This window comes from Coregonus lavaretus (assembly GCF_964263955.1).
Source record: "Coregonus lavaretus genome assembly, chromosome: 9".
NCBI classification, from domain to species: Eukaryota; Metazoa; Chordata; class Actinopteri; order Salmoniformes; family Salmonidae; genus Coregonus; species Coregonus lavaretus.
In genome coordinates this window covers 10425112-10497200 of record NC_139996.1, presented here as the reverse complement: position 1 = coordinate 10497200, position 72089 = coordinate 10425112, and the positions used below count along the sequence as shown (strand labels likewise).

General features: G+C 44.1%; 1 protein-coding gene across 1 annotated transcript; it reads left to right on the top strand.

Moving 5' to 3' along the window:
* Positions 1 to 13429: 13429 nt before the first annotated feature.
* LOC311134862 (uncharacterized protein) lies at positions 13430 to 43807 on the top strand (the record flags this gene model as incomplete). Its single annotated transcript, XM_084168637.1, has 9 exons — positions 13430 to 13474; positions 35302 to 35409; positions 35867 to 35923; positions 36133 to 36285; positions 37152 to 37341; positions 38035 to 38091; positions 42767 to 42867; positions 43442 to 43554; positions 43757 to 43807. 9 exons carry the CDS (start codon positions 13430 to 13432, stop codon positions 43782 to 43784), a joined length of 852 nt encoding a protein of 283 aa, XP_084024763.1. The 3' UTR covers positions 43785 to 43807.
* Between the last annotated feature and the right edge of the window lie 28282 nt (positions 43808 to 72089).

Here is a 72089-nt window from a genome sequence, read left to right as displayed (position 1 = left end):
GCAAAGTTTGAAGCTTACCGGAAGGGAGATGACGAGGGCTTTTGATTTGGGCGCAGACTGGACAGGAGAGTACGTCATCCCTGACGTTGGATGCCAGTGAGGACCATCAGAACTTACGGGCTAGAAGTTAGGTGGTTCGTGTAATGCCCGGATGTCTTAACCCCAAGGACGTGGGACACCATTGCATCAGTTGGGGTCTAACAGCTGCTGGTACGTAACTCTTCCCAGCTGGTGTCTCAGGAGGAGCCGGGTCTGAGGTTAGGGCTTCTTATATGGCAGAGTGAACCTCCCACTGTACCGGTCCCATAATGCAAGAGGAAGGAAGAATGGGTGTAGGATCTGAGTTACTGGTCGGAAGGTGAAACTGGCGGGAGAGAGCATCAGCTTTTACAGTTCTCTTTCCAGGGATGTAAGTAACATGAAAATAGAAGCATGTGAAGAACAGAGCCCAGTGGACTTGTCTGGAGTTTAACCTCTTGGCCCCTCTGATATATTTCAGATTACGATGATCTGTTAGGACGAGTAAGGGATGTTGTGCGCCCTCCAACCAGTGGCGCCACTCCTCGAGGGCCAGCTTGATCGTGAGGAGTTCTCTGTTCCCGACATCGTAATTCCTCTCAGCGGGGGATAATTTCCTGTAGAAGAAGGCACAAGGATGTGATTTTGGAGGTGTTCCCACCCGCTGAGAGACTATGGCTCCTACTCCTACTTCGGAGGCATCCACCTCCAGGGTGAAAGGAAGAGTCGGATCAGGTTGGCGAAGGACAGGAGCTGAGGTGAAGAGGCGTTTCAAGGTGTTGAAAGCAGTCAGTGCGGTATCAGTCCATTGAAGGGTCTGGGTCTTTTGGCTGGTAAGGGCAGTGAGGGGAGAGGCAGTAGAACTGAAGTTCTGAATGAACCGGCGATAGAAGTTGGAGAACCCAATGAAACGTTGGAGTTACTTAACGGTGGTGGGTTTGGGCCAGTTACTGACGGCGGGGACTTTGTTCTCATCCATGCTGACCCCTCCAGGTGTCAGTACGAAACTGAGGAAGTTTACTGAGGTTACATGGAAGGTGCTCTTTTCAGTCTTCACATAAAGGTTATGGTCAAGGAGCCGTTGAAGAACCCTTTGTACATGCTGTATGTGTTCCTTCAGGGAGTGGGAGTAAATCAGGATGTCATCAATAGTTTGTAGTGCCCTCGCGCTGTGATAAAGGCCGTCTTCCATTCATCGCCTTCACGTATACGAACAAGGTTATAAGCACTCCACAGGTCGAGTTTTGTATAGGTGTTGGCGTGGCCCACTTGTTCAAGGGTCGCTGGGATCAGAGGAAGAGGGAAACGGTTCTTGACCATAACGTCATTCAGGGAACGGTAATCAATACATGGATGAAGACCACCGTCCTTTTTTCCAACGAAGAAGAAGCTGGACGCAGCCGGGGAAGATGAAGGACGAATGAAACCGTTTTCCAGTGCTTCATCAATGTAGTTCTCCATTGCCTCATTTTCCGGTATAGATAGGGGGTAAACACGGCCCTTCGGTGGGGACACTCCAGGGAGTAAGTCAATAGCACAGACCCCTGGGCGATGTGGTGGCAGAGTGGAGGCCTTGATTTAGCTGAAGACATTGCTGCACTGGGCGTATTCAGATGGTATGGTGGGTGGCACTGCAGAGGCAGAGTCCTCAATGGTAATGGCTCTGCAGGGTAGGCTGAGACAACTGGTGAAGTAGGTAGAAGACCAGGACAGTAGTTCACTTTGTCGCCACGAGATGGCAGGGTCATAACGACAAAGCCAGGGGTGTCCGAGGATGAGTGGCTGTTTGGTGGATGAGAGTTCCATGAGTTGAATGGTTTCGGTGTGGAAGACTCCAATCTGGAGGATAACGCTCTGTGTCAGGTGCGTAATGAAGCCCGTGCCCAATGGCTGCCTGTCCAGGGTGTTAATCCTTAAGGGAGGGGTGACAGGTGTAAGATCAATGTCAAGCCCTTGCACTAGCTGGTGATCGATAAAACTACCTGCTGCTCCCGAATCTATCAAGCCCTCTATGTACTTCATAACCCCCTTCACGGTTATCAATACTGGAATGTAGAATTGCTTCTGGGAGATATTTAGTAATACGGACCCGCCTACCTGCATGGCAGCGGCGGGACCCTTCTCTCTCTGTGGGGGGCGAACAGGGCAATGGCTGAGTAGATGATCTTTCCCACCACAGTATAGGCAGAGCCCTTCTTGGATCCGCCTTTGACGTTCGATACATGGGAGAGGAGCATGACCCAACTGTATGGGCTCTGGAAGACTTGGACGGGATGACGGAATCATGGAAAGAGAAGGTTTCGGGTTCCTGGGTGGCAGAGTTTTTTGGCGGTCAGCGATGAGGTGGTCGATGGACAGACGAATGTATTGATTTAAATCCTGAAGGTCACCTCTACAGGCCAGCTTTGCCTGAAGTTCCCTGTTGAGCCCTCTTCGGTAGACGGTAAGTAAAGCAGCCTCACTCCCTCCACTCCCTGCAGCCATGGTGCGGAACTCGAGGGCATACTCGGCAGCTGAATTGCGTCCTTGTTGAAGGTCTATGAGGAGTTTCCCTATAGGACGACCAGAAGGAGAGTAATCGAATACCTCTTTGAAGAGGGTGTGGAAATGGGTCTCGGATCCGAGTTCTGTGCTGTTGGCAGTCCATATGGCGGTGGCCCAATCCAGGGCTTTGCCTGTGAGTAGAGGCACAACAAAATCCACCCTGCTCTTGTCGGTGGCGAAGTTACTGGGGTTGTGCTCAATGTATTTGCTGCATTGCATCAGAAATCCCTGACATTTCCCAGGTGAAACGTCATATTTTCCAGGCATGGATATGAATGAAGAACGGCTATGGGTTACGATACCTGGCATCGGAGGAGTAGGGATAGGCTGGCGGAGAAGATGGCCGATTACCTCCATACGCTCCTCTTACCGGGTTAGGCGCCACTGTAGCTCCGCTGAATCCATTCCGTTTTTGGTGAGGTATTCTGTAATGAATACTCAGGGAGAAAAAGGTGTAGATTCACGCGCAGAGTGCGGCAGGTGTTTATTACACTTTCGCAGAAGGCAGGAATCGTGGTCACAGGCAATGGTCATACACAGGTAGGCAAACAGGCAGGTGAAACAAAAACTAGGACTGAAGTCTATAACTGGTTCTCACAAACGAGCTAGGAAAAGGCTTAGTAGAGTCAAAACGAACAATACCTCAGAAGGCACAAACAGAAAGAACTGAACTAAATAAGGAGCTGATGAGACCAGGTGAGTAACTAACACAGGTGAAATCAATGAACAAAAATGAAAGACAGGGCTACGTTCAAGAACACAAAGAAACAGGGCTACGTTCAAGAACACAAAGAAACAGGGCTACGTTCAAGAACACAAGGCGAACTAAGAAAATAAAAACAGATCCTTACACCAAGCATAAATTGCTGTTCATTTCCAACTTTTCACTCCACTCTTCTTCACCATCGTCCACTCATTCTCACCATCACAGAATACTTCCGCTTCCGCCATTGCTCCTCCAGTCATCCCCCGAACTCCCTCGCTCTTTGCTGTGAAAGATGCGAGAGTTTGTGTTCTTGAAGTAGCACCCATATTGTTCGCATTCCAGCACAGCTGTTGCTTCACCAACTTTTTCTCAATTTCCTCAATTTCGTCCGCACTATTCGCCGCCAACTCTTCCCCTACTTTACTCTCCAAGTACCTAGTCAAGTGGTGTGTGTGTGTGTGTCGGCCATCTTAATATGGTCAGCTGGTGACCACCTGACCTGTCAGGTGACCCGACAAGTAACTTGGTGGCCACCTTAGGTAGGTACTTTGTCACTTTGATAGAGCCGAGCTCTCAGGGTAGGTCATGATAATGTACCACGGGTTAAGTGGGTGGGTCACATTTAGTTTATGGACTTTAACAAGCTCTCCCCTGTACCATCGCTTACATCCATGAATGTCAGAGAGGAGTGTTTTACCTGCCATGAGGCAAGTTACGTATTATTATTATATATAAATAATATGAAACCTGATGTCGGGCCATCAGATTTAATAATCAATAGTTCCTCCATTGAACTGTCTGCTAACTTTCCCTTATTAAAGGGGATCAACAGTCAAAAGTAGAACATTCAAAACATCTTTGCTCTTATTTTAAGATATATGATCTGTTATCTCAACCGTGTTTTGAACCCAGATCCTTTAGTCATTATCTGTAGCAGATCACTTAAGATGACAATGTCACAGGTGTATGAAACACTCCCCTCTACATTTCATGGGAATTCCACCCCAGAACCCGGCTGTGCATTCATTCACTCACTCACGTTTTGATCACCTAACTGGGTTGAATATCATCTCTACATAGTCCATACATTCATGATCCCTGGCATACCAATGCAAGTTTCAAGTTTTATTAGTCGTATGTACAGGATACGCATTGTATACATTGTCCAACGAAATGCTTACTTGCAGGTTCCTTCTCAACAATGCAACAACAATAAGAAATAATACAAGATAAGAATATGAACATAAAGTAAATGACTCAGTAGAAACATGTGACGTATGCATATGAAGCACAGTATGTGTGAGAAATACCCTCTGAAACAAGTGTCAAAGGAAGAGTTCCTCCTCACTGTCATTGGGATGACATGTGCTTCAAGCTTTTGTTGGCAAACAGACCATAATGTTAACCCTAACCCAGCCTCCTGGGATGGGCAACACAAAAACTCTCTGTCATGTGTCTTTGAGGAGTGTTCAGTGTTTACTCTTAGCATCCAGGTGCCTATCATCACTCATACTTTTTATCATGCCAGCTACACTGTGGGCTTTCTGTGTGCTGGGTTTGGTCTTAGGTTGCTTAGATTAATCCAGGTGCTATTTAAGAGAAAGGTCGGGACCTTCAATGTAAATACTCTCTAAAGAACCACTTCAATGTATACATATAGGGCCTAGGCAACCCTACTGTGTGTGTGTAGTCTCTTGACAACCCCTCTCCCTCTGAGCTTTCACTTGTACTGTATGTTTTTCTGTCACTTTTCATATGAATTTCCTTTGAGAGCAGTGGTGTAAAGTACTTAAGTAAAAGCACTTTAAAGTACTACTTAAATAGTTTTTGTATCTTTACTTTACTATTTATATTTACTCCACTACATTCCTAAATAAAATATTTACTTTTTACTGCATACATTTTCCCTGACACCAAAAGGTACTCTTTACAGGATAGAATTATGGTCCAATTGCCGCACCTATCAATATAACGCGATGTCTGGCGGAGTCACTAAACACAAAAACTGTGTTTGTAAATTATGTCTGAGGAAACAAGGAAATTGCGCATTCTGGAATTTGAGGTATAGCATTTACTTTTACTTAAGCATGACAATTGTGCACTGTACTTAAGTACATTTAAAACCAGATACTTTTAGACTTTTACTCAAGTAGTATTTTACTGGGTGACTTTTACTTTTACTTGAGTCATATTCTATTAAGGTATCTTTACTTTTACTCAAGTGTGTCAATTGAGTACTTTTTCCACCACTGTTTGAGAGAGCTGGTGTAGCTCTAGCACATATTGGCAATCCTACTGTGGAGTCACTTGACAAGGCTGCCAGTTATAACTCTAGGCTTTCCCTTGTGTGTCTTTCCCATCACTTTTCATACCGGTATTTAGACTTTCTTTGTTTGAGAGACATGGTGTAGCATGCCATGTACCATCCCTATCTGGATTCCATACCAAGATCCCTCCAGCACTCCACAGTTATTATGTAACATAGAAGAATGTATTTGACATTTTATGATCAAAACAGTTGCCCTAATTTAACCTGTTACTTCTCCCCTGTGGAGAAATCAGATTATTGGTAAGCGGTTAAGCAGTCGGCCCGCTGCCATCATCATTAACAGGGAGGGCATGAAGTCTGGTTATACAAGTTCCCTTTAGCATAGCCAAATGTGCACATCTCTATGCAGTGGTGTCAGTTGTTATGTTTATTTCTGTAATCTAACTTTATTGTTATATTTCTCTCTGATATAGATTTGTACTACTAAGCCGTATTTTGAAACGTGAGCAAGCTGTTTGCAGAATTTATCAAAGGAGTTTGCAGTACTTATTTACTCCGGGCTGTCGCAGCTTCCAGGGTCAATAAACTTTCACAGTATCTGAGCCTTTATTAATTATATTATCATTTGTACCAATAAAAAACACACTACCCTCCCCTGTGCCCAATAAAAACCACACAACCCTCCCCTGTGCCCAATAAAAACCCACACAAGCTGTCACGCTCTGGCTCCGGGACTCTGGCACCAAGTCTACGGTGTGCGTCGTCAGCCCTGTCCGGCCCAGTCCTGCTCCCCGCACCAAGTCTGTGGTGCGTTTCGTCAGCCCTGTCCGGCCCGTTCCTGCTCTCCGCACCAAGTCTGTGGTGCGCGTCGCCAGCCCAGTCCGGCCCATCCAAGCTTCCCGCACCAAGCCAGTGGTGTGCGTCGTCAGCCCTGTCCGGCCCGTTCCTGCTCTCCGCACCAAGTCAGGGGTGCGCTTCGTCAGCCCGGTCCGGCCTGTCCCTGCTCCACGCGCCAGGCCTACGGTGTGCGTCGTCAGCCTGGTAAGGCCTGTTCGTCCTCCACGCACCAAGCCAGGGGCGCGTGTCGTCAGTCCGGCTCCGGCCAACGGGGCTAGACAGGACCAGGGGTACTTTGGGGGGTTGGAAAGGAGGTGGGGATCAAGGCCGGAGCCAGAGCCACCGCCGAGGAGGTATGCCCACCCAGCCCTCCCTTGTTTGGCCCTTATTGAGGCGCGGTCGCAGTCCGCGCCTTTAGGGGGGGGTACTGTCACGCTCTGGCTCCGGGACTCTGTATATTGAGCCAGGGTGTGTTCTTTCATTGGGTGTATTTCTATGTTGGTATTTCTGTTGGGTTCATTTCTATGTTTGAGATAATGACTCCCAATCAGGGGCAACGAGTGTCAGCTGTGGGCTGGTTGTCTCTGATTGGGAGCCATATTTAATCTGTATGTTTTCCTTTGGGGGTTGTGGGTTTTTGTTCCGTATTCAGTCTTTGTCACTGTGGACTTTACGAATCGTCTATTGTTTTGGTTTTGGCACTTTAATTAATAAAGTCTATCATGTTCGCTCAACACGCTGCGTATTGGTCTGCTCCTTTGGAAGACGATCGTGACACAAGCATCCCCTGTACCCAATAAAAAACACACAAGCCTCCCCTGTGCCCAATAAAAACCCACACAAGCATCCCCTGTACCCAATAAAAAACACACTACCCTCCCCTGTGCCCAATAAAAACCACACAACCCTCCCCTGTGCCCAATAAAAACCCACACAAGCATCCCCTGTACCCAATAAAAAACACACAAGCCTCCCCTGTGCCCAATAAAAACCCACAGAAGCATCCCCTGTACCCAATAAAAAACACACAAGCCTCCCCTGTGCCCAATAAAAACTCACACAACCCTCCCCTGTGCCCATTAAACACCCACACTACCCTAAACTGTGCCCAATAAAAACCCACACAAGCATCCCCTGTACCCAATAAAAAACACACAAGCCTCCCCTGTGCCCAATAAAAACCCACACAAGCATCCCCTGTACCCAATAAAAAACACACTACCCTCCCCTGTGCCCAATAAAAACCACACAACCCTCCCCTGTGCCCAATAAAAACCCACACAAGCATCCCCTGTACCCAATAAAAAACACACAAGCCTCCCCTGTGTCCAATAAAAACCCACACAAGCATCCCCTGTACCCAATAAAAAACACACAAGCCTCCCCTGTGCCCAATAAAAACTCACACAACCCTCCCCTGTGCCCATTAAAAACCCACACTACCCTAAACTGTGCCCAATAAAAACCCACACAAGCCTCCCCTGTGCCCAATAAAAACCACACAACCCTCCCCTGTACCCAATAAAAAACACACTACCCTAAACTGTGACCAATAAAAACCACACAACCCTCCCCTGTACCCAATAAAAACAACACAACCCTCCCCTGTACCCAATAAAAACCCACACAACCCTCCCCTGTACCCAATAAAAACCCACACAACCCTCCCCTGTGCCCAATAAAAACCACACTACCCTCCCCTGTGCCCAATAAAACCCACACAACCCTCCCCTGTGCCCAATAAAAACTCACACAACCCTCCCCTGTACCCAATAAAAACCACACTACCCTCCCCTGTGCCCAATAAAAACTCACACAACCCTCTCCAGAGCAATAAATTAAGTTTGGCAACCCTCTCCTATTTTGGACCACGCCTCCCCCAGTAAATTTCTATCTGTCCGTTCATTAAATGGTTACCAGGACTATCTGTATTGACCCTATCTTGCACTGACTCTATGCACACTCACAATACTATGTATACACACTATATACACACACACACTCAGTCACACACACTTCACTGACAATTTCACACAAAACCCACATACATTCACATACACTACATATGCACACTGACACATACCACCCACACGCATACCGACATAACATACACGCACACACACATACACACACTTTCACAGTCATCATATGCTGCTGCTACTCTGTTCTTTATTCTTACTCTTAATATTATATATCCTGATGCCTAGTCACTTTACCCTGCCTTTATGTACATACAGTATCTACCTCAAATACCTCATACCTCTGCACATTGATCTGGTACTGGTACTCCCTGTATATAGCTTCATTCTTGTGTATTTTAAGTACACAGAACTGCTAAGCTGCGTGTCCTATTCCCATTTTAGATTTTGACAACAAACGGCTCCATTCACTCTCACTCTACTTATTCACCTCTTTTCACGTTGATCTGGAACAATTGTTACTAATAATTGGTGTAAATCCACCACCCAGCTGGCCAAAGTTCATTGAACTGAGCCTCAGAGAGACAGCCAGTCAGGTTTCCATTTCAGTCCGGGGCTTTGATTAACCCACTTATGAGCAAATCCGTTGTGCCAATTATCGGCTGCGGTCGGTTTGCTAGCTAGGCTAATGCTTACTGGAAATGGTAAGGCTGACGCTGCCTAATGCTATTGTTATATTAAAATCGACCCAAATCAAGGCAGTGAGTTTAGTTCCTATATTCCTATATGTCTGATCCCCTGGGTCTCCTCTGTTAAGCTGCCTGCAACCAGACGAGATTGCTTCCTGTTGGCACCAACTAAGGTGGGTTAGAATCTAAGCAGTTTCGAAGAATTGTCCTGTGGTAACACCTTTGGTTATATAATGTTATGTAATGGGGATTATAGGCCCAGTACAGCTGGGGCTACTAAAGCCAACGTAAATTGTCTTAGCCACCCCCTAAAAAACAGACCAGACTGCTACAGGTTATCCTCTTATAAGAGTCGGTTGTCTTAAGTCTGCCCGTGCAGAGTTTTATAACTATGTTTGTCTTGTTTTGACTGTTTGTGATTGTGAGAGAGTTCACAAGACTGACTATGGGTGCATTCACACTGGGTTGGCATGGTTTCATTTTGTTTAATCAGGTATAATGCATAATTATGTTGTTATAATGCATAAGACGTCATAAGCATGTGCCCTTTTTCTAATGCCCTACTAAGTATCAATACCCTCATCATAATACATTATAAGCACATTTATAATGCCTTGAGCTATACATAATGCATTATAACTAATATGGAAAGAAATTGGTAGGCATGTTATGTCATCTGTAAACAATTTATCAATCAATCAATCAAATGTATTTATAAAGCCCTTTTTACATCAGCAGAGGTCACAAAGTGCTATACAGAAATCCAGCCTAAAACCCCAATCAGCAAGCAATGCTGATGTAGAAGCATGGTGGCTAGGAAAAACTAGAAAGGAAGAAACCTACAGTAGGAAGAAACCTAGAGAGGAACCAGTCTCTGAGGGGTGGCCAGTCCTCTTCTGGCTGTGCCGGGTGGAGATTATAAGAGTACATGGCCATTAAGGCCAGATTGTTCTTCAAGATGTTCAAATGTTCATAGATGACCAGCAGGGTCAAATAATAATCACAGTGGTTGTAGAGGGTGCAACAGGTCAGTACCTCAGGAGTAAATGTCAGTTGGCTTTTCATAGCCAAGCATTCAGAGGTTGAGACAGCAGGTGCGGTAGAGAGAGAAACAGCAGGTCTGGGACAAAGAAGCACGTCCAGTTTACAGGTCAGGGTTCCATAGCCGCAGGCAGAACAGTTGAAACTGGAGTAGCAGCACGACCAGGTGGAGTGATCAGGCCAGGTAGTCCTGATGCATGGTCCTAGGGCTCAGGTCCTCCGGGGGGAGAGAGAGAGAGAATTAGAGGGAGCATACTTAAATTCACACAGGACAATTTACACCAGATATAACAGACTGACCCTAGCCCCCCGGCACATAGACTATTGCAGCATAAATACTGGAGGTTGAGATGGAGGGGGGGGGGGGGGTGATACCCCCGGACAGGCCCAACCAGGCAGGATATACCCCCACCCACTTTGCCAAACCACAGCCCCCACACCACTAGAGGGATATCAACAGACCACCAACTTACTACCCTGAGACAAGGCTGAGTATAAACGAAGATCTCCTCCACCGCACAAGCCTGAGGGGGCGCAAAACTGGGCAGGAAGATCACGTCAGTGACTCAACCCACTCAAGTGACGCACCCCTCCTAGGGATGCCATGGAAGAGCACTAGTAAGCCAGTGATTCAGCCCCCGTAATAGGGTCAGAGGCAGAGAATCCCAGTGGAGAGAGGAGGGCCGGCCAGGCAGAGACAGTAGCCAATGTACTGTATTACTGAATGTTAGCAAAGTACTACTATTGTTTCCATGTTAATACACAGTGTCAAATTGTTTAATTTCCCCCGTTGGCCTTGAGCGTGAGAAATCCTGTCTAATGTCTTTGATGTGTTTCAAACCTCCATGAAACTATTATGCTTCAGTGATTTCCCAACCATTATTATTGTATCAATCAAAACAAGCTCCAACCCTGATGACGGGTAGACCAAGTATGTGTTTCTGTCTATTACAATGCCAAGGAAAGGGATTCATGCATTGCAGACAGTTTTCATTTAAAAACTGCAGACGGAAAAGGCTTGCGCTAAAACCAATGTGGTTTATATTAGGCTTTGTAGCCTACTTTCACTTCATGATAAGCAACAGTTGTTCTCTATGCAATCAGGTTTCTTAGAGCTCCTTGCAAACATAGGCTACACACCAATGTCAACACTGTCACCACACCAGTGCAATGTCAAACCCTTGGCATCAGCTTTTACTGATAGATTAAAATCAATATGCTGTGCGGTAACACATTGTGCAATGCGCAAGGCCAACAAGCATGACACATGCATACCATGCATGTCTTAACCTGGGGTTTTAATGATAAGTTGGCAAAGGCATCTTACTATAGTAGTGTGACTTGATTACTTTTGCCATAAGCATCAGAAGTTGAGGCGTGACTAGTAAGCCAGTGACACTCTCTTCACTATAAACAATATATTAATTATTGTAAATCCAAAGATAAAAACATTGTGTGACATTAAGCAGACAACAACAATTATACTTTATTTGATGATAAATGTTGTAGTAAATGTATTTTTAATGCTCTCCATCAATCAATGCAATATATAAAGTTACATGTCCCTCAGTACCCGAGGCTCACTACTTTGCCATCATGGTGAATGACAATCTACCAACGATAATGTCAAATGGGTGGTTTGGTGAATCACACTTGTGTGATGAGTAACAGCGCATGAGACCTGAAGACTTGCGGTAGTTCCCATAGCTAATGCCAAGGCTAATGCCTTAGTGCCTCAGCTGCAAGACTGCAACATAATGTTTTCCAGAACCTGCACCATAATGTTTTCCAGAACCTGCACCATAATGTTTTCCAGAACCTGCACCATAATGTTTTCCAGAACCTGCACCATAATGTTTTCCAGAACCTGCACCATAATGTTTTCCAGAACCTGCACCATAATGTTTTCCAGAACCTGCACCATAATGTTTTCCAGAACCTGCACCATAATGTTTTCCAGAACCTGCAACATGTTTTCCAGAACTGTCCCTCTATGAGGAAGAGAGTCAATACAGCCCTCAGATGTATCCATTTATGTTCTGTGTCTCCTATATAACTGAATCATACAGTCTGCAACACTCAATCTCCTCCACTTGATGGGGTGGATTTCATTAGAAAAGAGGCAATCTGCAGTTGCTACAATCATTGTTTTACTTGATATATACTCATTGATTCTTAAAGAATATAACTTGTCTCATGAGCTCAGTTCAACTTTCGAACCCCATCAAAACCCAAAATATGAGCTTGTTTTACTCCAGTGTTTGTAAATATTGTAAATGTAAACAAACACTTTAGAGCCTCAAAACATGCTTAAAATTATAATTGTTATATATTGGATGGTCAGTCCTTGCATCCATAGCTGTCTCTACATTTGAGAGTAGTTACATTTCTCCAGGCCCATCTCACAGCGTTTTACCAAAACATTTACATTTTAGTCATTTATCCAGAGCGACTTACAGTTATGTTTTAAGATAGCTAGGTGGGACAGTCACATACCTAAGTCATAGTAAGTACAGCAAAGTCAGTGCCAGTAGTGGGGGGAAAGTCAAGTGTGAGTTTATCTGGATAGTTCATCTTTGGTGCTCTACAGACTGTGGGATTATTTAACATACTCTTTCAAGAGGTAGGGTTTCAGATGTTTTCGGAACATGGGCAGGGAATCTGCTGTCCTAGCTTCAGGGGGAAGCTAGTTCCACTATTGGGGTGCCAGGACAGAGAAGACCTTTGACTGGGCTGAGCAGGAGCTGCCCTCCCGTAGCGGTGGGAAGGCCAAGAGACCAGAGGTGGCAGAACGGAGTACTTGGGTTTGGTTGTAGAGTTTGAGCATAGCCTGAAGGTAGGGATGGGCAGTTCCTCTTGCTGCTCCGTAGGCAAATACCATGGTCTTGTAGTGGATGTGAGCTTCGACTGGAAGCCAGTGGAGTGTACAGAGGAGCGGGGTGACATGGGAGAACTTGGGAAGGTTGAACACCAGGCGGACAGCAGGGGTTTGATGGTACAAACAGCGAGTTGCAATAGTTCAGACGGGAGAGGACAAGTGCCTGGATTAGGAGCTGTGCCATTTGCTGTGTGATGTAGGGTCGTACTCTATGGATGTTGTAGAGCATGAACCTGCAGGGGCAAGTCATTGCTTTGATGTTTGCAGAGAACGACAGGGTGTTGTCCAGGGTCACGCCAAGGTTCTTTGCACTCTGGGAGGGGAACACCATGGAGTTGTCAATCGTGATGGAGAGGTCTTGGAGCGGGCAGGCCTTCCCCGGTAGGAAGAGCAGCTCCGTCTTGTCGAGGTTGAGCTTGTAGTGGTGGCCAACATCCAAGCTGAGATATCTGCCAGGCACGCAGAGATGCGTGTCGCCACCTGGGTGTCAGAAGAGGAGAAAAGTAGTTGAGTTTAATCCACATAGCAATGATAGGAGAGACCATATCCTGTCACAGCGGTTCCTCGCGGACGGTAAGACTCACCCCTGCGCGTTTTTCTCCCGTTGACTGTCCCCGGCGGAGCAGAATTACGACGTGGGGAACCGTGAGCTGCTATCGGTCAAGCTCGCCCTGGGGGAGTGGAGGCATTGGCTAGAGGGGGCCGCCCATCCATTCGTCGTATGGACTGACCATAAGAACTTAGCCTACGTTCAGGGGGCCAAGAGGCTCAACTCGCGCCAGGACAGGTGGGAGTTGTTCTTCACCAGGTTCACAATCTCATACCGTCCGGAGTCGAAGAACACCAAGCCTGACGCGCTCTCCCGGCAGTTCGACATTGTGGACATGGTGGAGAGGGACGACCCCATTGTCCCCAATGCCCTGATTGCTAACCCAGTTTCGTGGGGAATCGATAGGCTGGTCAGAGCAGCGCTACGGCGGGAGCCCGATCCGGGTGGAGTTCCATCGGGGAGGATGTACGTACCCAAGGCTGTGCGCTCGCGACTGCTTCAGTGGGTGCACGCGTCCGACCTCACCGGCCATCCGGGGGCGCCAGGACATTGGAGTTCCTGCGTAGGAGGTTCTGGTGGCCATCTGCTGAGGGGGATATGCGCGCCTTCGTGGCTGCTTGCCCGGTGTGCGCGTGCACAAAGAGCTCACGTCAGCCCACGGCAGGGCTGCTCCGACCCCTGCCTATCCCCAAGCGCCCCTGGTCCCACATCTCGCTGGATTTCATTTCCGCCCTACCCCCCTCTGATGGATACACAGTCATCCTGGTCGTTGTGGACTGGTTCTCGAAGGCTGCCCACTTCATTCCCCTTCCCAAACTCCCGTCGGCCTGGGAGACGGCTAAGTTGGTGGTGCAGCACGTTTTCCGGGTCCATGGCCTTCCCCAAGATGTGGTGTCGGATCGGGCCCTCAGTTCACCTCCAGGTTCTGGAAGGCATTCGCCACTTGCCTCGGCGCCTCCGTCAGCTTGTCTTCCAGCTTCCATCCCCAGTCGAACTGGCAGACGGAGCGCGTCAACTAGGATTTGGAGGGGGTGCTGAGGTGCTACACCTCCAGCAACCCAGCTACGTTGAGTCAGCAACTGGCATGGGCGGAGTACGCCCACAACACCCTTCTCTGCTCGTCCCCGGTCCTGGGTGCCCAGGAGGGACATTCTGGACCCAGGGATGATAACAACATTAAAGAGGGAGGGGCAGAAGGGTTAGAGGCAGAAGCTTGAAATTTAAAGTCATAGAAAGTGGCTTTAGCAGCGCGTACAGAGGCAGAGAAGGTAGAGAGGAGGGAGCGAAAGAATGATAGGTCCTCCGGAGGTTTAGTTTTCCTCCATTTTGCAGAAGGGAGAGATGATAGGAGAGAGTAGTGGGAGAGAGAGAGTGAAGATTGCAACGGCACATGACCATCTGGGTAGGGCTGAGTGGCTAGGGTTGGAGGAGCGGGAGACAGAAAAGGAAACAAAGTAGTGATCAGAGACCTGGAGGGGGGTTGTAGTGAGATTAGTAGGCGAACAGCCTCTAGTGAAGAGGAGGTCAAGCGTATTGCCTGCCTTGTGAGTAGGAGAGAACTGGGGTGAGGTCAAAAGAGGAAAGGAGTGGAAAGAAAGAGGTGGATGACAACAATGTTAAGCTTGAGTGGACAAGTGACAGTGACAGCATGGAATTCAAATGAGGAGATGGACAGGTGAGAAAAGAGAAAATCTCAATTTCTGGAGAAATGAGTAGCCCTGTTCCACCAACGCAACGACCAGATGCTCTCGGACTATGAGAGAACACGTAGTCAGATGAAGAGAGAGCAGCTGGAGTATCAGTGTTCTCTGGGGTTATCCATGTCTCCGCCAGCACCAAAACAGAGGTGGGGTGCCGTTTTGATGTTGTTTCAACTAAGGATTACTGCTTTAACTCATCATTAAACTTGATGATATGAATCAGGTGTGTAGTGCTAAGGCAAAAACAAACTTGACACCCCTTTGATTCTTAATTCTAATTCAGGATTATCAAATACTGCTCCATGCAATTACCTTACATTCTGCAGTTCTTTGGCACCTCTATAAACTCCCACTTCTTTAAAAAAGAAATTCTACCCAATTTCGTGATATCCAATTGTGATCCAATTAAAATCTTGTCTCATCGCTCAACTCCCCCAACGGGCTCGGGAGAGGCGAAGGTCGAGTCATGCGTCTTCAGAAACATGACCCACCAAACCACACTCCTTAACACCCGTCCACTTAACCCGGAAGCCAGCCACACCAATGTGTCAGAGGAAACACGTTCAACTGATGAACAAAGTCAGCCTGTAGGCGCCCAGCCCGCCACAAGGAGCCGCTAGTGCGCGATGAGCCAAGTAAAGCCCCCCCGGCCAAACCCTCCCCTAACCCGGACGACACTGGGCCAATTGTGTGCCGCCCTATGGGACTCCCGGTCACAGCCGGTTGTGACACAGCCTGGGATCGAACCTGTAGTGACGCCTCAAGCACTGCGATGCAGTGCCTTAGACCCCTGCGCCACACGGTAGGCCCAGCATCCCACTTCTGACACCAGTGCAGCAAATTTGGGTGGTATAGCCCGACAAGGACTAAGACCTAGGTTGCTGTGACTACCAGTCCAACACCTTAGCCATTGCTCCAAGAGATCTGAACCTGTTAACGAGGTCACACGGTGTAGTAAGGTCACTACAATATTGACAAAGCTTTCGAAAGGATATTGTTGCAATAAAAAAAGTATGATTCTATGATTCTTATAGTGCTAATAAATTTAGTGTGCTAGGGTCCACATATAACCTACTAAAGTTTTATAAGAAAAGTGTATTGTTTTTCAAATGAACATTTTCTAAACTGAATGATTTTTCAAACGAGGCTCATGTGAGCCATAAGATTTTTAAAATTAGGCTCATGTGAGCTATATGATTACTTTGTCAAGGTAGGTAATATGAGAAAAATGGTAATATCTATAAATTGTGATGTGTCAGAACTCCCTTCTCACCTATACATAGGCTATATGACCATGACTTGTTCAACCACTGCATTTCCTATGGACTTTGATTATACATTTGGACTGTTTGACTTTACCACTTTAACTCTACAATAAATCGATCTGCTTCCATGCCTGACGTTCAAAGTCAAACCCCTTATGTGCAAGCATCTCGAATGTCGATCTGCCAAGTTCCAAAGAAAAATGACATAGCTATGTACCAATGGGGCAGTGTAACATGAGGCGTGGACAGGTATTTCCGGACAAATGGAAGTTATCATAATAAGGTTACTGTCGGCCTATCTGGATTTATAGGTTACATATAGTAATATTGGTTCCGTTCACAACGTAAAGCGGAGTTTACCACAATATTTCCATCGCAGCTGGCGAGGGGGACTGTATGATGGACGTTGGAGCTCAGCAGACTGACGGGAACGGTTATTGTGGGCGGTACTTGAAGAAACCATAAAAAGGGGTTGCCCTGTAAAACAAATCCACCAACTCACTATTATCTCGCAGTACCCGTTAATGCGCTCCCTATGATGTGTATATTTGGATACCATACCTTTCATCAACAGAGTTTATTGCAGCAGTTTTATAAGGTTTAAGATTTTTCTTTCCCTGCTTGGATACTAGGCTACTGACTAGGGCATTGGATATGTGCACACGGGATGATGAAAACCCCTTTCCTCCCCGCAGAAGTAAGATAAAATAGGGTTTCGCTTACATTGGATTTACTCCTCTCATTCCATATGAAGAAGCCAAAAGTAAGTTATCATCGGAATTGCATATTTTCTTACTCACTTTCTTGTTATAGGCTGTCTTTTATTTGCATGTCTTTATTGGATAAACGCTTAGGCTGTTTGTCCTTTTACGTCTGGCGCGGTGCGCGTATTCCAGTGGCAAGTGAGAAGAAAACAAATGGTGTGAATTTGCCTATTTCTACATGAGGAAAGTCATTCACTGCTTATAGTCCCCCTCTTTTAATGCCAAACACCTTGATTAATGCCTGACCGTAGGCTACATTACATTCAATATAACTGACATGATGCCGAAGCCCTATCCTTTACTACCAGCTTCTTTGGAAACGCTTGTCAAGTTACGCACCTTCCTCACCATTTTTCCAATACGGCCAAACAGAATATGCCAACCAACGGGAATTGTGTGTGGGTGTCATCCTATATTTTCTGAAATACTATATCACAATTATTAAGACACGATGGACATTTTGTGGCAGTTGTATTTGCCTGCACATAGCCCATGTTGACTTTAATGACAGTGCGTCCCAATTGTGTCCAATAACGTAAAATATTTTAGCGGGTAATCGTTTTCTTTTCGTCATGGAAAGTGCTTTGACATGGTTGTTTCTTAAATCATAAACAGTGATAAACATAGGTTGATGTCAGTACATGTATTTTGATGTGTATGCCTATTGGTATAAACATTGGATACTGAAAAATGAAAGGGAAATAGGTTTTGGCAGCAAATGATGGGGAAAATCTTTAAATCTTACGTGTATTTGCTTCAGTAGTACATATCGTTTTGAATAGCATATTCAGTTCGTTTATTTGTGTATGTAGGCTAGGCCTTAGTATGACATGTGTAATGTGCAATTCATGTATTATACTGAGTGTGCAATGGACATGTGTCTATTTTGTATACAGCAGTACTGTGTGTCTAAGACACTTTCCCCTTGGGGACATTAAAGTTGATCCTATCTTATCATATCCAATCCAATCCTATCCTATTTTTCCTTTTATTCAGACTTTGGAAATAAGCATAACTGAAATCAGGTTTCCCACTTTAACCATAGCCTACAGCAGTGGATGCTCCTCAGAGGAGGAAGGGGAGGATCATCCTCCTCAGTGATTATTATTATTTTTTTTTTTAAATAGTGAAACATTAAAAAAGTTATCCTTTTTAGATAAAACTATACTAAAGACAATAGTTGAACAGTTTTGTACAAATTAATTTATTCAAAAATTAAGAACCAAGAGAGAGAGAGCGCTAGCTATATTTCATTGTATTTTTTTTCTTCAAGTTCACTTTCACTTACTTAGCTAGTGAATGCAGCTAGCTAGTTTAGCCTACTCAAATGCCTTGCTCAAACAGAGAGGAATGCTATGGTTAGCTAGTTGGCTATGGCTATCCAACACTGGAATTCTTCCATGTCAAGGTAAGCTTTTGGTTTTATAAATGTATTGCCACCAGGGCCCACCGGTGTAACTGCTAAACTGCTTGCTGCTAACTGTAAACATACTGTACTGCATGATTGTAGTGGGTTTACTAACGTGTTAGTTCTAGTAGCTATGTTGACTATGACGTTAATATGGTGACAACGATGTAGGTTGTGTGTAGCGGTTAACGGTTATGATATGAAGGTTTTGCTTCGAAAGTTTTTTTCCGCCTGGTCACAGACAGCTGATGTGTTGTGCACTGAAGTCCACAAGCGAAAGGAAAAGATGAGAGGAGGAGAGCGCTTAGATGCGAGAAGGAATTATACAACGATCATGCTGTTTGTACGTGGCTGCTATGAAAGTGTGTTTGTGTGTGATCAGGGGTGTATTAATTCCTCCGATTCTGTTGAACAACTTTTCTTAAACGGAAGCAAACGGAACGAAACGAGGATAAACATACCTCATTTGGAACTGTTGGACTAATGATTACACCCTAGATCAGCTAGATGCAGGCAAGAGTCTGCAAGGCGATATTGAATATGTCAATGTCTGTCACCTTGATTACTCAAATTTCTCTCAACCTGTGCACCTACGTTGTAAACTTTAATTCATAGGCTAGGTTGTAGCAACCTCATGATGGGCATAGGGAAAATTAGAGTATCATGTAGTAGCCTAAACCTATGGATGTTACATTGAGCTGGGTGAATTTAATATGAATGACAGTCATCCAATATGCTGTAAAATAAGGCCATGCTCATAAAATAAATAATTGTCCTCCCTCATCTTAAACGGCACAGACTGCCACTGGCCTACAGTGTGGACTTTACTGTAGTCTAATCTTTCTTTGAGCCAGTACAACATTTCCCTAATCCAGTTAGTATAATTGAACTTCTCACATCTAGACTAGCCTACCTCTTTCTTATGCACACAGAAACTTCTGCACAGCAACTGACAAATACATTTTGCATACTATCTTTGTGTGAAAATGTGCACCCTTTGGTAGGCCTGTGATTTACAGCCTACAGTATCCAGTGTTTCTCTATAACTTGCCTGGTTAAATTAAATCGTTAAATAAATCCTGAGAATATATTTTCTCCCTTTCCCTGGTATCCTTGTTCTTGAGAAATACAAATATAATTACATTTCCCCCCCATTTTGAGGAATTAGTTATGTTTGGAACAAAGCGTTATTGACTCCAATGAGCCACTCATAGTTTTGGCAGATGTATGGTACCGCACAGAAAACAGGAACCATTCCCCTCTTTCATTTCCTTCTTCCTTGTTTTTTATCAAGTCAACTAATAATCACTTGTTAAAACGTGTTTCCCATTGTGCAATAGTCTACAGCTGCTGCAATAGAAACATTGACCATAGCTATGAAAGGATAATAAGATACAGGATGTGTGCAATGTGCATATTATTCTGTTTGGCTGTCAAGAAAATAATGTGGTGTGAGGTAAGGTGCATAACATTGAGCGTTTCCCAAGAAAAAAAGCACCATTTCCATTCGACAGATATAAGCTACACATACATCCTAGGTTGTTTTTATGTGTGCTATGAAACCTCCTCAAAGGTCCCCAATGCCTCAGCAGTCAAGGTTTCCCAGACCACAAAAAGGCTGGGTATATCAGTTTACTTTCAAATAGGTTAGACTGGATGACCTGTAAGCAGCTCAGGTATGCTAATTCAACCTGTGGCCCTGCTGAGACTAATAGCATTATTGTCATGACTTTTGACCATACTTTAAACCCATATAGACTGGTATTAGAGAAGCTTATCGTGCTCAAGTATCTCTTCGACCAGGCTTGAAATACTTGTGAAGCACCGGCACTAAGTGAAATATTTGTTGTTTCTTTGGGTTAAGGCAAAACAAAAGCTTGACTGACGAAGCCGCACGTTTGTAGGAGCCTGTAATGCTCTGCCAAAGCCAGGGGGATAGGCTCAAAGAATCACCTATAATGTTAGTGCTACATCAGAGGAGGCTGGTGGGAGGAGCTATAGGACAGGCTCATTGTAAAGACTGGAATGGAATTAATGGAACGGTATGGAACAGATCAAACATATGGAAACCACATTTGACTTACATGTTCCATTTATTCTATTCCAGCCATTACAATGTGCCTGTCCTCCTATAGCTCCTCCCACTAGCCTCCTTGGTGCTATACATAGGTCCTACCTACAGTAGGTTTGCTTGGTTTAGTAATTTTTTACATCCTCTCACCAGCAGCGCTGTGATCACCGTCAACTTATTTTGGTGTTGTTTACAGCACTAAGTCCATACTCAGACAACCTGGTTGGCTGTTGGCAGTAAATGCAGTAGCTCAGACTAAAGGCTAAAGTGCTTATCAGAGTCCAAAATTGGTACGCGTCCACACAGCAGTGTTCTAGAATATTGGACCATTTGCTTTCATACCTTTAGAATTCTTAGCGCGGCTCAAGCAATTTCTCCAACTGTCACCACATTCAAATGAATAGCAGCCGCGTTGGTTGGGAATTTTCGGGAGGTGCGCGGTTGGGGTGCACGTTCCCCGTGGACGGTGGTCTCAGAGCGGTGTACCTATGTCACAATGGGCCACCGGACTATCGCGGCTCCGCAGCTTTGGACTCTGAATTCCGCATAGAATTGTGCCATGAGAGTAGGAAACCCTATGGTTATCTATGATTTTATCAGCTTCCTGTATCTATAGCTTTATTGATCGCATAACACTTATCTCTGACACATTATCCATATAGTAGTTGGTTTATTGCTGCAGTTGCAGATATCTTCCGCAAGGGTTACTTGCGCACTCCTTTCCACATTCCCACTACTTTCCTTTCGACACGCCCATTCGCCCATACACCGGCAGCCATATTGGGCTGCAGCTCGTCTTATTAGCTCCAATTGCCTTCCATTTACCTTTTTCACATTGTTAGTGCTTATTATTAAAGTTAGAGCTACCTTCTAATCTGCTGTCATGAAGTGACAACAGCTAAAAGTATCTGTCCTGACTCACTGACTGGTAGATAAAGGCTAAGATTAACTGCTTTCATCTGGAAGTGGAATCTAGAAGGCAGTGCCCAGAGACATATATTTACAGTATACTGTATTTACAAGGTTATTAGGTAGAGCAGTAAATTAAGGGTTTAACCAATAGGATTCAGCTCCTACTGTGGATGGACAGACGTCAGTGAGTCTGCCGAGTGTAAGCTATCTAAATAAGTGAAGGCTGGTAGGCATGTAGAGCGGTACTTAGTTTGCATACCCAAACAAAACTATAGCTTCAATGCATGAGAGGTGCTTAAACATTTGTATACTCGTCATGTATAGTAGGCCTACTGTATTTAATTTAATTTTGTTGTCAGCATTAAAGATGCACTATGCAGAAATCACTCCGCCATTTCCTGGTCGCTAAAATTCGAATAGTTTGCCTAATTTCAGTTTATGTGACAAAACAAGAATAATTTTACCATTTAAACCACTGTGAAATACGTTTTCCATAACCAAAAATATTGTATTTTCAGCTGTTTGAAGCTGGTGTACAAAACCGAAAGTAACAGATGCAAAAACAAAACTTAAAGATGCAATACGCAGAAATTGCTCCGACATTTCCTGGTTGCAAAAATTCTAATTGTCACGATCGTTCATCGACGGGTCAGACCAAGGCGCAGCGTGATATGCATACATGTTTATTAAATATCAAACACAACGACAAAATAACAAACAAAATGAAACGTGAAGTCCAAGGCAACACAACACAACACAACACAACACAACACAACACAACACACCTTAACACGGAACAAGATCCCACAACCCACTAGTGCCAATAGGCTGCCTAAGTATCAGCGACAACGAGCTACAGCTGCCTCTGATTGGGAACCACACCGGCCAACATAGATCTACACCACATAGAACATACACACCCTGACTCAACATATACGAGTCCCCAGAGTCAGGGCGTGACAGTAACCCCCCCCCCCCCCCAAAGGTGTGGACTCCGACCGCACAACATAAACATAACAGGGTAGGGGCCGGGTGGGCATTCCGCCTCGGAGGCGGATCCGGCTCCGGGCGTGACAACCACCGATTCTCCGCCTCCCTGTTGCGCCCCTGGTCTAGTCTGGACCTCGGCGCGCTGCTTGCCCTCTCCTTCCTCCCACGAAGTACCAAGCCCTGTCTGGACCCTGGTGTGGGAGACCCCGAACCTGGAGAGGGGCTGACGTCTGGGTCTGGACTGGAACCGCTGACTGGAGCTGGACCCGACGACGGTGGAGCGAACTGCTCTGGCTCCGGAGTGGAGCCGCTGACCGGAGCTGGATCAGGCACCGGTGGAGCGGACTGCTCTGGCTCCGGAGTGGAGCCGCTGACCGGAGCTGGACTGGACCCCGGTGGAGCGGATTGTTCTGGCTCCGGAGTGGAGCCGCTGACCGGAGCTGGACTGGACCCCGGTGGAGTGGACTACTCTGGCTCCGGAGTGGAGCAGCTGACCGGAGCTGGATCAGGCACCGGTGGAGCGGACTGCTCTGGCTCCGGAGTGGAGCCGCTGACCGGAGCTGGACTGGACCCCGGTGAAGCGGATTGCTCTGGCTCCGGAGTGGAGCAGCTGACCGGAGCTGAACTGGGCACCGGTGGAGCGGACTGCTCTGGCTCCGGAGTGGAGCAGCTGACCGGTGCCGGACCAGGCACCGGTGGAACAGGCACGGGCCGTGCCGGACTGGACCCACGCACCACTGGCTTGGTGCGAGGGGCAGGAACAGGCCGGGCCGGGCTGGACACACGCACCACTGGCTTGGTGCAAGGGGCAGGAACAGGCCGGGTTGGGCTGGCGACGCGCACCACTGGCTTGGTGCGAGGGAGAGGAACAGGCCGGGCCGGGCTGGCGACGCGCACCACTGGCTTGGTGCAGGAACAGGCCGGGCCGGGCTGGCGACGCGCACCACTGCCTTGGTACGAGGGGCAGGAATAGGCCGGACCGGGCTGGCGACGCGCACCACTGCCTTGGTACGAGGGGCAGGAATAGGCCGGACCGGGCTGGCAACGCGCACCACTGGCTTGGTGCGAGGGGCAGGAACAGGCCGGGCCAGGCTGGCGACGCGCACCACTGGCTTGGTGCGAGGGGCAGGAACAGGCCGGGCTGGCGACGCGCACCACTGGCTTGGTGCGAGGGGCAGGAACAGGCCGGGCCGGGCTGGCGACGCGCACCACTGGCTTGATGCGGGGAGCAGGAACGGGCCGGGTCGGGCTGGCGACACGCACCACTGGCTTGGTGCGAGGGGCAGGAACGGGCCGGACCGGACTACGAAGGCGGACTGGAGGTCTGGAGCGGAGAGCTGGCACTACCCGTCCTGGCTGGCTACCCACTTTCGCACTACACGTGCGGGGCGCTGGCACAGGACGCACTGGGCTGTGCACGCGTACTGGCGATACAGTACGTAGAACCGGCGCAGGATATGCGGGACCGAGGAGGCGTACTAGAGACCAGGAGCGTTGAGCCGGCACACCCCATCCTGGCTGGATGCCCATCTTCGCACGGCACGTGCGTGGTGCTAGCACAGGACGTACAGGGCTGTGCCGGCGCACTGGCGACACAGTACGTAGCTCCGCATAACATGGAGCTTGCCCAGTCATACGCCTTCTCGCGTGAGTACGGGGAGTTGGCTCTGCTCTAACCCTAGGCTCCGCCAACCACCCTTTTAGCCCCCCAAAAATGTTTTCTTGGGGCTGTCTCTCGAGCTTCTTCCTCGGCCGGCTTCCTCTGTGCTGCCGTTGCTCCTCTCCTGCCTGGGCATCTACCTTTGCCCATGGCCCTTTCCCCGCAAATATCTCCTCCCATGACCACCATTTGCCCACCTGTGACATGGAAATTCGCTCTTCCTGGGCACGCTGCTTGGTCCTCGTTTGGTGGGATCTTCTGTCACGATCGCTTACAGACGGGTCAGACCAAGGCGCAGCGTGATATGCATACATGTTTATTAAATATCAAACACAAGTCCAAGGCAGCACAACACAACATACCTTAACACGGAACAAGATCCCACAACCCACTAGTGCCAATAGGCTGCCTAAGTATGGTCCCCAATCAGAGACAACGAGCTACAGCTGCCTCTGATTGGGAACCACACCGGCCAACATAGATCTACACCACATAGAACATACACACCCTGACTCAACATATACGAGTCCCCAGAGTCAGGGCGTGACACTAACAGTTTGCCTAATTTCAGTTTATGAGACAAAACAATCAGTCATTTTGTAGAGAATCATTGTACCATCTAAAACGCTGTGAAATATATTTTCCATAACCAACAATATTGTTTTTTCATCTGGTGTTCAAAACCGAAAGTAAGCAAAAACGAAACTTAAGAACGGGAAGCATAGAAATAGCTTACATAGAACAGATCTACCGCTTCTTAGACTTGCTTTCAATGAGAATGACAGATCCATAACACACATTTCTGTCAAGGTCGAGGTAAGGAGTAGACCAAGGCGCAGCGTGATGAACAAACATGACTTTAATTAGTTAAAGCGTCAAAATACAAAACAAAAAACGACTCGTGCCCCTGGCTTGGTGCGTGGAGGAGGAACGGGCCTTACCAGGCTGACGACTCGCACCCCTGGCTTTGTGCGTGGAGGAGGAACGGTCCTTCTGGATCCGCCCCCTTTTCTCCTCCGTCAGCCCCGTCGTCCATGCCGTGTGCCCCCCCCTAAAAATTTTCTGGGGTTGCCTCACGACCGTCCGACGACGACCCTGATCACGCCGTAGCTCCTCTCTACGGCGCGCCTCCACCGTCTCTTCTCCCGGCGCTTCCTCCCATGTCCAGCCCAAGAGCTGCCCCTGGACACGCTGCTTGGTCGTTGCATGGTGGGTTTTTCTGTCAAGGTCGAGGTAAGGAGTAGACCAAGGCGCAGCGTGATGAACAAACATGACTTTAATTAGTTAAAGCGTCAAAATACAAAAACAAAACACGACTCGTGACGTCCACGGTATCAATGACCGAACACGGAACAAAAACCCACAACCACAAAGGGAAAACATACAGTTTAAATATGGCTCCCAATCAGAGACAACCAGCCAACAGCTGACACTCGTTGCCTCTGATTGGGAGTCACTCAGGCAAACATAGAAATACAACAAACTAGAATGAACACCAACATAGAAATACACACATAGAAATGAACACACCCTGGCTCAACATAATGAGTCCCAGAGCCAGGGTGTGACAATTTCTATGTGAATTTGATTGTGTTGCCCAAAAAGTTACATATTGCAGCTTTAAAGAAAACCCCAAACTACAGATTTTAAGATGTTCTACTGTTATGCCTTTTCACTACAGTAGCACAGTGTTGCAAGTCACTAAAATAAACTGAATGTTCAGTTATGTATGTTTATGTGGATAGCCTGACAAAAATAATTGTAGAACTGAATAAACATGATAATGCTTTATGAAACAAGACACATCATTTCTCCTTCCTGCATGTATAATGTCATTATAATATACAGTACACTCTTTGGTGATCGTATTTGTCTGTATCCGGACCTTTCCACATCTTTGGTTGCCTTTCAATGTACATGTCAAAAGTCCTGTTTAGCATGTATGTGGCCACGAATGCACATTATGGGCTGAATCCAAACTGAGATGATTGTATTTACAGTGTGTTTTCAGATTAGACATGCATTGATGCCAAACAGTAAATTTGCAATGGAAGCATGCACATCTAAAGTTAGGGTGTGATGATCCATATGTATGGCAGAGAGAACAAGCCGTTGGATGTATAGTTACTTATGTTTACTGTTCTGGGGCCGTGGTGGATAAATCCCCCACTGTCTATGACACAGCTAATTCATGAATTTAGATTTTCAAGAAAATGTTGGAGGGTGTTCCGTGTGTTGTATTTTCTGAGGGTGAGTCAGAACTGAAGACACCAAGGGCATAAAACAGTTAGATGGGAACACAAATGGTGCAAATAAACAGTTGACAGACTTCAAGGCCATAGAGTAAAGGTGAAACCTGGCCAACGTGACAACAAGGCAGCAACACAGCAATAGGCTTCTTACCTTTAGCTATAAGCAGTTTCACAACTAATTTGTCTTACTCAGAGGTACCCTCTTAGTACATAGAGGCTCTTGGGAAAGTATATTCCGATGAACTGAAAATACTGAATTTCTTTGCCATTCATAATGTGCTGCAGAAGTTCTTACAATGATACCCATTTTTTAATACATTTTTGGTCACAGTTTTGGGTACAACTGATCTTGTGAATGGAACCTCGTGATATTTATAGTTAGTCATCATTATTATGATTTCGTAGAAGACTGGGCATCACAAGCAATTTTTTTTGTTAGGGAGAGACCCAGAAACCCCCCAAAAAAGATTACTCCAGAGCCATGTCCAACCTATCTGTCCTTGGCAGTGTTCAACACAGATACAGCTGAATTGGCTTAGTGATCAGATTTGTGCAAAACCATATTTTCACTGTTCACATGTCCAAAATTACAGCTAATTTTTGGCATTACCATGATGTTGAACAACTCGCAACATGTGCTATCATATTATAACGTTGAGACTGTTGAGAAGATATGAGTGCAATGTAACATCCGTCACAAGATGACTACCCCTGTCCGCCACACACAAATAGACCTGTTTTAACCCCTCACACACTTAGTCACAGACACATGTATGGTTTGTCATCGAACGCAAGTGAGATACTGATATTTGTTAAATGTTAAATGAAGAGTTTTTAGTCCACTCACTTGTTTCTTTAACACCATTCGAGACACTGACACCCACCTTTGCCTCACAAGCTTCACAAGACTTTGCAACCCTGATATGTTATTCAATCTTTCACCACCTCTGCACTTTATATTATTTTTAATTGAACTGGTTGATCTCTAGAGTGAACGTGACATCATACGCAGAGGGAAAACAAATGTTTTTATTGGCCAGTAGCATGTTCGATCAATCGTGGATGTACATGACCAAACCCCTGCCTCATACTGTTAATATCACAAGTCTCTTCCATGTTCACCCAAAAAGGGATTCCTTAAAGTTTGGTGCACTTCCAGTTATTTTTTCATTTTATGTGTTGAAGGGATGATATGGGAATAATTAAGGAATGGTCTTCTTCTTCTCCAAGTAAAACAAATGTCTGCTGATACGGTTTCTACCAGTTTAGAAAATCTGCTAATCTGCCAAGCCTGACCTCGTTTCCCTCATGTAACTTCTGGTATTACCTGGCCCTCAAATATGCTCCAAAACATTAGAACAACCTTTACAATAGCTTTTCAAGTTTTGTGTTACACTCATGCTAATGTCAAACCATAGGGCATAGCTAACAACTTTAATTGTCCTGTCCAAGTGATATAGAACCGTAAAGATAACATGAATCACCATGCACCCTCATCAGGACAGATCGATGGAGTCTGGAGGTCATCAATGATTGACTGATTTGAAGTAGTCTATCCATGTCAACACCATAGTAGTAGTAGTAGTAGTAGTAGTAGTAGTAGTAGTAGTAGTAGTAGAATAAGTACTTTATTGATCCCAAGATGTACTACTCAATATAGTTATCAACGCAATGTTTTTCCGGCAATCAATCTATGTGCTCTTCAGTTGACCACATGACATTGAATGAGCCTCTATATCTTAGAAAGTATAATCCCCATGGTATCCATTTCAGTGTTTACTTCGTTAACGTGGGCCTCTGTAAGTGCACTTGACTGGACAGAGGAAGGCAGGATGTCATTTGTAGATGCAAATTAAATTTATACATGTTTTGAGTGGGCGCCAGTCCATTTTCTGAATCGCTGCGGGAATAGATCAATCGCGTTTCCTGTTTTTCCTTTTCCTTTTCCTGATGCTTTCACTTTTACCAACTCTCAGTTGTAGGCCTGTGTTCTATTTTGGGGTATCGTCAGATATGATTAAACTATTCTTTTAAACAAATGCCAATGTTCAAAATTATGTTTACACTGCCATTCTTGGATCAGAATTGTTTCCGATTTCCATTACATATGATTTCAGAAATACCTGGAAAAACTGCCCAAAATGTTTTTTATTTTTTTTTACTACTAGACACAGTAGAAGCCAGAAGCCTACAAAGATCAAGTCATTGTTGTTCCAGTCCAGCCAGTAAACAATGCCCAGGACCCTACAGCCTTGGTCATAGACCTGAAATCCACTGGAGAACAATAGCCATTTCTTCCATCTAATATAAGACAGCAATTAGGCTTTGAAAACAGGTTTGATCTGCTATCCAGTCAATTTTGTATTCCTTCATAATGGAACCTTGTTTATTAAAACAGTAAGTGCACTGGCAGAGATGATGAATTGTCATTAGACCAAAATAATTTAGATGAGATTAGGAACAGGGTCTTGCCTGTGGAAAAACTGATGGTCTAAAAGATGCCATGTGGCACTAATGTTATGCACGGCCCTCTGTTTATGTACAATGAGATTACTGCATGTGCTGAAGAGGGCTGGAGAGGAGGGCACAGGCCTGGTTATCTAGAGGGCCTGTTGGATCTGGTTGGTTAATGATACGTCAGGATCAAAGTAGCTGTAGAGGATGAGGACATGGGTAATCATCATATTCAGGGCGTGCAGTGTGGCCAACATAACATACCTCAAGAGCAGTAATGCATCCAACAAAGAGGGAACACAGGCCTTTTAAGCCCTAGAACCACAAAAGTGTGCCTATTTTAATGTTAAGCTGTAGTTCTTTGTTCTTTCTCCACTAACATGTGCTATGATTTACTGAGAGAAACCAGGAAGCACTTATTTGTTCTTTATGAAAATGGGTGTTTGATTTTAATTTAATACAAATTTAAATGTAATTGAATCTCTAATTACTATTACTTCCCTCTTTTCCTTGCTTTACTTTTGATCAAAGGAAAGGCCTGTTAAAAGTGGCAGTGAACTGATCAAAATGTACAATACTACATAAATGTTTTAACTTTTAGCAATGTCTATAGCGACTGCTTGCCAATGTTCCGTCCTAAAATAATTAGAGCTTTTATGATACTAAGTGGGGGGAGACAGAACCTTGAGACCGGGTTCAGTGGCAGAGCTCAACCAGCTGGGGCTATACTATGCCAAGTTACTTCATGGCACTAAATTTATAATTACTGTATAATCATTGTTCATTTATTTATGCAACAAATAGGCCTACTTTAAATTGTGCTTGGCTGCCAGCTAGGTCATAAGATGCGGAAGTGCTGAGAGATTTGCAACCAAAACTAGTTAATGCAATCACTCAAAACAACCTTGCTGTAGCTTAGCTATGTCCGGTTAACAAGCTGGCGTTGGGCATAAACTTGACATGTTATACATAATATGCAAATGTCCTCAGGAAAAACAAATTGTTCAGTTATTTTGCATAAATTATTTGCATTTAACAGCTCGCTGTCTCATTGATTTAATATCCTAAGCAGGATATACTGTACCTCAATTACCTAAATATACCTGCTATATCTCTCCAACCGTTGCTGCATTTTACAAGAGTTTGAAATCACTTTTATTTGTTCTAGAAGTTTGAAAAATGCAGGGATATCGTTGGATTTTAAGGTCAGCTTGATGTTTCAAACATGTGGGTAATCTCTTGTGGACAGACTACGAGCAAATTACGTGATATTTTAGTTTTGGGTTAACCGAGACTAACATGTGGGGAATAATTAACAAAAACCTTGACGTTATCTGTGAAAAGATGTTAGAGCACAATTTTACATTTTAGTCATTTAGCAGACGCTCTTATCCAGAGTGACTTACAGTTATTGTATTTATTGTAAAAAATATATATATATACTTGCCCCCCGTGGGAGTCGAACCCACAACCCTGGCGTTGCAAGCGCCATGCTCTACCAACTGAGCTACACAGGGCCCAATGTATCTTATCTTATTTTCATAATTGAACCCTACTGTTTTGAGTTCAAATACATAAACAGCTCAGGAAGGTACTTCTGGTACTGCTGTGTTTTGTCTCTTTTACAATGGAAAGAACTACACTACTATTTCCCAGACTCCCGTAGCAATTGGTAACTATCCCAGCCGTGACATCACCAGGGGGAACAGTTTCAGTGAACTTATCTGGCTTTAGTCTGCTACTGTACAGTAGGTCTGACAGCATGATAACATCCACTTCCAACCATACTTGTTAATAACAAGTTATTTATAAGTTGTTAAAGATTGGACATACAGTACCATATACAAGTATATATTTTTTATAACCAATGTCCTCTGAGTGCATACTGATGAACAGACACAGTAAACACAGCCAACATACAGCACGCACTGTAACATTTCTAAATCTATGCCTTACGTGGTAGCTCACTGCCATACTTTATATTATTACCAGATATAATTTGATCATAACATGAATAACCTATATGTTGGATACAACTGGAGTATGATGATTTATTTATCGTTTTCCCTTTTCATGTATTTATTGAAGAAGATATGACCTGAGTTTGACTGGCATTTGGCCAGACATCTGTAGCCGGTCTCCGACCAACCGCTTCTTTGATTTCAGGGGTCATGATTCTGTCTCATAAACAGCCAGGAAGCACAGCTTCTTTCCATGGTTGCACGTTAGTGTCTCCTCACCTGCCGAGCTTATTACTTTGTCAGTTTGACCCTGTTTGTGGCTGAAATCACTTTTACGACTCAGGCTTAAATTCCAAGGCAGTGCTTGGTGTGTGTGTGTGTGTATGTGTTTAACTATACTTGTGGGGACCAGAAGTCCCCACAAGAATAGTAAACCAAGAAATATTTGACCAACTGGGGAAGTTTTGTTGGTCCCACAAGGTCAAATGCTATTTCTAGGGGGTTTAGGGTTAAGGTTAGAATTAGTGTTAGAATTAGGTTTAGGGTTAGGGTTAGGAGCTAGGTTTAGGGTTAAGGTTAGGTTTTTGGGTTAAGGTTAGAGTTAGGGTTAAGGTTAGGGTTAGGTTAAGGGTACGGGTTAGGGTTAGGATTGGAGTTAGGGGTTAGGAAAAATAGGATTTTGAATGGGACTGAATTGTATGTCCCCACAAGGTTAGCTGCACAAGACTGTGTGTGTGTGTGTGTGTGTGTGTGTGTGTGTGTGTGTGTGTGTGTGTGTGTGTGTGTGTGTGTGTGTGTGTGTGTGTGTGTGTAATGCACACTTTGTGTGAATTTAGCTCCTTTATATTTGATACATTTTATATGTCCCAAGTTAATGTTTTATAGATACATTGCATAGGAATAATCATATCAAATCAGGATTCAATTTAGGCAGTGTTTATGTGGACCTGATGGAATAAGAATAGTTCTAAAAGGGACTAAACAAGAATGTATGTTAAAAAGGAAATTCAAAAGGAGTTTAATTGAATTGAGTATGAAATGAGTAAATTATTGAACATAATTGGATCCCACTTTATGTAGGACGTGACGTGAAATACAGTATCAGTCAAAAGTTTGGACACACCTACTCATTCAAGGGTTTTTCTTTATTTTTACTATTTTCTACATTGTAGAATAATCGAGAAGACATCAAAACTATGAAACAACACATATGGAATCATGTAGTAACCAAAAAAGTAGGTGTGTCCAAACTTTTGACTGGTAGTGTATGTTTTACCATGTTATTGCAGTACTTTCCGTTGTTCCTGTTTGTGGCTTGCACACAAATGAGTTATAAATGTCATAGAGGTGTTTGCAGAGTTGAATGTGAGGTCTCATTACAAACGCATTAAACAAATGGTAAATGTAGTAAAATGTTGTACTCCTACACTGTAATTATACTGCACCTGTCTATGTTGTTAAGTGCATCGTTTGAAACTTTAGATTTGGACCCAACCCTGGGGGGAGTGTGTGTGTGAGTCTGTGTGTGTGTGTGTTTGCAGTGGTGGAAAAAGTACCCAATTGTCATACTTAGTAGAAAATGACTCAAGTAAAAGTGAAAGTCACCCAGTAAAATCCTACTTGAGTAAAAGTCTAAAAGTATTTGGTTTTAAATATACTTAAGTATCAAAAGTAAATGGGGCGGCAGGTAGCTTAGTGTTTAAGAGCGTTGTGCCAGTAACCGAAAGGTCGCTGGTTCTAATCCCTGAGCCGACTAGGTGAAAAATCTGTCGATGTGACCTTGAGCAAGGCACTTAACCCTAATTGCTCCTGTAAGTCGCTCTGGATAAGAGCGTCTGCTAAATTACTTAAAAAGTAAAAGTATATATCATTTCAAATTCCTTATATTAAGCAAACCAGACCGTATCATTTTCTTGATTTTTTTAATTTACAGATAGCCAGGGGCACGCTCCAACACTCAGACATCATTTACAAACGAAGCATGTGTTTAGTGAGTCCGCCAGATCAGAGGCAGTAGGGATGACCAGGGATTTCTTTTCGATACAGTAAGTGTGTAAATTAGACCATTTTCCTGTCCTGCTAAGCATTCGAAATGTAACGAGTACTTTTGGGTGTCAGGGAAAATGTATGGAGTAGAAAGTACATCATTTTCTTTAGGAATGTAGTGAAGTAAAAGTAAAAGTTGTCAAAAAGATAAATAGTAAAGTAAAGTTCAGATACACCAAAAAACTACTTAAGTAGTACTTTCAAGTATTTTTACTTAAGTGCTTTACACCACTGTGTGTTTTTGCTCCCATTGTGGCTGGTCAGAATGTGATCAAGATGCATAGTCAGACAGACACTTTACTGTCTGTAAACTACTGATCTTGTTTAAGGAATGTCATCCAGAATATGCAGATTAGGTCTCAGGTCACCTGCAAACAATGTGCCTAAGGCCACTTCAACCCAACAGTTACCGGAAACAAATTAAGATCCTAAATCTGTAGCCCTCATAACATTCCTTACAAGACCCTGACATAATTGTGTTCTTTCAGTTTAACCAAAGACAGATTCCAAAGACAGATTGCAAAAACAGATGTCAAAGCCACTGTATAATGGTATTAAACCCGTTTCCAAATGTTTAAAGGGTTTACCAGTGACAGTTTACCACTGTCCAAAAGTGCCCCTGTGAATAGTCCCCAGGGATCTATGAAACAATGGCTGGTCCGACAGGGCCTGGCATTTTTATCTGCCTCACACAGCATGTTTTAAGACCAAGTGGGACACCAAAGTGACCCGTTTGAACTTTTGCTTAATTGTGGTCTAGCTAATCATTAGCTTAATGTATTTGAAGCATTGCAGCCCAGTCTCATGTTTTTTGAAAAAGTGTATTATTTTGTAATTGACTGAATTGACTTTCAGATGTCAAATTTGGACAATTTGAGATCTTGTCGTGGCTCAAGCCCCTGCCATACAGACATTTTGTGTGTATCCGACAAAAACCGCAAATGGTTTTTTGACTGAGCTCATACATCATTTGTTATGTACATACATCAATAGTTGAAATGAGTTAAAAGTTTGACAGATAAACAGATGTGTAATGCATTCTTCATACATTTAATCTGTCTCTGTGTAGTCCGGGGCAACCTGATTTGCTACTGTTCATATCATGCCATTTTTTAGCCACACCGTGACCGTATTACCTGCGTGGCCATTTTCGACTCTGATGACCTCCAAGGGAGGAAACGTGACATTTTAAGTTCAGTACCATCTTCTATGGACCTATTATCTATCACCTCCTATCATCCCTCCCTATCTCCCTCCTCAAAATGATGTGGAATTGAATTAGACTCCGTCCACTCTTTAATTTAGGTTATCATCCTTTTCCCCCTTGTCTCATTGGTAGTCCTTTGTATTCTGCACCTCCTCCAGCTGCTGTATGACGATAGAGACGACAGTGCAGGGACACAGAGGATATTATCTATGGCTGAGTCCCGAATGGCACCCTCTGTCAATTATAGTGCATTACTTTTGACCAGACCCCTACGCATCCTGGTCAAAAGTATAGTGCACTATATAGGGAATAGGGTGAATTTGGGATGCAGCCAATGTGTTGTTGAGCTCCTTTACGCAGCACTCATTGTTAATAGAGTGTCTGAATTGCCTCCAGCTCTCAGTTGCTGCCATGGCTCTGCAGCGCTCTTTAATTCCAGTCAGTTAGATCTTATCTCTAATCTTCCCCCCCCCCCCTGGAAGCGTTTTCATCTTCCAGGTTTCATTTCAATCTTTGACAGAAACCTCCTTGCTAAATTTTAGAGTGTGGAATCCACTTCTGTTCCTGTTCCTAATTTGGGCAAAGAGGGGGAGAAGTTTGGGGGAAAGTGTGGGTCGGGTCAGTCTGTTGCATAACATGCTCAGACTGGCATGGGGACGGGGGTGGAGGGGGTGACAGACATTAGTCACACAGGCCTCCCTGAAACACTACAGGCATTAGTCATTAGACCATGAAAGGTCTGGATACGAAGGCTACAATTCAGCTGATTGAAGTAGGCCAATTAGATAATAACAAAAGAGAAGCAACCCAGTTGATTGATGACCACCACATAATGCCAAGCTGTGTCTAGAAAGGACTGGAGCACTAATGGTCTGTCACCGTCTATTTTACGGACACTAGTGTTTGAAGACAGACTTCTTCTAAGGGAACAGTATCATCAGCATGGTGAAAAGAAAGTTGTCTGGATATGTGCTCTTCTCTTCTCATGCCTAGGATGGTATTTAAGGGTCAGGTTGCTACCTTTGATCAGCCAAGATAGGCCTAAGGGGTAAACTTTAAGGGATTATGTATAATTGTAGGCTACAGAAAGTTACTCTAATGGAATATTTATCTGTTGAAATTTCTCATGATGTTGTGTGTCTTTCTTTCTTGGTTTTCAGATTTGGATACGCGTCTGTGTCCATTTATTGCTGTGCATCACACTTGGAGTCCAGTCAAGTGAATTTGGAAGCACTGTAACAGATGACATCACAAGCATTTCACTATTGGTAAGTACTTCTTTCTTCAAGCCACCAAAACTTCAAATCAAAGCTCTTTGGCAAATGCTCTTACTGTATTTAACTGTCTCGATCCAGTTACTACCAGTATGGTGTTTCATTCTTATCCAGTTCTTAGATAGGTGGATTGCACGATCCAATCCAATTGATTGTAATCCTCTCAAAATCAACCATTATGCTTATGCGTAACATTGTTGCAATGCCAGTTGTAAACAATTACATTTGTAGACTTGAAAGTATACTTTGATACATTCATCCATCTAGAATCAGTCATTGTTTTCTAAAACCACTGATGGGGATTGTCATGAGAGTCTCACACAGTAGGACATCCTGCATTACCATTAGTGTAAACCAGTAGCTTCATCTCTGAGATTTGTTCTGGTAACAAACTCAAATGTTCCCCAAACATTTCTGCTAACATTTCTTGATATTGTCTGTTTTTGAACAGAAACAAAATATACCTAAAGATTACAAGATTCCTGTGACATACGTTCCGAAAGAAGTGGTAAGATGTTATTTCTTCTTCTCATGATTACACTATTATTATAACTTAATATGTTTGTATTCCTTACAAAATATAATTGAATGTCTGCGTTGCCTGACTTTGGTAGAGGGTGGACTATAATTTGTCTGTTGTGGTACATTTCAAAACAGTATGTATCACAACTGTCCAGTACACATGATTCTGATTTCTTGATTTATTTTCTTTTTCAGGGTGGAATGTGTTGGGTAACGCTAAACGTTTTCCACTTGGAACTCAGTTTACGAGGATTAGCAGACAAGTTTGGAAGCATTTCATCCAACAAATATAATATCAGCATATTGATCGAAATGCTGAAAGAGACACGATATCACATGAAGAACTTGGTACGTTTGCACCTTTGGTTCTAATACTAATATTGTAACTGTGATAGCTCTTATGACAGGTTTCTTTTAATGAGGACACATGTAAAAAAATGCTAAAATGCACCTTTGAAGTGCATTACTGTACATATTTATCATACCAATATGTAATTACCAATTACAATTATCGCAATAAGAATACCACCCACAGTGCAACATGGCAGTTAAAGGCTTCAACTGCTTCAAAACATTGAAGGCTGAATTGGCAAAGGTCTTGTTGGATAGATGCTTTGATTGGGAGTACTACCTAGCTGCCTCGGGTAGAGGTGGTCAATAAAACATCCATTCATGCAATCCTTTCTGGCCCAATCACATGAAATAGAATAATACAATAAATTAATAAACAGGGTACACAAGTCCTTAGCACAAATAGACCAGTGACCACATCATTTCACATCTGAGTTGTCTGCAATGATGTCTTGTGAGGACTGGATCATCTATCAGGTAGATCAGGTATTCACAAAGGGACCTGGGGTCTCTCGTAGTCTCATGAGAGTGAAGAAGTACGTTCATAATGCAGATCTAATAACTTCTTAAAGCATATTACTTATATTATTCTGGCTAACTTTTCTGAATCCAACAGGGATAATGAAGTCCCCCTTGTCCTGAATAAAGAGACAAGACTGAAGTTACTCCATATAACGTCTTACATCTGGGCTCAAACATATCTGTCCATCTGTGTTCTTTGAACTATTTGCTGCATGGCTAAAGCCATGGAGGGATAAAAGCTAAAGCTAACATTAAATGGTCTATCAACAGCTAAAAACCACTATCATTTCTGTTTTGAATTTCACATAATTGAGATTATTATTCCCCTTTTGTCTCCACAGGAGGCGATCACGTACGATTTTGAGTGCCACTACAGAGATGAGCAATGGCAGACAGGACACTATTTTCATTTTGTCGAAGATTTTTTAAAAACGGCCCGTTCGAATAGAGATTTGCCAGAAGAATGCGATCCACCTCCCTGTCCAATAACAACAACGGCAGCAACAATAACAACACAATACCCCACATCAGGTAAATGTTGAGGTGTTTTTTTAAAGAGTTGTAAATGTTATCTAACATCATTGCTGCATTCGCTCATATTCAGATAGTGGTCAATTCTGATGTGCCATAGGAGTCGGCGCTCAGTTTCAACCTTGTTAACTAGTGTGGAATATCCTGTGGTGCTCATCATAAAAACTATTATCTGTCTCCTTTGGTGGATGGGCACCGGTACCTCTCCATTAAACTATTCATCTTGTGAACAGTCTTTTTTTTTATAGGTCAGATCTCGTGTCGGTTTCGGTTGCATGTCTTTTTTATCCGTGTCGTACACAGAATCTTCGTTCTATTTTTTTGTTCAAAGAACTTCACATGACAAAACATGAAATGTACAAGGTGTTTGGAAGGTCCATTGGGACATTAGTGCTGCAGCTGAGTCACAGAACCAAAGAAAGATGTCCCCTGATGGACCCCATGAAAGGAAGAAAAGGACTGAAGCCCCAATTGTGGAAGTGTTGATTACAGAGCAATCTTCAGATCTTCCCAAGCGCTTGGCCTTTCTTTCCTGGAGCGGACAGATCTGATCTTTTGTCCGATGGAAAGAAAAGGTGGCTGTGATGTGACTTTATAGGCGTCAACAATGAACTGTTTTCATCATTGGGCATTAACACTCTCTCTCTCTATCTCTATCTCTATCACTATCTATATCTTTCTCTCTCTATCCAGTCAACGCTCCTGCCATAGGAACAGAATTTGACATCACAGCACCAGGCTCCGAAACCTGTAAGTAAAAAGAAATAAACTGTGGCACAGATTAAGTTGCTGAAAGTGTCCAAAGAGTAGCAATGTAATGCAACCAGTCAAACTGGTGTAGGCCTACTAGCTACATGGCTACTCTTCTTGACTAATAGTATTTTCAAAAAGTAAACTAAAATCTTAAATGTATATATTTTTTTGTTCATCATACTACCGTCATCAACATTTCATGAATGTGTAATTCAATGATTTCATTGAATTACACATAATTTAAAAGCCCCTTTCATAGAGAATGTAACAAACTGGACTATATGTAGTAACTTACTTTGAAGAGATGGTGATTGGGTCTAAATAGATGTTTGGCATTTGGTAGTCTAAATTCAGTGTACTTGTCTTTAACTGCCAAATCCCGGAAAGTCAGACTCTTCCCACAAGCCAACCAATTTTCCTCAGCTTCAGAAGCATCTACATTCACCAGATTTTGTGTGGTTATCCATAGCTATATTATTGGGAATTGTTGATATGTTGTACATTTTATATTCTATATAACATTTTCTTTAGAAAAATGGTCCAAAATATCTTTAGTATTTTACAGATAGAAAGATGAAAACAAGTATTTATCCACAATCTACTCTGAGCAAGTCCAGTCCTGGAGTGTCTTAACTAAATGAAACCAACATATTTAGGCTGACTTAATCCAGTGTCCCGAAAAATTGATTAGCGTAATATGCAAATATGCACATATTTAATATTTCATTTGTATATTTGTATACAATATTTCTACCGTACGTTATTTTTTGTGTTATATTGATTACTGCATTGTTGGGTTTGGAACTTACAAGAATGGCATTTCACTGTACTTGTGCACATGACATTAACACTTTTAACTTATTTAAGAAAATGTGTAATGCAAAAAAGTATTATATTTGTATCTACTTTTAACTGGCAAAAGTTGACTCATGTCTGTTCTACCAGAGCTGTTATGTGTCTCCTCCCTCACTGACCACCACGAACATAGCGTGAGCCATGAGGTGTGATGGATCTACTGTATCCAATCATTTTCCATGCATCAATCATGGCTATGAGACATGCGATGGATAGGAGACATGTTTTGATATTGAGATAACAACGGCTGCATTGAACCTTTAATTTGCTGTGAAACATCAATTTACAGCAAAATAAAGGTTCAATGCAGCTGTTTTTATCTCAATATCAAATCATTTCTGAATGACAATGAAGTACCATACTCTGATTGTTTTCAATTAAAATGGTCAAAAAGAAACAAAAATAGCTTGTTAGCAAAGAGCAATTTCTCAAACAAGGATTTTGCTAACAAATTTACCCCCTGGTGATGTCACCAGCCAGGCCAAAACTCCATCCCACCAGAACAGGCTGAAATTTCAGGCGGTCTTTTCAAGCAGCTCTTATACTAACAGGGCATTATCATCATTTTCACAATTTCACGGTTTCATTCCAACCTCATAGTGTGGAAATATATATACAGTTGAAGTCGGAAGTTTACGTACACTTAGGTTGGAGTCATTAAAACTCATTTTTCAATCACTCCACACATTTCTTGTTAACAAACTATAGTTTTGGCAAGTCGGTTAGGAAATCTACTTTGTGCATGACACAAGTAATTTTTCCAACAATTGTTTACAGACAGATTATTTCACTTATAATTCACTGTATCACAATTCCAGTGGGTCAGAAGTTTACATACACTATGTTGACTGTGCCTTTAAACAGCTTGGAAAATTCCAGAAAATGATGTCATGTCTTTAGAAGCTTCTGATAGGCTAATTGACATCATTGGAGTCAATTGGAGGCCTACCTTCAAACCCAGTGCCTCTTTGCTTGACATCACGCTGGAGGAAACAGGTACAAAAGTATCAATATCCACAGTAAAATGAGTCCTATATCAACATAATCTGAAAGGCCGCTCAGCAAGGAAGAAGCCACTGCTCCAAAACCGCCATAAAAAGACAGACTACGGTTTGCAACTGCACATGGGGACAAAGATCGTACTTTCTGGAGAAATGTCCTCTGGTCTGATGAAACAAACATATAACTGTTTGGCCATAATGACCATCGTTATGTTTGGAGGAAAAAGGGAGTACCTTGAAAGCCGAAGAACACCATCCCAACCATGAAGCACAGGGGTGGCAGCATCATGCTGTGGGGGTTCTTTGCTGCAGGAGGGACTGGTGCACTTCACAAAATAGATGGCATAATGAGGATGGAAAATTATGTGGATATATTGAAGCAACATCTCAAGACATCAGTCAGGAAGTTAAAGCTTGGTCGCAAATGGCTCTTCCAAATGGACAATGACCCCAAGCCTACTTCCAAAGTTGTGGCAAAATGGCTTAACGACAACAAAGTCAAGGTATTGGAGTGGCCATCACAAAGCCCTGACCTCAATCCTATAGAACATTTGTGGGCAGAACTGAAAAAGTGTGTGCACGCAAGGAGGCCTACAAACCTGACTCAGTTGCACCAGCTCTGTCTGGAGGAATGGGCCAAAATTCACCCAACTTATTGTGGGAAGCTTGTGGAAGGCTACCCGAAACGTTTGACGCAAGTTAAACAATTTAAAGGCAATGCTACCAAATACTGAGTGTATGTAAACTTCTGACCCACTGGGAATGTGCTGAAATAATAATTATCTCTACTATTATTCTGACATTTCACGTTCTTAAAATAAAGTGGAGATCCTAACTGACCTAAGACAGGGAATTTTTACTAGTACTAAATGTCAGAAATTGTGAAAAACTGAGTTTAAATGTATATGGCTGTTTGTAAACTTCCGACTTCAACTGTATAACACAGGAAAATCATGTTTTTTATTTCCTTTAACATGTGGGAAAAAAACATCCCAGTCAGGCAAATACAGTGGGGAAAAAAAGTATTTAGTCAGCCACCAATTGTGCAAGTTCTCCCACTTAAAAAGATGAGAGAGGCCTGTAATTTTCATCATATGTACACGTCAACTATGACAGACAAAATTAGAAAAATATATCCAGAAAATCACATTGTAGGATTTTTTATGAATTTATTTGCAAATTATGGTGGAAAATAAGTATTTGGTCAATAACAAAAGTTTCTCAATACTTTGTTATATACCCTTTGTTGGCAATGACACAGGTCAAACGTTTTCTTTAAGTCTTCACAAGGTTTTCACACACTGTTGCTGGTATTTTGGCCCATTCCTCCATGCAGATCTCCTCTAGAGCAGTGATGTTTTGGGGCTGTCGCTGGGCAACACGGACTTTCAACTCCCTCCAAAGATTTTCTATGGGGTTGAGATCTGGAGACTGGCTAGGCCACTCCAGGACCTTGAAATGCTTCTTACGAAGCCACTCCTTCCTTGCCCGGGCGGCGTGTTTGGGATCATTGTGATGCTGAAAGACCCAGCCACGTTTCATCTTCAATGCCCTTGCTGATGGAAGGAGGTTTTCACTCAAAATCTCACGATACATGGCCCCATTCATTCTTTCCTTTACACGGATCAGTCGTCCTGGTCCCTTTGCAGAAAAACAGCCCCAAAGCATGATGTTTCCACCCCCATGCTTCACAGTAGGTATGGTGTTCTTTGGATGCAACTCAGCATTCTTTGTCCTCCAAACACGACGAGTTAAGTTTTTACCAAAAAGTTATATTTTGGTTTCATCTGACCATATGACATTCTCCCAATCCTCTTCTGGATCATCCAAATGCACTCTAGCAAACTTTAGACGGGCCTGGACATGTACTGGCTTAAGCAGGGGGACACGTCTGGCACTGCAGGATTTGAGTCCCTGGCGGCGTAGTGTGTTACTGATGGTAGGCTTTGTTACTTTGGTCCCAGCTCTCTGCAGGTCATTCACTACGTCCCCCCGTGTGGTTCTGGGATTTTTGCTCACCGTTCTTGTGATCATTTTGACCCCACAGGGTGAGATCTTGCGTGGAGCCCCAGATCGAGGGAGATTATCAGTGGTCTTGTATGTCTTCCATTTCCTAATAATTGCTCCCACAGTTGATTTCTTCAAACCAAGCTGCTTACCTATTGCAGATTCAGTCTTCCCAGCCTGGTGCAGGTCTACAATTTTGTTTCTGGTGTCCTTTGACAGCTCTTTGGTCTTGGCCATAGTGGAGTTTGGAGTGTGACTGTTTGAGGTTGTGGACAGTTGTCTTTTATACTGATAACAAGTTCAAACAGGTGCCATTAATACAGGTAACGAGTGGAGGACAGAGGAGCCTCTTAAAGAAGAAGTTACAGGTCTGTGAGAGCCAGAAATCTTGCTTGTTTGTAGGTGACCAAATACTTATTTTTCACCATAATTTGCAAATAAATTCATAAAAAATCCTACAATGTGATTTTCTGGGGAAAAAATGCTCAATTTGTCTGTCATAGTTGACGTGTACCTATGATGAAAATTACAGGCCTCTCTCATCTATTTCAGTGGGAGAACTTGCACAATTGGTGGCTGACTAAATACTTTTTTTCCCCACTGTATCTATGACATAAACGTTTAGTTCCAGGCAAAGTCCCAGACTGAGTCAGTAAGAAGTTGAGGAGGTTATATTACAATTATTTGCCAGCTTTCAAATACAAATTGTTGTTATACAAACAATTTGAATTATCTGATTACATATGATTTCTTTGTTTTCTCCATTTCAGTATTATTCTTTCTTACTCGAAACCTGTCTGTCCACACAGGGAACGAGCCTCTGAGGTTCCTGCCAGAAATAGTGGAGAGAAGCCTCCTGTCACTACTTGTCATTCCTATTGCAGCCGTCGTGTTACTGTTTGTGTGGAAGGTGAGCTGTCCATTGACCCAATCTACAACCTAAAATGGTTCTATCTACAACCTAAAAGGGTTCTTCAGTTGTCCCCATAGGAGAATCCTTTGAAGAACCCTTTTTGGTTCCAGGTAGAACCCTTTTGGTTCCAGGTAGAACCCTTTTGGGTTCAATGTAGAACCCAAAAAGGGTTCTACTTGGAACCAAAAAGGGTTATTCTATGGGGACAGCGGAATAACCCTTTTGCAACCCATTTTTCTAAGAGTGTAAGGACCTGCAACTTAAAACGTGACTGTTGACGATTGCTCAGTCATTCCAGTGTTTGAGTCTGGTGCAACTCGGTCTATAGATTGTTGTTTTGTCTGTGGACATTGTACTGTCTATGTTCATTGTTAATCTCTTTGATTGTAAGTCATTGTATTTTTTCTTGTCTTTGATGGTTGTTTTGTCTTTGACCGTCTGGGTGTTTCTTTACCAGTACCACTTTGAGTTTGCTGTTTTGTATTTTTGTTAGAGAATTTTACTTTGTTTGTGCTTGTGGGTTACCATGGGTTCCCTTTGTGTTTAACAGTGTTACTCTCTGATCTAACAGGTGAAATCCAGGAGGAACCAACATCAGTCAGATGGACAGAACTCAGTGGAAGGAAGCCTTTTCACAGGAGCAGAAGGAACTTTGGCACCTCCACTAGAGGAACCATCTGAAAAGTAAAGACATTCACTCATCTTTCATTGAATTTAATCGATCAATTCCTGCATATTAATATTATAAAATCACTAATCTTAATATCGGACACAAAAATATATCAAAGGTTTGCGTATGCAAAAATAATCAACTCGTTTTAAGGTGAGGTGAATTTGTATACATTTTTAAATAGGTATTTAATTATAATTGTTTTGTCCACTACAGGAACAGATTGAACGTTGAGACAGTGTAATTCTTTGAATCCTTGGAAATTGGTGAGATGTATATTATTCTTCATATACAGTGGGGGAAAAAAGTATTTAGTCAGCCACCAATTGTGCAAGTTCTCCCACTTAAAAAGATGAGAGAGGCCTGTAATTTTCATCATAGGTACACGTCAACTATGACAGACAAATTGAGAAAAAAAAATCCAAAAAATCACATTGTAGGATTTTTAATGAATTTATTTGCAAATTATGGTGGAAAATAAGTATTTGGTCACCTACAAACAAGCAAGATTTCTGGCTCTCACAGACCTGTAACTTCTTCTTTAAGAGGCTCCTCTGTCCTCCACTTGTTACCTGTATTAATGGCACCTGTTTGAACTTGTTATCAGTATAAAAGACACCTGTCCACAACCTCAAACAGTCACACTCCAAACTCCACTATGGCCAAGACCAAAGAGCTGTCAAAGGACACCAGAAACAAAATTGTAGACCTGCACCAGGCTGGGAAGACTGAATCTGCAATAGGTAAGCAGCTTGGTTTGAAAAAATCAACTGTGGGAGCAATTATTAGGAAATGGAAGACATACAAGACCTGTCAAGAATGCTGTAGGTGGGTGTAGTGGTGGAATCAAGCGCAGGACACCGAAGTATAGTCCAAAAGACTTTAGTGCAATTTCCAACAAGGAAAATGAACAAACTTGCCCGAAGGCGAAAACTACGCACGAAGGCGACAAAACAAAAGGCGCACTAAACATGTGCGTAAACGCTCCAACACAGTGGAGTAAAGCTCAACCGAGCGAATAAGCAATAAACAAGCAACACCACACGACAGAAATAAATCAATCACACACAACACTAGACAAACACAACGAGAAACTTATAGGACACTAATTACACTAAACGAGAAACAGGTGTCACAACAAACAGACAAAAGCAAACGAACATGAAACATACAACGGTGGCAGCTAGTATTCCGGAGACAACGAACGCCGAAGCCTGCCCGAACAAGGAAGAGAGGCAGCCTCGGCCGAAACCGTGACAGTACCCCCCCCCCTTGACGCGCGGCTCCAGACGTGCGCCGACTCCGGCCTCGGGGACGACCAGGAGGACGCGGAGCAGGGTGCGTCGGGTGCCCACGATGGAATTCCGTCAGGAGAGACGGGTCCAAAATGTCTCTCCTCAGCACCCAGCACCGTTCCTCCGGACCGTACCCCTCCCACTCCACTAGATATTGGAGACCCCCCATCCGACGTCTCGAATCCAAGATGGACCTCACGGAGTACGCCGGTGCCCCCTCGATGTCCAATGGGGGCGGAGGAGTCTCCCTGATCTCACTTTCTTGGAGTGGGCCAGCTACCACCGGCCTGAGAAGGGACACATGGAACGAGGGGTTAATACTTTTATATTCAACAGGTAGTTGTAATTTGTAACACACCTCGTTCAACCTTCTCAGGACTTTAAATGGCCCTACAAACCGCCGACCCAGTTTCCGACAGGGCAGGCGGAGGGGCAGGTTTCTGGTAGAGAGCCAGACTCGATCACCAGGTGCGTACACCGGTCCCTCACTGCGGTGGAGATCGGCGCTCGCCTTATGACGTCGGAGGGCCCGCTGCAGGTGGACGTGTGCAGCGTTCCATGTCTCCTCCGAGCGCCGCGCCCACTCATCCACCGCAGGAGCCTCGATCTGGCTCTGCTGCCAAGGTGCCAGAACCGGCTGGTAACCTAACACACATTGGAAAGGGGTTAGGTTAGTGGAGGAATGGCGTAGGGAATTCTGGGCCATCTCGGCCCAGGGAACGTACCTTGCCCACTCCTCCGGCCGGTCCTGGCAGTATGTTCTAAGAAACCTACCCACATCCTGGTTCACGCGTTCCACCTGCCCATTACTCTCCGGGTGGTAACCCGAGGTGAGGCTCACCAAGACCCCCAACCGCTCCATAAAGGCTCTCCAGACCCTGGAGGTAAATTGGGGACCTCGATCAGACACAATATCCTCGGGTACCCCGTAGTGCCGGAACACATGGGTGAATAGTGCTTCGGCAGTTTGCAGGGCGGTAGGAAGGCCCGGCATGGGGAGCAAACGACAGGCCTTAGAAAACCGATCCACAACGACCAGTATAGTGGTATTCCCCTGTGAAGGAGGAAGGTCAGTAAGGAAATCCACCGAGAGGTGAGACCATGGTCGTTGTGGAACGGGCAGGGGTAGTAACTTACCCCTAGGCAGATGTCTAGGCGCCTTACACTGGGCGCACACCGAGCAGGAGGAAACATAAACCCTCACATCCCTTGCCAACGTGGGCCACCAGTACTTGGCACTAAGACAGTGCACTGTCCGGCCGATACCAGGGTGTCCAGAGGAGGGTGACGTGTGAGCCCAATAGATCAATCGATCCGGAACCTCGAGCGGAACGTACTTCCGACCCTCCGGGCATTGCGGTGGACTAGGGTCGGTGCGTAACGCCCGCTCGAGCTCAGCATCGACCTCCCACACTACCGGTGCCACCAGACACGACTCCGGCAGTATGGGAGTGGGCTCCACGGACCTCTCCTCCGTGTCATACCGCCGAAACAGTGCATCTGCCTTACCGTTCTGTGACCCAGGGATGTACGTGATCTTAAATGTAAACCGGGTCAAAAACATATTCCATCTTGCCTGGCGAGGGTTCAGCCTCCTCGCTGCCCGGATGTACTCCAGGTTACGGTGGTCCGTCAAAATGAGGAAAGGGTGTTGAGCCCCCTCAAGCCAGTGCCTCCACACCTTTAGGGCCTGTACCACGGCTAACAGCTCCCTGTCCCCTACGTCATAGTTTCGCTCCGCCGGACTTCTTGGAATAAAAAGCACAGGGGCGGAGTTTAGGTGGCACGCCTGACCGTTGTGAAAGCACGGCTCCTATACCGGCCTCAGACGCGTCCACCTCTACCTGAAATGGCAAAGAGGGATCCGGATGTGCCAGCACCGGGGCCAAGGTAAACAGGTCCTTCAGCCTCCCAAACGCCCTGTCCGCCTCGGCAGACCACTGCAGACGCACCGGACCCCCCTTCAAAAGAGACGTGATGGGAGCTGCCACCTGTCCAAAACCCCGGATAAACCTCCGGTAGTAATTCGCAAACCCCAAAAACTGCTGCACCTCCTTCACAGTGGTTGGTGTTTGCCAATTACACACGGCTGACACCCGGTCTACCTCCATCTTCACCCCTGACGCAGACAACTGATACCCCAAAAAGGAGACAGACTCCTGGAAAAACAGACACTTCTCTGCCTTAACATACAGGTCGTGCTCCACTAGCCTCCGCAACACTCTGCGCACCAGGGCCACATGCTCGACACGGGTAGGCGAGTACACGAGAATGTCATCTATGTACACAACCACCCCCTGCCCCTGCATGTCCCTGAAGATCTCATCCACGAATGATTGGAAAACTGACGGAGCGTTCATCAACCCGTATGGCATGACAAGATACTCGTAATGGCCCGAGGTGGTACTAAAGGCTGTCTTCCATTCATCGCCCTCCCTGATGCGCACCAAGTTGTACGCGCTCCTGAGATCTAATTTAGTGAAGAAACGCGCCCCATGCAATGACTCAGTCATGGTCGCAATCAGCGGGAGTGGATTACTGTACTTCACCGTGATCTGATTGAGACCACGGTAATCGATGCACGGGCGTAAACCACCATCCTTTTTCTTCACAAAAAATAAACTTGAGGACGCAGGGGAAGTGGAAGGCCGTATGTATCCTTGTCTCAGAGATTCGTCTATGTAAGTCTCCATAGCTTTCTTCTCCTCCTGAGACAGAGGATACACATGGCTCCGTGGGAGCGCAGCTCCTGCCTGGAGGTCTATCGCACAATCTCCCTGCCTATGGGGCGGCAACTGCGTCGCCCTCGACTTACTAAACGCAATAGCCAAATCCCCATACTCAGGGGGAACGTGCAATGCGGGCACCTGGTTTGGACTCTCCACCGAGGTAGCCCCTACGGAAACGCCCAAACATCGACCCACACACTGGGCAGACCACTCCATCAGAGCCCTCTCCTGCCACGAAATAGATGGGTTATGGGTACTCAACCAGGGCATGCCCAGCACCACCGGATACGCAGGCGAGTCGATCAGAAATAGCTGAATCATCTCCTGATGACCCCCCTGCGCACACATCCTAAGTGGCGCAGTGACCTCCCTGATCAAGCCCGCACCCAACGGACGGCTATCTAGGGCATGAACGGGGAAAGGGACATCAACAGGGAGAAGGGGAATCCCTAAGGCTAAACAAAACTTCTTATCAACAAAATTCCCAGCCGCGCCTGAATCTACCAGCGCCTTATGCTGGGAATGAGGTGCTACCTGTGGAAAACGCACAGGTATACAGAAATGTGCAACAGAGAGCTCTGGGTGAGTGGGGCGCCTACTCACCTGGAAGGAATCCCCAGTGCGGGACCTGTCGTCCTCTCCCCTAGGAGGCCATCCCCAGCACCTAGCCGCGGTGTGTCCTCCCCGACCACAGTTGGTGCAGGAGATGGACCCCCTCCTAAGCCGACCCCTCCTCTCTCTAGCGCCAGCGCCCCCGAGCTCCATGGGGCACGGCTCGGAGGCGCTGGAGGGTGAAATGGACGGACCCCCCTCGGAACGTCCGCGGGTAGCTAGCAGGTTATCCAGCCTGATGGACATGTCGACCAACTGGTCGAACGAGAGGCTGGTGTCCCTACAGGCCAGCTCCCGACGGACGTCCTCGCGTAGACTACATCTGTAGGGATCGATGAGAGCCCGCTCATTCCACCCTGCATCCGCCGCTAGAGTACGGAATTCTAGGGCGAACTCCTGGGCACTCCTCTTCCCCTGCCGGAGGAAGACCAGACGCTCCCCCGCCGCTTTCCCCTCTGGGGAATGGTCAAACATCGCCCTGAAGCGGCGGGAGAACTCGCCGTAGGTGATGGTGTCCGCGTCGATCCTCCTCCACTCCGCATTGGCCCATTCCAACGCCTTCCCGGAAAGGCAGGAGATCAGGGCGGACACGCTCTCATGTCCCGAGGGCGCCGGGTGCACGGTGGCCAGGTACAGCTCCACCTGGAGAAGGAATCCCTGACACCCGGCCGCGGTCCCATCGTAGGCCCTCGGGAGCGAGAGTCAAACTCCTCTGGGTTCCGGAGCGGGAATGGGCTGACTGGCCGATGGTGCTGGCAGAGAGGATGGCGGTGGAGGAGTCCCCCAGCCTCGGTTGGTGGTGATCACCTCCTGCAGTGCGGACCCCATCTGCAGGATCTGGTCACTCTGTTCACGGACCTTGTCCTCTAGCGTCGCCTGGGCTGTTGCGGCTCCTGCTGATTCCATTCTTGATGGTGTGTGATTCTGTCAAGAATGCTGTAGGTGGGTGTAGTGGTGGAATCAAGCACAGGACACCGAAGTATAGTCCAAAAGACTTTAGTGCAATTTCCAACAAGGAAAATGAACAAACTTGCCCGAAGGCGAAAACTACGCACGAAGGCGACAAAACAAAAGGCGCACTAAACATGTGCGTAAACGCTCCAACACAGTGGAGTAAAGCTCAACCGAGCGAATAAGCAATAAACAAGCAACACCACACGACAGAAATAAATCAATCACACACAACACTAGACAAACACAGCGAGAAACTTATAGGACACTAATTACACTAAACGAGAAACAGGTGTCACAACAAACAGACAAAAGCAAACGAACATGAAACATACAACGGTGGCAGCTAGTATTCCGGAGACAACGAACACCGAAGCCTGCCCGAACAAGGAAGAGAGGCAGCCTCGGCCGAAACCGTGACAAGACCACTGATAATCTCCCTCGATCTGGGGCTCCACGCAAGATCTCACCCCGTGGGGTCAAAATGATCACAAGAACAGTGAGCAAACATCCCAGAACCACACGGGGGGACCTAGTGAATGACCTGCAGAGAGCTGGGACCAAAGTAACAAAGCCTACCATCAATAACACACTACGCCGCCAGGGACTCAAATCCTGCAGTGCCAGACGTGTCCCCCTGCTTAAGCCAATACATGTCCAGGCCCGTCTGAAGTTTTCTAGAGTGCATTTGGATGATCCAGAAGAGGATTGGGAGAATGTCATATGGTCAGATGAAACCAAAATATAACATTTTGGTAAAAACTCAACTTGTCGTGTTTGGAGGACAAAGAATGCTGAGTTGCATCCAAAGAACACCATACCTACTGTGAAGCATTGGGGTGGAAACATCATGCTTTGGGGCTGTTTTTCTGCAAAGGGACCAGGACGACTGATCCGTGTAAAGGAAAGAATGAATGGGGCCATGTATCGTGAGATTTTGAGTGAAAACCTCCTTCCATCAGCAAGGGCATTGAAGATGAAACGTGGCTGGGTCTTTCAGCATGACAATGATCCCAAACACACCGCCCGGGCAACGAAGGAGTGGCTTCGTAAGAAGCACTTCAAGGTCCTGGAGTGGCCTAGCCAGTCTCCAGATCTCAACCCCATAGAAAATCTTTGGAGGGAGTTGAAAGTCCGTGTTGCCCAGCGACAGCCCCAAAACATCACTGCTCTAGAGGAGATCTGCATGGAGGAATGGGCCAAAATACCAGCAACAGTGTGTGAAACCTTGTGAAGACTTACAAAAAACGTTTGACCTGTGTCATTGCCAACAAAGGGTATATAACAAAGTATTGAGAAACTTTTGTTATTGACCAAATACTTATTTTCCACCATAATTTGCAAATAAATTCATTAAAAATCCTACAATGTGATTTTCTGGATTTTCTTCCCTCATTTTGTCTGTCATAGTTGACGTGTACCTATGATGAAAATTACAGGCCTCTCTCATCTTTTTAAGTGGGAGAACTTGCACAATTGGTGGCTGACTAAATACTTTTTTTCCCCACTGTAATTTGTGACCTCGGACAGAGACAGAGAACCATCTTAGCCAACTCCTAAAATGTATGGCTTGACAATGAAGAATATGGAACTAGGATACTTTGTTTTAGCTACCTGTATGTAAAGCTTAACAAAAATGTTATTCTTCTTTCTCTTTCTCTCTTAGGTGTACAGAGGAATCGTCTGAGAAAGAGCAAGCAAACATAAAACTGCATTTCTTACGGATATTTGAGGTGAAAGACTCGCTTCTTTCCTGTCTAGAAACTGCCAGTCCTCACATACCAGAACCAGAGAATGACATTGCATAGACTCCACATGAAAATCGTATCATTCCTGCTATGAGCTGGGAAAAGCTTTGTTTTTCTTACAATAATATTAACCCGTCATCTACTATCAAATTTTGTCAAAGGAAGCTGAAAAGGAGACCGGATTGTCATGGAAACATCTAGAGGCGCCAATAACGGTCAAAATATGACTCATATCACCCAAAACTGCCGAAAACACAGTAAACTTTACAGGACAAAGTTGGTTTCACAAGCACTCTCCCATTTGTACTTTGTGTGGGTTTGGCTGGAGTGTAGATACCAGCTCTACTTGAGAATGGGGCAGTGCTTTTCTTTTTTAAGAACCCTTTTCGGTTCCAGGTAGAACCCTTTTGGGTTCCATGTAGAACCCTTTTGGGTTCCATGTAGAACCCTTTCCACAAAGGACTGAAGCAGAAATGACTACCTCTAGTCGCCCTCACTTTCCTCACCTTCTTCTCAGCAGCATTCTACTCCACTTCCATATTCATCTGGGTTTCCATTGGACATTCCCTGGAATAAATGTTGAAATTAGTTAGCTAGAAATATTCTCAGATCTAAGCATCTGTTTTGTTTCATGTTTTTGGCCGTGTATGTACCGAATGGATGAGGTTGTATGATGTATTTATTTATTTACTCAGAATGCTGACAGCACCGTATTGCTGCGGTTGAAAAAAAAACAAACAGACAATGATTCAGCTTCTCTATAAAAAATACTAAATGAGCAGGAAAAGGTCTACAAGGGTGCATTATAACCCCTTCTTTTGCCATGCATAAAGCCCTCATAAGCAGCACATAAGCATGTATGAACACATGCTTTATCTACAGTCGTGGTCAAAAGTTGTGAGAATGACACAAATATTAATTTTCACAAAGTCTGCTGCCTCAGGTTTTATGATGGCAATTTGCATATACTCCAGAATGTTATGAAAAGTGATCAGATCAATTCCAATTAATTGCAAAGTCCCTCTTTGCCATGAAAATTAACTTAATCCCCCAAAAACATTTCCACTGCATTTCAGCCCTGCCACAAAAGGACCAGCTGACATCATGTCAGTGATTCTCTCATTAACACAGTGTTGACAAGGACAAGGCTGGAGATCACTCTGTCATGCTGATTGAGTTAGAATTACAGACTGGAAGCTTTAAAAGGAGGGTGGTGCTTGAAATCATTGTTCTTCCTCTGTTAACCATGGTTACCTGCAAGGAAACACATGCCGTCATCATTGCTTTGTACAAAAAGGGCTTCACAGGCAAGGATATTGCTGCTAGTAAGATTGTACCTAAATCAACCATTTATCGGATCATCAAGAACTTCAAGGAGAGAGGTTCAATTGTTGTGAAGAAGGCTTCAGGGCGCCCAAGAAAGTCCAACAAGCGCCAGGACTGTCTCCTAAAGTTGATTCAGCTGCGGGATCGGGGCACCACCAGTGCAGAGCTTGCTCAGGAATGGCAGCAGGCAGGTGTGAGTGCATCTGCACGCACAGTGAGGCAAAGACTTTTGGAGGATGGCCTGGTGACAAGAAGGGCAGCGAGGAAGCCACTTCTCTCCAGGAAAAACATCAGGGACAGACTGATATTCTGCAAAAGGTACATGGATTGGACTGCTGAGGACTGGGGTAAAGTCATTTTCTCTGATGAATCCCCTTTCCGATTGTTTGGGGCATCCGGAAAAATGCTTGTCCGGAATAGACAAGGTGAGCGCTACCATCAGTCCTGTGTCATGCCAACAGTAAAGCATCCTGAAACCATTCATGTGTGGGGTTGCTTCTCAGCCAAGGGAGTGGGCTCACTCACAATTTTGCATAAGAACACAGCCATGAATAAAGAATGGTACCAACATATCCTCCGAGAGCAACTTCTCCCAACCATCCAAGAACAGTTTGGTGACGAACAATGCCTTTTCCAGCATTATGAAGCACCTTGCCATAAGGCAAAAATGATAACTAAGTGGCTTGGGGAACAAAACATTGACATTTTGGGTCCATGGCCAGGAAACTCCCCAGACCTTAATCCCATTGAGAACTTGTGGTTGATCCTCAAGAGGCGGGTGGACAAACAAAAACCCACAAATTCTGACAAACTCCAAGCATTGATTATGCAAGAATGGGCTGCCATCAGTCAGGATGTGGCCCAGAAGTTAATTGACAGCATGCCAGGGCGGATTGCAGAGGTCTTGAAAAAGAAGGGTCAACACTGCAAATATTGACTCTTTGCATAAACTTAATGTAATTGTCAATAATAGCCTTTGACACTTATGGAATGCTTGTAATTATACTTCAGTATACCATAGTAACATCTGACAAAAATATCTAAAAACACTGAAGCAGCGAACTTTGTGAAGACCAATACTTGTGTCATTCTCAAACCTTTTGACCACGACTGTATATTATTTGAGACAGCCATAGAGGGATGTACATATGAATGTATGATGGTGTTGTTAATTGCTTCTGAATGGGTTGTACAGTGCCTTGCAAAATTATTCATCCCCCTTGGCGTTTTTCCTATTTTTGTTGCATTACAAACTGTAATTTAAATTAATTTTATTTGAATTTCATGTAATGGACATACACAAAATAGTCCAAATTGGTGAAGTGAAATTAAAAAAATAACTTGTTAAAAAAAAATCTAAAAGATAAATAACGGAAAAGTGGTGCGTGCATATGTATTCACCCCCTTTGCTATGAAGCCCCTAAATAAGATCTGGTGCAACCAATTACCTTCAGAAGTCACATAATTAGTTAAATAAAGTCCACCTGTGTGCAATCTAAGTGTCACATGATCTGTCACATGATATCACTATATATACACCTGTTCTGAAAGGCCCCAGAGTCTGCAACACCACTAAGCAAGGGGCACCACCAAGCAAGCGGCACCATGAAGACCAAGGAGCTCTCCAAACAGGTCAGGGACAAAGTTGTGGAGAAGTACAGATCAGGGGTGGGTTATAAAAAAATATCTGAAACGTTGAACATCCCACAGAGCACCATTAAATCCATTATTAAAAAATTGAAAGAATATGGCACCACAACAAACCTGCCAAGAGAGGGCCGCCCACCAAAACTCACGGACCAGGCAAGGAGGGTATTAATCAGAGAGGCAACAAAGAGACCAAAGATAACCCTGAAGGAGCTGCAAAGCTCCACAGCAGAGATTGGAATATCTGTCCATAGGACCACTTTAAGCTGTACACGCCACAGAGCTTGGCTTAACGGAAGAAAAGCCATTGCTTAAAGAAAAAAATAAACAAACACGTTTGGTGTTCACCAAAAGGCATGTGGGAGACTCCCAAACATATGGAAGAAGGTACTCTGGTCAGATGAGACTAAAATTGAGCTTTTTGGCCATCAAGGATAACGTTATGTCTGGCGCAAACCCAACATCTTTCATCACCCCGAGAACACCATCCCCACAGTGAAGCATGGTTGTGGCAGCATCATGCTGTGGGGATGTTTTTCATCGGCAGGGACTGGGAAACTGGTCAGAATTGAAGGAATGATGGATTGCGCTAAATAAAGGGAAATTCTTGAGGGAAACCTGTTTCAGTCTTCCAGAGATTTGAGACTGGGATGGAGGTTCGCCTTCCAGCAGGACAATGACTCTAAGCATACTGCTAAAGCAACACTCGAGTGGTTTAAGGGGAAACATTTAAATGTCTTGGAATGGCCTAGTCAAAGCCCAGACCTCAATCCAATTGAGAATCTGTGGTATGTCTTAAGATTGCTGTACACCAGCGGAACCCATCCAACTTGAAGGAGCTGGAGCTGTTTTGCCTTGAAGAATGGGCAAAAATCCCAGTGGCTAGATGTGCCAAGCTTATAGAGACATACCCCAAGAGACTTGCAGCTGTAATTGCTGCAAAAGGTGACGCTACAAAGTATTGACTTTGGGAGGGTGAATAGTTATGCACGCTCAAGTTTTCTGTATTTTTTTTTGTCTTATTTTTTGTTTGTTTCACAAGAAAAAATATTTTGCATCTTCAAAGTGGTAGGCATGTTGTGTAAATCAAATGATAGAAACCCCCCAAAAATCCATTTTAATTCCAGGTTGTAACGCAACAAAATAGGAAAAATGCCAAGGTGGGTGAATACTTTCACAAGCCACTGTACGACAGGCTTTGGTTGGAGGTGTAAATGTACAAAAACATTGCTGCTTTGACTAACTTACATTTGAACCATTATATACATTAATAATTCTCCCTATAGCAATCAATGGTTGAGCAAGGGTAGATCCTACATATCCATATTGATTTCGATAACATTTTAAGGGGTCTGATAACTCTAGGTGTTTCTATGCTCTCAATGCACAAGAAAGAGGTGGACTAGCATCAAGTAAAACAGCACGGTATCAGATTCTGGAGACTGAGATTAACCACATGTATCCTCAATTACAGTATAACTCGGCTCTGGTATATTCTGTATGTTGCATGTAAACAACGGTATTACAGTTTAACAACCTGTTAAGGTGGCTAAAAGCTCTGAATTCAAGGTGAGCTTAATTTTTTTTTTTTTACTTGAGCAATATACTGTACTTTTCACTTCAAATCTAATTGTATTTGTCACATGCTTCGTAAACAACAGGTGTAGACAATCAGTGAAATGCTTACAGCTCATCTTAGTGCCATCAGCGGTTTGTGGTGGTAAATAAACACCTACGAAAAATATAGAGCACCCGATAGAATTGTGTTTCAAATAGCCATCATTAGCCTATACAGCAAGTGAGCTAAGACATTTATTTCACAAACACGTCTAAATACTAAACACAGAATATAACAAAGTTTTGAGATGACCAGCATCTAAAATGTATCATGATTTAGAAAAGTGATATGATCTGTGAGGAGAGTGTCTAGCAGTTTATCCAGAGAGGACGCATTCGATGATTCAGAGATGTATCACTAACTATTATATGAATTAAAAGAGTACGTAGGAAAATAGCTGCATTTTTGCACAATTCAGTTGCCATCTTAGGCATGAATGTAAGGTCTCAAATAAGCATGGACTGCTATTGTTGACATACGTTTGCAAAGAGGGAGAACTTAACCTTATGTATTAAGTTAACCAATGCAAGCTTAACCGTACTTGTACCAATACATGCATTCCCTCACTTTTGCCATTTGGCGTTCTTACACCTTGTACCTTGTACAATCCTGGTTTTGTGCCTTGTTTGGATTTATGTTGTTGATTCCATCATGAATACAGGTGATACATTTAAATATATAATTATGCGGTTCGATTCAAGAGCAATTGGTTCAATGTATTATACACAGTATTTTGTGTATGACATTTCACAAACTCATCAGGAGACAACCAAGTAATGGCGGCAAACCACTGACTAAAAAAACAACATGGAGGACATGAGACCATCTCATCGATAGGTGTTGGTTGTCTCTCAGTGTCCATGAACCAATGGGATAGACCAGTCTGCTAAAAAGTGTTGTAGACAAAACCTAGAGAAGAGTGTTGCATCATTGCCCAACTGGTTATAATGATTTCCCACCAATGGAAATGACATGGAACTCGTATTGTCTTTGTGGCCCCTCTATGTTAACCCGTTACCCTTATTCCAATACACAATTCCCACTCTGATTTAAACAAATGGACCCTAAGCCTAAGTGGAAGCCATTTTAAATATCAGGACACACATTAGTCAAAGCCATAACCCTCTTTATTTGAACACTAATACTCCACCAAGCTCTTATGAAGCAATTCTACACTAAATAACATGTGACAGAAAAATGCATTCAAACTCCAAATTGCAATCCTGTCTGCATGTAATGTTTTAGGTGTTGTACTTTGTATAGGAAACAGTTCCACTGGTAAAAACCTGTTTATTTCATCATGTGTATTTGGGGAATTTGCCTATTGGACTTTTCTCTTAGAAGAGTATTTATCATGCAAAATGGAGTGTATGTTAAAAAAAATACCACATTGGTGTTCATATAGTTCTGAGCAAAAGTGTCCGTTTCAGCATGAGTAGCTGAAAACGCTTGGTGTGATTAAGTGTTGTTTTGTTGTATTAAAGCTTTAAGAATTATTTTATCCCCAAAATAAATGACTTTGTATTAGGGCTGTCCGAGTTAATCACTTAACTTGAGTAAAAAATTAAATAAATAAAAAAGCACTATTTGTTTTTAAATCGGGATTAATCGCATTGTCAGAAATTATTCAGAATACACTGAAAACATCCAAAATACATAATATATACAGCTAAAAACAAACAATGCAATGTCAAAACAAGTTGACATTGAGGTTAAAGAAAGTGTGCTTTATCAATTTACTTGATTTTGCTAACCGTTATTTTTGACAAAATCAAGACGTCAATTTTCTTGTAATGCTTTTTGTATAAAAAATCTTAAATTAAAGCTCAATTGAGCACATTATGAATTTGCGATTAATCACACCAAATCATGCGATTAACAACAAAAATAATTACATCGTTTGACAGCTCTACTTTGTATACAATAAGCATCGCGATACATTGAAAAATGATTTTTTTTAAATATGGCCACAACAAAAACAGTATGTAAGCTTCTAAAGAGTCAACTTCAGAAGTTTTTCGGGTGTTTTACATATTGTATGAATGTTGTGATGAGTTGAAACATGGTTTAAGCTGTGAACAGAAATGTGGTGGCATCCCCCATTTTCCTGTCCATCTTAGAGCCTAAAGAGAAAGTCAGCATCCCAAATGGCACCCAATATCCCTATATAGTTCACTACTTTTGACCAGGGCCCATAGGGCTCTGGCCAAAAGTAGTGAACTATATAAGGAATAATAGGGTGCTATTTGGGATGCAACCATGTTGAAAAGAGCAAGAGCCCTGAAGCACTGTTCTGGTATCAGTTATTATATTACATTTACATTTTAGTCATTTAGCAGACGCTCTTATCCAGAGCGACTTACAGTTAGTGAGTGCATACATTTTTCATACTGGTCCCCCGTGGGAATCGAACCCACAACCCTGGCGTTGCAAGCGCCATGCTCTACCAACTGAGCTACAGGAGGCCCTAATATATGTTGTATTGCTTACTTTGGTTGAAATTTGCTGATCCCTGAACAGTGGTTTTGGTCTCTAGCTTAGTGTCCCACTATAGAAATAGACTTCCATATTTCTAATTCTAGAATTGCGGAATTCTGTATCTGTGTTCTACTCTAATAGGGGAAATAAACAGGCGTGTAGGCAGGAAGTTAATCTGGGTGCCAAAAGAAAACGTCATTCTGACCCAGGCAAAAGCTGGGCAACACTACTGTATTTTTGTATAAATGTAAACAAACATATATGATGAGATATGAATAAAGTACACATATCCAAATATGCAGTGTGTCTGAGTTGTGTTTGCTGATAATTATATAAAAGTTGATGGAAACAAATACAGTATACCTTACACCAACGAAACAGAAAATGATCTGACTTCACTTCCTCTACAAATGTATTTGATGTAAACAACTACTCATTTGAGGGGTGATGCCATCATCTAAATTAAAGCATTGATCTCAAACCATTGTTTTCATCATAAGTAAATAAAGAGCCAACTAACATATCAGTATGAACACGATTGTGCTGCTGTGAATAGAAATACTGTACCTTTTCTGACAATGACTATCGAAGAAAGGATTGACCTAAACCGCAGTGACTTAGCGACCTCAGCTAAGGTCAATCCAAGAGTACACTCTTAGAAAAAAGGATAAGATAACCCTTTTTGATTCCCTGTAGAACACGTTTTGGTTCCAGGTAGAACCCTTTTTGGCTCCTTGTAGAATGCTCTGTGGAAAGGGTTATACCTGGAACCGAAAAGGGTTCTCCTATCAGGACAGCCGAAGAACCCTTTTAGGTTTTAGATATAACCTTATTTTCTAAGAGTGTATGTTCATGGCATGGGTCAGGTGGCTGACAAGTGACTAATTTCACCAGAGGTGGCAGAATGGAGAGCTCTGGTTGGGGTGTAGGGTTTGAGCATAGCCTGAAGGTTGGGAGGGGCACTTCCTCTTGCTGCTCCGTAGGCAAGCACCATGTTTTGTGGTGGATGTGAGCTTCGACTGGAAGCCAGTGGAGTGTGCGGAGGAGCGGTGTGACATGAGAGAACTTGGGAAGGTTGAAAACCTGGAGGGCTGCAGCGTTCTGGATAAGTTACAGGGGTTTGATGGCACAAGCGGGAAGCCCAGCCAACAGCGAGTTGCAGTAGTCCAGACGGGAGATGACAAGTGCCTGGATTAGGACCTGAGGCACTTCCTGTGTGAGGAAGGGTCGTACTCTATGGATGTTGTAAAGCATAAACCTGCAGGAGCCAGTCACGGCTTTGATGTTTGCAGAGAACGACAGTGTGTTGTCCAGGGTCACGCCAAGGTTCTTTGCACTCTGGGAGGGCGACACTGGAGTTGTCAGCCGTGATGGAGAGATCTTTGAGCGGGCAGGCCTTCCCTGGGAGGAAGAGCAACTCCGTCTTGTCAAGGTTGAGCTTGAGGTGAGAACAGAGGAGAGAGTTTCAGCTTTGGTAGTGTGGAGATCCTCCGTGCACAGAGAAGAGCAGTCTCGGTTGAGTGACACAGTCTTGAAGCCTTAGGGTCAAGGAGATTCTTCTGAGAGACATAACAGGAGAATTGATCAGAGACAGCACGCTCAAGTGTTTTGAAAATAAAAAAGGCATACAGGTCTGTAGTTTTTGACGTCAGATGAGTCTAGTGTTGGTTTCTTGAGGAGGGGAGCGATTCTGGCCATTTTTAAGTGAGAGGGTACGCAGCCAGTGGTCAGCGATGAGTGAAGTGAGAAGATCTCCAGAGATGGTCTGGAGAAGGAAGGAGGGGATAGGGTTAAGGGGGCAGGTTGTCAGGTGGCCAGACATCACTAGTGGCAGGATTTCATCTGGAGAGAGAGGGAAGAAAGAGGTCAAGGCATATGGTAGTTATGTGTGAGTGGGAACAGTGGACTCAATAGGCTGAGTGAATGAGGAGCGGATGTCGTCAACCTTCTTTTAAAAGTGGTTGACAAAGTCGTCCTTAGAGAGAGGGAGAAGGGATGGGGTGGAGTATTAAGGAGGGAGGAGAAGGTGGAAAAGTTTCCTAGGGTTAGAGGCAGAAGCTTGACATTTAGAGTGATATAAAGTGTATTTAGCAGTGGATACAGAGGAAGCCCTGTTCTGTAAGCTTGCAATGAGTCACTCAGCCACGAAGCAGGAGGGGAGGGCCGAGCCGGCTGGGAGGAAAGGGGACAGTGTGAGTCATAGGATGCGGAAAGGGAGGAGAGTAGGGTCCAAGAGGCAGAATCAGGAGACAGGAGGGAGAAGGATTTAGCCAAAGGGAGAGATGATAGGATAGAAGAGGAAAGAGTAGTGGGAGAGAGAGAGCGAAGATTGCGACGGCGCATGACCATCTGGGTAGGGGCAGAGTGGCTAGGGTTGGAGGAGAGGGAGACAGAAAAGGAAACAAAGTAGTGATCAGAGACCTGGAGGGGGGTTGTAGTGAGATTAGTAGCCGAAGCATATTGCCTGCCTTGTGAGTTGGAGCGGATTGGGAAAGGGTGCGGTCAAAAGATGCAAGAGGGGAAGAGAGAGTTGAAAATAAATAATTGAAGGCAGACATGGGAGATTGAAGTCGCCAAGTACGAAGAGCGGTGCGCCATCGTCAGGAAATGAGCTTATCAAGGTGTCAAACACATTGCGGAACTCTCCAAGGGCACGTGGTGGGCGATAGATGACAACAAAGTTAAGCTTGAGTGGACAAGTGACAGTGACAGCATGGAATTCAAATTAGGATATGGACAGGTGATTGAGGGAGAAAAGAGAAAATCTCAACCAGATGCTCTTGGACAATGAGAGACAACGTACTCAGATGAAGAGAGAGCAGCTGGAGTAGCAATGTTCTCTGGGGTGATCCATGTCTCCGTCAGGGCCAAAAGGTCAAGGGACTGAAGGGTAGCATAGGCTGAGATGAACTTGGCTTTCTTGACTGCAGATCGGCAGTTACAAACGCTGCCAGAGACCCGGAATTCCACATGGGTTGTGCGTGCAGGGTACACTAAATTAGAACGGTTGCAGCCAAGGGGTGGGGAGCATCTGTAAAGCCTACAGGGAGAGGAGCGAACAGGTATAGAAAACACATACATAGTTGCCAAAGCTACAAAAGAGCAAAATGAGATCATCTGAAAATAACTAGGTAAGATACTGAAGTGAGAGAGTGGTGTGGAGCCTTCCTCTCTTTCCTTCCTCCAACAACTCGGCAGAACCATCTTTGTTTTGGTGACGGTCTTAGTTTTGCAGACACGACCGCCGCTGCCGCTGAGAAACCAGGGGAAACTTAGGTACTAACACTAATTTCAAATTGCCTGGCAAAGGTGAAGAGCACACTTCCCTGTACTAATTGCTGATTGCCTAGAAGAGGAGAAACCACTCCTCCTCCAATACAGCCACTGATTACCAAAACAAGTCACAAATTGCCCTGCCCCTTAAACCTGGTTGATGTGTCAACAACTATCTGCAAGAAGAACAGTCAGCAGTTCACACACCATGTAGGCCACTGAGAAGACAGGCAGCACTTAAAGTAGATGGCCCTAGCTAGCAAAAAGACAGTACTAGACAACAACAGATATAGACAAAAATTATATTTATCACTCCTGGAGATATCAGGAGTCCCCTAGCTATAGAGAAGTTAATGTGAGTAGACTGCTACAGTAGACTAGCTTCTGTCTGGGATCTGCTATAGGATGTGACCATAGCCCAGTCACCCTGGTGTATGCGAGGACCAGGTCAGTTCTGTACAGGATATGAGTTGACCCAGCAGAGTTCCCAGACAGGGGATCATACCTCCATAAATACCCTGGGAGGAAGTAGACTCCCCCTGGGTTCAGTAAACATGACTGGAGGATCCTCTTCGACCCATAGGGCTCTGTGCAGTATTATACCCCACTGCACAGTCAGGTCCGGAGCTGCTGCGTTCCCACCATCTATGCACACGGACGTGCATGGACGTGCAAGGACGTGCATGGACGCACACGCACACACACACAGATAGAACAAACACACACACACAGACAGACCGACACTAGCTGCACAAACCGCCGCAAGAAGGAACCACTTATTTTCTACTGTTTTTATTAAGGCTGGTTAGGAGGACGTAGGGATGGATGGCTGGTTCAGTTCACTCTTTATGGAGTAACATATAGTGTTCTGTATGCACCTGATTGCTGATGTATAAATCATTACAAAATGCACAATAATACGAGCTCAACTCGTTCTAGTGTATAGTCTGTGGGGCAGGGCTGCCCAACCCTCTTCCTGGAGATCTACTGTCCTGTAGGTTTTCAGTCCAACCCTAATTTAGCATATCTGATTCAGATAATTAAGGTCTTGTTGAGCAGCTAATAAGTCGAATCAGATGTGTTAAATTAGGGTTGGACTGAAAACCCACAGGACGGTATATCTCCAGGAAGAGGGTTGGGCAGCCCTGCTGTAGGGGCTGAAACACAGGAGTAATCTGTTAACAACCTCTCCCTCAACTTCAGTAAGACCAACAAGCTGATCAACAACTACACGAAGGGGGGGGGGGGGGGGGCACGCCACCCATCGACATCGACGGGGTTGCAGTGGAGCGGGTTGAGCGCTTCAAGTTCCTCTGTGTCCAAATCACTATAAATGGTCGACACGCGCACAGTCGTGAAGAAGGCGCTACAGCGCCTTATCCCCCTCAGGAGGTTGAAAAGGTTTGGTATGGGCCCTCAAATCCTCAAAATGTTCTACAGCTGCACCATTGAGAGCACCTTGACTGGCTGCAATGCTGCTTGGTATGGAAACAGAATGTTCTCTCTGCTTCCGCACGACAAGCGGTACAGGTGTCTCTATGCACACTCACAGGACTCTACACAATCACACACACTGACACTCCAACACACATTTAACATGCACACACATTTATACTGACTACACACACACTCACATACAATCATAATTTACACTGCTGCTACTCTGTTTATCATACATCCTGATGCCTAGTTACCTTACCCCTATACATATCTATCTCTATCACTCCAGTATCCCTGCACATTGAATATGGTAACTAGGCATCATTGTTGGGTTTAGAGCTTGCAAGAAAGGCATTCCACTGTACTTGAGCACATGACATTAAAACTTGAAACTTACAGTGCATTCGGAAATTATTCAGACCGCTTGACCTCTTCCACATTTTGTTACGTTGCAGCCTTATTCTAAAATTGATTACATTTTTTCCCTCTCTTCAATCTACACACATTACCCCATAATGACAAAGCAAAAACAGGTTTTTAGAAAAACGGAAATATCACATTTACAGAAGTATTCAAACCCTTTACTCAGTACTTTGTTGAAGCACCTTTGGCAGCGATTACAGCTTCAAGTCTTCTTGGGTATGATGCTACAAGCTTGGCACATCTGTATTTTGGGAGTTTCTCCCATTCTTCTTTGCAGATCCTCTCAAGATCTGTCAGGTTGGATGGGGAGCGTTGCTGCACAGCTATTTTCAGGTCTCTCCAGAGATGTTAGATCGGGTTCAAGTCCGGGCTCTGGCTGCGCCACTCAAAGACATTCAGAGACTTGTCCCAAACCATTGCCTTGGCTGTGTGCTTAGGGTTGTTGTCCTGTTGAAAGGTGAACCTTCACCCCAGTCTGAGGTCCTGAGCGCTCTGGAGCAGGTTTTCATCAAGGTTCTCTCTGTACTTGCTCCGTTCATCTTTCCCTCGTTCCTGACTAGTCTCCCAGTTCCTGCCGCTGAAAACATTCCCACAGCATGAAGCTGCCACCACCATGCTTGACCGTAGGGATGGTGCCAGGTTTCCTCCAGACGTGACGCTTGGTATTCAGGCCAAAGAGTTCAATCTTGGTTTCATCAGACCAGAGAATCTTGTTTCTCATGGTCTGAGAGCCTTTAGGTGCCTTTTGGCAAACTTCAAGCGGGCTGTCATGTGCCTTTTACTGAGGAGTGGCTTCCGTCTGGCCACTCAACCATAAAGGCCTGATTGGTGGAGTGCTGCAGAGATGGTTGTCCTTCTGGAAATGTCTCCCATCTCCACAGAGGAACTCTGGAGCTCTGTCACAGTGACCATCGGGTTCTTGGTCACCTCCCCCGATTGCTCAGTTTGGCCGGGCGGCCAGCCCTAGGAAGAGTCTTGGTGGGGGAGTCTTGTTCTTGGGGACCTTCAATGCTGCAGAAATGTTTTGGTACCCTTCCTCAGATCTGTGCCTCGACACAATCCTGTCTCGGAGTTCTACGGACAATACATTCGACCTTGTGGCTTGGTTTTTGCTCTTACATGCGCTGTTAACATTTACATTTACATTTACATCATTTAGCAGACGCTCTTATCCAGAGCGACTTACAAATTGGTGCATTCAACTTATGATACCCAGTGGGACAACCACTTTTTATTATTTATTTTTTATGGGGGGGGGGTGGGGGGGGGGGGGGGGGGGGTAGGACTGTGGGACCTTATATAGACAGGTGTGTGCCTTTCCAAATCATGTCCAATCAATTGAATGTACCACAAGTGGACTTCAATCAAGTTGTAGGAACATCTCAAGGATGATCAATGAAAACAGGATGCACATGAGCTCAATTTCGAGCCTCATAGCAAATGGTCTGAACAGTTATGTAAATAAGGTATTTCTGTTTTTTATTTTTATACATTAGCAAACATTTCTAAAAACCTGCTTTCACTTTGTCATTATGGGGTATTGTGTGTAGATTGATAGAGACATTTTTTTATTTAATCAATTTTAGAATAAGGCTGTAACGTAACAAAATGTGGAAAGAGTTAAGGGGTCTGAATACTTTCCGAATGCACTGTATGAAGAAGACAGCCAGCACTCGCAAATGAAGTATAACTTATATTTATTTTTCAATTCTTAACATCAATTGTAACTGCTGAGAATTGATGGATAATTCACTTGAGGGACTCGTTTCAAACTATCAAATAATGTAAAGTCGTTCCCTAAATCATGTCTACTCTCATGGCTCCAGCTAACAAGTTCAACCTTTTCAAAATGTTTACAGACTTACTGTTGTTTTTGGAGAGCTGCCAGACTTTCATGTCTCAGAGATCGACTGTTGGATGTGAGCCAGTTTGAACTTGTCAGCTGGAGTTCAACCTTGTTTGGTATATAGTGGGATTATTCCTAAGAACACACAGATATGGCAAGTTGACACTAGCCCCCCGGCACATACAGTATAAAACATGCACCTTAACCCACATATAACATGTAAGGGAGTGAATTGATGCCCCAGTCCAGCTTATTATATGGACCCCCAGGAAAATAAACGACTCAACTATATCTACCTTAACACCCTGGATTTTGCGGATGTCAGCACAGGTGCGGTCAGTACAAGTGCATCAAAGCTGGGACCGAGATGGAAGCTGTTTTTCATTATCTCAAGGCCATCAGACTGTTAAATAGCCTTCACTAGCACATTAGAGGCTGCTACTGCCGATTGAAATCACTGGCCACTTTAAGAAATGGAACACTAGTCACTTTAATAATGTTTACATATCTTGCACTACTCATCTCATATATATATATATACTGCATTCTATTCTATAATGTTCTACTGTATCTTAGTCCATGCCGCTCTGTCATTGCTTGTCCATATATGTATATATTCTTAAATTCCATTCCTTACTAGTTTGTGTGTATTGGGTATATGTTGTGAAATTGTTAGATATTACTTGTTAGATATTACTACACTGTCGGAGCTAGAAGCACAAGCATTTCGCTACACCCACTATAACTGCTAAATATAATATCTGCTAAACACGTGTATGTGACAAATAACATTTGATTTGATTTGATTTGATGTACATGGTGTTGGAGGTAGAAGCTGTAGAGATACACACAGCTAAAACAACACACAGACAAAGGGTGTGGAATAACCTGTATAGTGCGGTATCATGGAGAAGAAGGCCCTTTGGCCAGTTGGTTGAGACATTTTTCATTAGAGAAGACAGGTCACATGTTCCACTGAATCAATAGTGGGATAAAACAGAGAAGAAGAAAAGAGAGTTAGTGAAAGAACAACTGTAACAACACACACATCTCCAAGTCAAAGCAGTGAGATTGGGCCCATTTTCAAGACTTTGGCATGTTAATGAAACTATTTTTTATTGATATTAATAATTTATTGACTATTAATTACACTTTTCGGATTGCACAAGTTTATGCAGGGCCGGCCCTGGGCATAAGCGACATAAGCTGTCGTTTAGGGCCCCCGGCCTTTAGGGGGCCCCCAACTCAAAAATTATAATGTTTTTTAGGAAGTCAGTCAACCTCATGTATTGTTTAAAACAATACAGTGGGGAAAAAAAGTATTTAGTCAGCCACCAATTGTGCAAGTTCTCCCACTTAAAAAGATGAGAGAGGCCTGTAATTTTCATCATAGGTACACGTCAACTATGACAGACAAAATGAGAAAAACTATTCCAGAAAATCACATTGTAGGATTTTTAATGAATTTATTAGCAAATTATGGTGGAAAATAAGTATTTGGTCAATAACAAAAGTTTCTCAATACTTTGTTATATACCCTTTGTTGGCAACGACATAGGTCAAACGTTTTCTGTAAGTCTTCACAAGGTTTTCACACACTGTTGCTGGTATTTTGGCCCATTCCTCCATGCAGATCTCCTCTAGAGCAGTGATGTTTTGGGGCTGTCGCTGGGCAACACGGACTTTCAACTCCCTCCAAAGATTTTCTATTGGGTTCAGGTCTGGAGACTGGCTAGGCCACTCCAGGACCTTGAAATGCTTCTTACGAAGCCACTCCTTCGTTGCCCGGGCGGTGTGTTTGGGATCATTGTCATGCTGAAAGACGCAGCCACGTTTCATCTTCAATGCCCTTGCTGATGGAAGGAGGTTTTCACTCAAAATCTCACGATACATGGCCCCATTCATTCTTTCCTTTACACGGATCAGTCGTCCTGGTCCCTTTGCAGAAAAACAGCCCCAAAGCATGATGTTTCCACCCCAATGCTTCACAGTAGGTATGGTGTTCTTTGGATGCAACTCAGCATTCTTTGTCCTCCAAATACGACGAGTTGAGTTTTTACCAAAAAGTTATATTTTGGTTTCATCTGACCATATGACATTCTCCCAATCCTCTTCTGGATCATCCAAATGGACTCTAGCAAACATCAGATGGGCATGTACTGGCATGTACTGGCTTAAGCAGGGGGACACCTCTGGCACTGCAGGATTTGAGTCCCTGGCGGCGTAGTGTGTTACTGATGGTAGGCTTTGTTACTTTGGTCCCAGCTCTCTGCAGGTAATTCACTAGGTCCCCCCGTGTGGTTCTGGGATTTTTGCTCACCGTTCTTGTGATCATTTTGACCCCACGGGGTGAGATCTTGCGTGGAGCCCCAGATCGAGGGAGATTATCAGTGGTCTTGCATGTCTTCCATTTCCTAATTATTGCTCCCACAGTTGATTTCTTCAAACCAAGCTGCTTACCTATTGCAGATTCAGTCTTCCCAGCTTGGTGCAGGTCTACAATTTTGTTTCTGGTGTCCTTTGACAGCTCTTTGGTCTTGGCCATAGAGGAGTTTGAAGTGTGACTGTTTGAGGTTGTGGACAGGTGTCTTTTATACTGATAACAAGTTCAAACAGGTGCCATTAATACAGGTAACGAGTGGAGGACAGAGGAGCCTCTTAAAGAAGAAGTTACAGGTCTGTGAGAGCCGAAAATCTTGCTTGTTTTAGGTGACCAAATACTTATTTTCCACCATAATTTGCAAATAAATTCATTAAAAATCCTACAATGTGATTTTCTTGAAAAAAAATACTCAATTTGTCTGTCATAGTTGACGTGTACCTATGATGAAAATTACAGGCCTCTCTTATCTTTTTAAGTGGGAGAACTTGCACAATTGGTGGCTGACTAAATACTTTTTTCCCCCACTGTATGTCTAAAAATGAACAAAATCTTAAAGGGTACTTTTGAGATGTTAACATTTATATTTACATAAATATCCATAAATGAGTGTACTGAAATTGTATCCCTATTCTAAGCACTATTCATATTTCAGAGCACACGGTAAGGTTTCAAATGACAAGACTGACTTTATAGCATCTACAGACGTATTGTTGTAGTGTCTTAAAGAAATCCTGCATAAGGCCAAAATGTCACAAAATTCCCAACTTGAATTAGGTACTTCTCAATAATAATTTTGAATACAGATTTCAAAGGTATGCCAAGCATCCTTCCCCCAAAGAATCTTTCAATAGATTTCATTTCAGGAAGATCCAAAACATTAATATCTTTAGGCCAATCTCGTATGGAATCGCCCAAATCAATCTCACCACTGATTGGTAATGATAGGAAGTCCTTATGTGAGAGCAGTCAGAGGGGAAGAGGCAAAGCGATAGTGGTTACTCTGTCCAAAATCTGTCCATGAAAATGTTGCATGGAGGTCAATGAGAGCGTGTCGAATTTGGTCAACAACAAACGTAATTGTTAATTTGCTACGTGAGGCTTATTTGATTGAATAGAAGTTTCGTAATGGTTAGGTTGTTACGAATGCACTGATATAAGTGGACTGACGTGGCATTTCGGCAACTTTGGGAAAGAACAACGTTATATCGGAGTTGTGTATGTTTTTCACACGTGTATCTGCCCTCTCATTGGTCCCGTCTGATTGATCTCCTCCCGCCTGCCTTCCATCTTAGAGGACACGTATTTCCATTGTTAGAGCAGTCACTCGACTATCTTGTCAATATAATAGATCATAATAGTAGATCCAGTAATTCCCTCACCAAAGCCATTTTTCTCTCCACTTCCTACTCACATGAACCCATACTTAAAGTGACAGGTATGATTTGGACCAATCACTAGAATTTCAAACCAGTGGCATCACAAGAGGTTGGTGGCACCTTAATTGGGGAGGACGGGCTCGTGGTAATGTGGAATAGGTAGAATGATATCAAATTAATCAAACACATGATTTCCATATGTTTGATGCCATTCCATTTACTCCTTTCCAGCCATTATTATGAGCTGTCCTCCCCTCAGCAGCCTCCACTGAGTGGCATATAAATAATGGTATACATTTATTTATTTATTTTTACCTAGGAATACATGCTTTAACCTTCATTGTTTCATTTCAGTTCACATTTAATGTGGAGACATTACAGTATTATAGTAGTAAGGCTGTTCATATCAGAGAGTAGATAATTTCCTCTCACAGCCTGGAATGTACTGTATGGAGATGGTTCTTGCACAAGCGTGTGAAACTCTCACTCTTACAAGTCCTTGTCTCCACTGAACTGATTCATTGAGCCAGGTATGTGGGTGTGTGTTTGGCGGGGGTGTGGAGGTGTGTGTGTCGGCGGCCGAGGAGTCAGCGGAGGCAGTGGGAGGGAGTAAAAGAGAGTCCTGAAAGCCAGGTTTTGAATACTCCTCTCCCTCTCTCCAATGACAGCGCATACATTAACAAAAACAGGCATTATCCGCTCTCTGAATGTGTGACAAAGGTCTTTATAAATGTAAACTGTTTTTATCCCTCTGCCCCCTCTCTCCTCTGTTTGTGTGGGAATCAGTACAGGTCCTTAGTCACAGGTCAGCTGGTTTAAGGTTACTAATAGCCTGCACCAATAGACTTGTGTTCCACGTCTTGCCCTTTATGGAGCTCTTCCCCGCGGCCAGGAGAGAATGCGTTGGCCCCCAGGTGGGGAGCGGGGTCCTAGCCAGCCCTGTCCCAAGAGGTTGTAACCGGAGGCTTATCAGAGTGCCGGGCTGCGCTGTAATACTCCTGTGAAAGGCCTTTCAGACCGCCTCCCAATATTTATTTTTCTGGGCAGGAAGCTGAAATGGAGACTGCGGCGGCCCCCCTCGGAAGGGCTGGGAAGGGAGGAGACAGGTAGAGGGCGGGGGAGGGATGGAAGGGAGGGTGGAGGTAGAGTTTGGGGAGTGGGGAACCGACCCATTGTGAAAAGGATGAGAAGAAGTGAAAGAAGAAGGGACAGACTACAGAAAAAGTGTGTGACTGAGATGGATAGCTCTAGAGAGAGACCGACCTTGTGTGGAGAGGAGAGGCATGGATGGCCCTGGATGCGTTGGCGTGATGAGAACAGAGAGGGGAAGGGAAGGGAGGGGAGGGGAAGGGAGGTGAGGTGGGATGACATGGCAAGCGAGCCGTCAGTGCTCTGGCCCGGAGTTAAGCATCACGTCGTTAAGCTAGGAGTCTGAGGGGAACATCGCGATCTCTCTCATCCCAGTCATCTGATCCCGCCACGGTCAGCCCTATTGTCTCTGACAGCCTGGCTTTCGTGTGACTAAACGCCACCTGAATACATGACTCAATACAGTTCAGTCTCATTCCAACATGAATCATTGAACTTTCACCTCCTATTATTGCTGATGTGGGTTACATACTCCCAGTGGCCTCGTTCCTGTACTGAGAAACAGTGGTCCACACACCACACCTTGTCTTGACACATCTTTAGCAGCGTGATTGTAATGTAGTGATACGTTTTACTAGACTTCAAAACCTTAACCATCAAGTGCTTTCATCTCACCAACAATTGGAGCACTGAAATAATGTGGAACTGGCTAAACGTACTAACATGAATTTGCGTAGTGCCGATAGCTAGATATCTCTAGAGGTACATAAAAAAAAGTATAAACAAAAGGAACATGATGAGTGTTGTCATATTGTCTAGCCTCGTAGAAAACACGTATTCTCTAGGTAAGCTACCTTTTGAGTGATTTCAGAGGGGAAACTTTTATTGCCTACTGACAATAAAAACAGAGGAAACAAAACATGGCTTTTTCTTTAGTACTAGCAGCTGAAATGACATGAAAGACATCCGATCATCTGCAGATATGATTTAACATGATATGCAATGTGTATCATACAATGATAAAGCAATCTGGCGGCAAAATATTTGCTACAACTAGATAACACTTTGTCAAACACATTAACGTAGTAGCATTTTTCCTTTGATCCATACAATGCCATATAATGCAAATGTTTCATTGTTGTGTGACGTCTTACATGTTGTTAGTCACATTTGCTAGTCTACGTCAGTAGACCTATCTGAAGAGTTAACAATATAATCTTCTCATTTTACAACCATGTAGGGCTTTTTTTGATTGATCACAACAGAAATTACCGCTAGAAATTAAGAAAATGTTGTTTCACAACCGGATGATGGGCATTGAGCAGAATTTTGAGTGATGAGGTTGTTAACCATTGATAGATTAATCCATAGACGTGTGTAATGTCCAGAGTAGGTAGCCTCATTTGCCCTTAAAAACAATGATTGGCACTATATGTTAATCTTACCCAAACCTTACTTGAGATTTCTACATTCCAACTTCATCATTCACTGTTCAAAATGTCAGATGTACCTTATAATTTCTGTCTAACTAGGCTAACTAAACACATGATAGATAGGTAGGTAGGTAGGTAGGTAGGTAGGTAGATATAGATAGATAGATAGATAGATAGATAGATAGATAGATAGATAGATAGATAGATAGATAGATAGATAGATAGATAGATAGATAGATAGATAGATAGATAGATAGATAGATAGATAGATAGATAGATAGATAGATAGATAGATAGATAGATAGATAGATAGATATTTTGGCCCATTCCTCCATGCAGATCTCCTCTAGAGCAGTGATGTTTTGGGGCTGTCGCTGGGCAACACAGACTTTCAACTCCCTCCAAAGATTTTCTATGGGGTTGAGATCTGGAGACTGGCTAGGCCACTCCAGCACCTTGAAATGCTTCTTACGAAGCCACTCCTTCGTTGCCCGAGCGGTGTGTTAGGGATCATTGTCATGCTGAAAGACCCAGCCACGTTTCATCTTCAATGCCCTTGCTGATGGAAGGAGGTTTTCACTCAAAATCTCACGATACATGGCCCCATTCATTCTTTCCTTTACACGGATCAGTCGTCCTGGTCCCTTTGCAGAAAAACAGCCCCAAAGCATGATGTTTCCACCCCCATGCTTCACAGTAGGTATGGTGTTCTTTGGATGCAACTCAGCATTCTTTGTCCTCCAAACACGACGAGTTGAGTTTTTACCAAAAAGTTATATTTTGGTTTCATCTGACCATATGACATTCTCCCAATCCTCTTCTGGATCATCCAAATGCACTCTAGCAAACTTCAGACGGGCCTGGACATGTACTGGCTTAAGC